Raw genomic sequence first — 72,089 nt, 5'->3', positions numbered from 1 at the left:
TGCGGCGCTCGAGTGCACAGAGGTATTTTGACAATTAGCCCTATGAATTTGGCTCCCTCGGCATCACAACATGAGGGCAATTCATATTTGCAACACAATACAAGTTCAGTGCTTTACTGTGCTGTCAGGCTGGACTGCTGCCCTTCTTAAGTGATGACATTATTCATTTCTAGTACATGTTTATACTGATTTAAAGGGGCAATATATTACTATTTATTACCACTGATGTTTATGTCCATCTGATCCTTGGACACAAACATCAGTCAGGATTTTAAAGCTTCTCAAATCAGTCAAAACAAAAACAGTAAAACAAATTATTATCTGCATGATCTATGTTGGAATGCCACAGGTACTTAGATACTCATAGATGCTATGGGGCTGCCCTTTGGTCTCTCTGACGTGGACAGAAGTAGTGGACTACCCAAACCACCTAGGGTGGGTCTTCTTGAGGACAAAGGACATGCAAGTTTGATTTTTGAGCACCAAGTACTGGACTTTTGACCGGTTCAAGACTGCTTCACACCAAGATATATATTATTCAGACGCCCTCTTTTTAATCTTTTTAATCTTGCATATTGGGTAGGAGGAAGATCAAATCAAGCTCTTCAGCTCTTTTGCTTCTAGTGTATGAAAATAAGGCTCTTTATTGTCTTCTGTAATCCAACTTAAATGTTATTCAGTACTTTGTTTGCAAATTCTTACTTTTGTTGTGTACTGTCTCATCCTTTGATGAATGATGACCAAACACAAAGGCCATATTTAGTCAACAATTTAACAATTACTCAGTAAAGACCATCATTTTATATAGATTTTATACTTTATTGAGGCTCCGAGATGATTTCTATACAGTAAACAGAGTAAACAAAGATATACACTTCTATTGTTGACATCTTAAAGAATATGATTGGCCCATATCCAGACAACAGCTGTTGCTGCAGTGAGAGAATTATTGAACATGGCTCTTATAATGTGACTCTGTAAGTGCAACTGTAGACCATCATAAAGCAAAACCGTCAGTTTCCTAATAAACTTATATATTCCTTCTCATCCATTGTCAATAACTACAGCCACAAAAAAAAAAACATAGAGTCTGTACAACAAGGGCTAAAAAGTAGCTGCTAACACATGCGCTCAGAGTAGAGCTTCTGCTCCTCCACACTGATTGTGAGCTATGAGAAGGTGGGGTAATAGTATCTCTAGACACAGTAACCACTGTGTCCTGCCCCCTACTGCAGAACATTTGATAGACTGATTCTTCAATAATCTGTTTTTTTCTTTGATGGTACTTTGTTATCACAACCATGCACTTCAGGGTAACAGAAACAATGTGTTGTTTTTTCCCTCACTAATGCCATAGGTCTAGCATGTGGGTCGAACCATGTTCCAAAATACAGTTGGAGGCATTTTTGTATTATTAGTCATTGGTGCATATTGAGAGTTTGTGTAAGGAAAGCTTCAAGTTCAGTCTGTAGTTCTACAAGTTGCGAAGATTTTGTGTGGTGCAAACTTAAGCCAATCACCTTTCCTTCTCCCACTCCACTTGTGGAAAGGGCATAGCGGTCAATCAAAGGCCACCTTTCCTCTGAGCCGGTGCTGTGGGGTCGTGCTGCAGTAATTCTCTGATTTGACTTTGATGTACCAATTTGTGCCTGATGAATAATTGTCTGGTTTGCTGATAACTTGTGGGAGTCAAGAGTATTCTGGTGGCACTCAATGCAAATAGGAGATATTTGGGTCCTTCAAATCACGACAGTAGCCCCTCCACATTTGCCTCTCTGTACCGTGAGTAAACTGACCAATTAGCTGTGTTTGAAGAAGCCCTTTTTGATTAGAGCAATCAGTAAACAGCAAGGCAGCGCCGTGATTGTGGCCCTGATTAGATGAGCTGTCACTTGAGAAGTTGTTGGAGACTTTAATTTATGGCCTATATCTCCAAAAAGTATGGTAATTACCTAATCTATTCTCCCTAGTTTGGTACTTGGCTCAAATTCATACATATGGTCACCGCTGATGACCTCATTGTGTCTCCTGAGTAGACTCTCCAGTGGACCTGTATCAGTTATGTATAGGTGAATGTGGGAGCGCTGATTAAAGAAGGTGGGAGATGACACTAATTGAATCAGATTTGACTGCATTAGACTCTCTGGTGTAATGGCTATAGCACACATGGAACTTCATTATGCACAATTGAAAACATTTGCAAAGGGAAATCATCCTATTACCCCCAACCATAGTTAGGTGCCTATGCATTACAGCTAATTTGAAACTATAAGCAGGTTAATTATTAAAATACTGCAAGTGACTAATTAGTACAATGTTTAACAACAGAGCTGGTGTGCATGTGGAGTAGAATAAGATCTATATAAAACATATTGAACCTTCATGGTTGGTGAAATCTTAGATTGTAGGTTGTAACACCACAGAACACTCACCCTAAGGTCTGAGCTGGAACCAGCAGAACAGGACACTTGTGGAACAATGTCTACATCATAGTAAATGAACACAACACAGCAACTCAAACATAACACAGTTTGTCTTAAAGAAGACATTATGCTTATTCTATTTTTAGTATTAAACTATACCATATGTTGATTACCATTTTAGATTTGATTTATTGTAAAACACAAATATTGATCTGAACCACCTTGGTGGAATGCTATGTAACTTTTCTGATGGAGCCATGCTTGCACCACCTTGTCTCATGGAGAGTTCAATGCTTTAAACATGTCTATCTTGTATTTATTCAATTTTGTGTGATTGTATTGCTCAAAAATACCTTGAAAATGTTGCATTGTTATGTTAACTTACCACTCCGCAGATCTGACCCATAACTTGTCTTGATCATGCTATCGTCATGTCTCCATGGAGATAAATAAGTTTAATAACATTGTGAAACATTCTTGCCAAAGCATTAATATCTCCGCGAACACAGTAAGGTGTTCCACCCTCCACCAGGGTTCATGAACTTCCTGTGTAAAACTGCAGAGCTGGTCGCCCTCACGTCTTCATATTGGCACTTCACCGTAGCAAGTAACAGGTTTTCATCTGTGTCTTTTTATTGTTGAAAAGTGTCGACATAATAAGTTTCATAGTATTACCCAAAGCTTCAGTGTCTTTAAACAATCCCAAGTTCATACAGAGAAGTTGGCAGAGACAGATAAAGAAACTGCATGAAAAATGCCTGAACACAATGCAAGTGTGAGTATAAACTCATGAAGGGTAATACTGTCATGGTTAAAAGTTCCATTTGACTTTATATGTACAGCTTTACAGTGGTCAGTAAAATAATTAAAATATAATATAAGGTAAAAGGTGATTGATGATCAACAGATAATAATATAAAGAGTCTTACTAATAATTCAGAAGAAATTTCAGAAAATTAATTAGATTTAAATGTATTAAGCAAAGCAAAATGTATTTGCTTTGGAACAACTGATGTTGTTATTCCATTTTCATCCTGATGTGTAGTGACCAAATCCCTAAAATGATGATGCCTCAATCAATCCAGTCGAAAGGGTAAATAGACTGGTGCAGGTTGTGTGTGACACAAAGCCAGGATTAGGCCTGATTAGGGCAGTTTTAACATGTCCCGCTGATTAGGAGCCACTAGATCTGACCGCTAATTAGCACTGAAGTGTGGCTGGCTGCACCAACAAGACAGCAACAGGAGTGAGGAAGGGAGGGGGACTCACTCACCCCTCCCGTGTCCACTCAGCGCCCACCACCCACACAAAAGCTTCGGAGATTGGTGGACTGCATTGAGGAGTCTGGGGGAAAAAAAGTGCTGTTTCTTTGGTAGTGCTGCTACCCCCTGCAGTGTGGAGTCAATGTGCCTTTTCTAAGCCTTGGTATGACCAGCTGGCTCCAACAGGCCAAATAAACACTCCACGGACACTGGCCACTGCGGCTGGCATCTGAAACATAGCCTTTGTCCCATGTGGATTGTGGCCTAATTGGTGTTCCCCCAAACTCATTCTTAGGGCCATTGTTATTAGCACACATAGGATTTTAATGGACTGGATATAAACAAATGATACAAGTTACAAGTAAATAATGGACTCACGTCAGCCACCCAGGGAGATGAGGAAGACCCCCGCTGTTTGCACTGAACTTATTAACTCAGACAACACATTCAGTGATATTCAATCTTCATCATAGACAACCACAATATTTGGTATAAAAATATATACATTTCTATACATGGAGCAGTTAAGCATTTCTCTAATACAATAAAAGCATAAAACATTACTTCAAACATTAAAAAGAGAACAATACTTTGTTATAATAATAGGAAATATGTGTGCTATGTTTTTGTAACATCTTTGGATTTCACCTGCTAATATTACATTCTCTGTGCATTTTCAAAACTTTCCAGTGTTTAGTGATGCAGTACATTTAATATTTATTTTCATTCAATTCTAAACAAAGTCTTCAAATAGTATACCTATAATTGTACTAAATTAAACAAGAACATAAAATAATAATTGCTGGTGAGTTCAACCGTGCCTTCACCCTGGCCCCTCTGACCACTACAACTCCACAGAGAGACAGGCCAGAGCAAAGCAAAGACGTGGGATTTGGGGCGTAATCCTGTTTGCCGTGGGGGTCACATGCTCTTTGCAGAGTGGAGAGAGGAGATTGTCTGCTACAGTCTGCAAGTTTATTGGGGAGGACAAACAGCGCCTCTAATTGTAATTCCCCCTGGAGAGTTGTCAGTCTCTCCCGCCGAATCCTGAAGAGGAGACAGGTTGCTGCAAGATGATAATTGAAAAGAAAGTGGGTGGTCCTCATTGGCCTCTGTGCACCCATGGGACAGTTGTATTGAGACCCGGGTATGTTTTGGAGAGGCTAGATTACCCCATGTTATATCTGAAGAAACGATTATGTCCTTCTAGGCTTCATTTAACATTTAGTGTGCATGTTTTGTCTGCTATACAGGCCAAGCAATTTCTTCCTTAAAAATATTATCATCTTATCCTTGAATTTTTTTTCTAAACAATGTCATCAATATAGGTTGTTTGAATATTGTATCTTTCTGTGTATTATCTATGGATTTATTGGCTCTAAGAAAATGAACATACAGTACCAATGAAATTCAATAGAACACAATAGATTCTATTGAAATAAGCAGAACAATATCTCAGTATATAAAAGGAAGGTAGTTTCGGAGGACTGTGTCCAAGCCAAGACACACAGGCTGATCTTATCCATTGCCTACCTTTATTGAACTGCTCTTCAGTCTTGGCCCTATTAACCAATAATCCGCAGACTGGCAGCTGGCCATTACCGTGGAAACCATGAGCATAGAGAAAACTGCTTCTAAATTAGAAAAAAAGAATTTTGTTGTGATGGACGAGAATGAACTCTTTTCTGTTGTAAATGTGTAAATTGAGTACTTCTTTTAACAAAATATCTTTGAGGTGGCAAAATTTTCATTTTTTAAAATAGTTTTTTATTTATTTTAATCATGGACTGTTAAGTCCCAGACAGTTGGCAGGCATCTTTATAAGCTTTTCCTAAAATGAAAAGGACTAATTTATATATAGCTATATAATAGCACTCACTTTATTGCACAAAAATAGCTTTTTGAAACTTTTCAAATGAAAAGATAAATTGACTTATTTCCCAAATAAAGCTGCTTTCATCCAAGAATTTCTCTCATTTGGTAACCAGTAATCTTCAAGTGATGCCCTATTAAATTAATTCTTTGCACAATGAATGTAATTGCTTGCCTTTGGATTTACAATGATCAAATAAAATGCTGGGAGGTTAATGAATAAAAAGTTGTGTGTTCCAAGGCTTTCTAACACTCTCGGGCGCGCACCTTCACATCCTCCCCTTTAAGAGATGGCACAAGGGTGTAAGGGAATATAGAATGAGCCCCACCGGTGTTCTTAAAGCAGAGTTTGTGAGACTTAATGAGGCATAAGTAATAGAAGGCCCACAATCAGGAGCACCATGCTGGAAGCGCTATGGCGGGACAGAGCAGCCATTGATTCTTGCTTCAAACCTCTTGAGTTCCTAATCAGCTTCTTTGGTTGTGCGTTTCAGAACGGGCAAAGCCATTGTTGGCCTGTGTCACAACAGGTCAGTAGTTATTAGTGGAGACTGAAAACTGTTTCTTTAACTACTTATGAGTGAATTGAAAAACATGCACAGGGAGACTCGAAGGGGGATTACCGGCCTCAGAGACAGAGTGTGTGACATGGGTCTATAATAAGGGATGGTGCTTTCTGTCTATGTAAGTGTATGCTGATAACATCCACCCAATCCTCAGACCTCTGTGGAAACATCTCCAAATGCTGCATCCTGAAATACACATTATACCAGAAAAATAGAACGTATTGTTAATCTCACTTTGATAATAATAATTCAACAGAAAATCTGAAAATATTGATCAAACTGATTTCCTAAATGCAAAAAAAATCTGAATACATATTTAGTGTTTAGTTTAGATTATAGCCATGTTGAAAATAATGTGTAAACTAACCCTAACCCTGAAGAAAGGAGAAAGTATACCCACATTTAACAGGTGACAGATTTTTATGGTTTCTTGGACACTAAAACAGGTATATCTTGATTTTAACTTGCATATATTTGAGAACATTATTACATTTTTATTTTACTTGAAAAATATTTTGAAATTCATTCCTACACTTGCCACAGAAGTGTGAGCTCTGCACTGCTGGCCCAAATAAAAAGGAGGACCATAAATTTGCCCTATGTTTCTCTGTAAACTGTGCAGCCAATAATGTTAAGCCCTTGCCAATTAGTGCTCTCTTGGTTGCTAGGTCGCCATGGTCAATTGAGGAACACATGAATAGGACTTGAAAAGGTTTCTCTGCGATCAGACCTTCTGACATATTAAGTAGAATAATAGGGAGAAAAAGATGGGGGCTAAGCAAGGCTTCCTTCTAGATTTGTATTATGCATTGCAACCAGCAATTACCTTGGAAGAATGGCCTACTTTCCATGAGGGAATAGATTCACCTGAAGTTCATGTTTTACAGCATGCATGACATTGAGGACCTGATACATTTCTTATGGCTCTGTTGGATAAATGGGTCTTCCTTGTTTGGTTGCTTAAGCATTATGATATAGACATATACATGATGTACTTAAATACTGACTATTTGTTTTGGTCATATGGTCACACGTGCTAAATCAAAGCAACACTACACTGTAGCCCCTTCTGGCCTGAAACTTTGGAAACAAAAATGTGATGCTGGCAGCAATTACAGAGCAGACCAGTCTCATATGTCTTCACAAAGAGAGAGGTACCCTCAATAAGCGAGATGCAACACGCACAATGCCTAGTGATTACCAAGCATAGCCTATTAGTGCACCATAACTATGGCTATTGAAAACAGAAAAGAATGGTTTCACCTCCACTTCCATTCCATGTGGTCCACCATCAAAAGCTCTGTCGACCGCTCATTCATGCCCTCAATTTAGAGACAAAATCTATCAGGCATATCTTGCAGCATCCAAGTGTATACTGCGGAATGCATTTCTCTTTTTAATGCTCTTATCAAACTCCTTCTTGATAGAGTTGCTGAGCTCAATTCCAAATGTCAGGTGCATATTGGCTCTGATGCTTCCTTGGAGTGTGGAGATGATAGCACATATACATACAGCTGCCAGGTATGTGAAGGGGCTGGAAATGGAGGCTCTCCAAGTCTCTATTGAGACACACTGATAGCCATCATCATCATCATCACTGGGTGTCATCAGCAAGGGGATTGCGAAGTCATTTTGAGCCGTTTTTAAATGACCACAGGAAATGAAACGTTACATCCTATTATGAAGTGTGGCTGCAGGTCTAAAAAGGTTTTGGAGTACAGAAGCAAAGAGTAGCTGACACTGATGCTAAGTGATGACCTTAAACACAGGAGTTTGTTTGCACAAATCCTCTGGGGCCGCCGCACACTAAATGCTTTTTGTAATAGCTTGCACCAAATATCCCAATAATACTACTTTTGTGTCATTATTATGAGAATTTCAAGAACCAGAAATTGCTGGTTTTAACCACACTTTTTTGAGTTTATTTTTTCCCCAATTGTATCTCAATATGTATAATATCATTTCACTGCTGTACAGTCATGTATCTCATCTGCACATAATATTTATTGCTTTCGTTTTTCTTTATATACAAAATGATATAGTAGCAATGCCTCTTAATCTTTAAATCTTGAAAAAGAACATATCAAAGCTCGGTGCTACGTACTGCCTTTACGCGGCCATTTTAAGCAACAATTAACACTTTTCCTTCTAATATTTCACAAAATAAATTATAATGATTAGCAATAATAATAATAATAATAATAATAATAATAATAATAATAATAATAATAATAATAATAATAATAATAATAATAAAAACGATATGATCCTGTGGTATAAGGCCTATAGTTTACGAAACCTTCTTTCCAAAAAAAATTAAAAAATAAATAAGTAGGCTAATTTTAATATATGATATACAAATATATATTTTTTGTTTTTAGTTTAATGTAAACCTTTTTTTTTTTTTTTTAACGAGCCTGTTGGAAATCCGCGTCACTTGTCGTGTTGTTGGTTTGTAAAGGGCGCTTCAGCGGGCTCTAAGTCTCAGGCATCCTCCATGAAAGACAGCCCTCCAAAATGTCACCTGAACAATGCTTGCTCCCTCATCGACCTTGCTTTCCAACTCAATTTAGTCTCAATCACAACATAATGAAAATGCACTTCAAAACAGATTCCCCCTTAAAAAATTACTTCTTTAGGAATTGCTCTCACACTTCAAGTTATTTATTGTTAACGTTCACTTGGTTTGAGAAACATATACAGCAGCCATCACGCATTTGTTCCTTTTTAAATTACAAAAGAATAAAGAAACATTATAATAACCATTATAATACAAGTAAACGCATTCTGTGAGTTAGCCAAATATACCAGTCCCTACTTTATTTAATAAGTCTAAATGAATACATTAGTTTACAATATTAATATGATAAAAACGCTGAGGAGTGGGGGTTCTGTCCTGATCCCACAGCCCCATAGTTTGAGCTCAAGAGAAGCAGCATTCCTATTTGCTCAATAACAAGGACAAATCATCGAAAGTCCAAAACATGAATTACAAAAGATCCAGAAACGACAGAATTGCTTTCAAGGGCAGCCATTTCTGTAACGTTCAAAAATAGACTCCCCACTCAGAGATGTCAAGAAAATGTGACCTGATCAGCTGGTGCGCCTCGAGCGCAGTGTCCCATCCAGCGCCACACGCACTGTGCCCAGTCTGTGCCCTGGAAAAGGTCCACACATGTGGCTCGTGTGTCTGTGTGAGCTCATCCAATGGGTCCAACCGTGCAAGGTACAGCTGTAAGTCCTACCACGTCCTGCCGTAGAGCAGGTTGGAGCTGACCATGTTGGAGGTGTAGTCTACAGCGGACGAATCAAGCTGAGCCATATTAAGTTGACTGTGTAGTGATGGGGGGCTGGGGGACATCTCCTCTAGGTCTAGCGCGTTCACCTGTGGTTGGCCCTGGTGCGTCAGGCCGCCGGCGGTGGACGCGAGCACTACCCCTGCCCCGTTCTGCTGCTGCTGGCTCTGTTGTACCTGTTGCTGGTTTGGCGTTGGTGTGTTTGAACCGTTCTGGCAAGGTTTGCCGTCCTTCACCAGCACAGGTACCGCTACGCGCCGAGGGGACTGCGCCTGTTGTTGGCACAGGTTCCCATCCTGCTGTTGTTGTTGCGCCGCCTTGTCCTTGGCCTGGCGCTTCATTTTGTAGCGATGATTTTGGAACCAGATCTTGACCTGAGTGGGCGTCAGGTGGATCATACTGGCCAGGTGCTCCCTCTCCGGCGCGGACAGATACTTTTGTTGCTTGAAGCGCCTCTCCAGCTCGTAGACCTGGGCCTGGGAAAACAGGACGCGTCGTTTCCGTCTGGGTGCTGCGTGTAAGGCTGGCATGGATTTAGTAGCGTCGGCCATTCCCGTGAGCGTGCCCATCCCCGCCATGTTCATACCTGTGGAAGGTCCCATGAATCTAGAAACTTAAACATATACATACACGACGTTCAATCAAGGAGAACACTGTGTTGCCTCACGCATGTACTAATTAGGCCAATAATAATAATAATAATAATAATATTAATAATAATAATAATAATAATAATAATAATAACAAATAATAATAATAATAATAATAATAATAATAATATACAATAAAATATAATAATATATAATATGTATAATAACAATACTGTCAAATAATAATAGGCTAATTTAATTCATTGATTACTTAATTCAGAAACTCAAAATAATGATGAGAAGCACATGGTAAAAATGAATAGGATATCTAGGCTAATCCTAGAATTTTACGTATTGGTTATTTCATTTAAAAATAAACAAAACCAAATATATAAATAAATATTGATCATATATCATCAGGTGTGTTTTCACAATTATTGATCCAGAGAGCACATAGTCTGTGCATGTCCGCTTTAAAAGATGTGATTTATAACAGTTCTGTTCGTAGATAAAGCCAGAGCATACTAGTAAAAATGTGCGTAAAAGAAGCCGAACTTACTGGTGGAGTATCTGGGGTCCGGGTTGGTACTGTACCAGCCTGTTGCGGCTGCACTATTCCGCATGCTCTCCTGGTAAGACGGCAAGTCCCCCATGTTTCCAATGCTCCCGTTGCAATATCCCCCCATGGCGCTGTGGGAGAACTGGGACACACCGTGCGGCATGTGGTATGTGGTTGCCACCGTGGCGTTGTGGCCCATGGAGTGCTGCTGCATCCCGGTCTGAGACACCTGCGACTGTCGGTAGGCTCCCAGTGGAGAGGCTAGGTTTCCTGCGCCGTCCATGGCACTAAACTTCTTGTAGGTCTCCTCGATAGGACTCAAAATATCTGTCACTGAAAAAGGCGTTGTATGCTTTGGGCTCAACGACATGATTTAGAAAGCAGGTAGATTTTAGTGTTTGAGCAGATCAACTGTGTTGTTGTATCGGCTCTCTCCTTGGTGGATGTCTACGTAAGAGAGTGCTTGTAGTGCGCCTGAGATCCTATTGATCGCCTTGGAGAAGGAGGCGAGCCCAGGGCGCTCTTAGCCCGGGTTTATTGGAGCCAGGAGCCAGGTTTACGACAAACACAGGGGGCGGAGCAAAACTCCTAAAGCAGCAAACAATAGTCATTGACATTTTGTCAAATATTTCATGAAAATGTATTTTGCTGTCAATATGTCCTTCGTGTGCATAAGGCAAACTATTGTTTTGATTTTATACAGATGAATTAGCTTCAGTAGTCTTCATCAGCTGATCCTACCACATATGACTATTTTGCGTCAGGAGGGAATTCCACTCTTTCTAGAAACTTTGAGTGCACTTTGAACACACATGAGGGCCACTAAGTATCATCAAAGAGGCACAATGAAGTTATGTGCCCGACTGATGCGCGCCTCTTCAGCATCATTTTGTCCAAACTGAGAGGGGGAATGCAGCCAAAGATAAGATCAATCTGACAAAGTTAAAAAGAGATCGATTCAAGGTCTCATCAAGTCTGTGCGCGAATCACTTTTAAGAGTAGTGTGCCAATGTACTTTTGGGAGGCGATCACAAACCAAAAAGTTTGGGATGTTTAAATTTCGGTCGAATGTGCAGAATTTGTACAGAGTGTGCTCCCTGACGTCCAGCCCACTCTTTGAGGCTGTGTCTTGACCTGAGTGTCAAACCAAGAGACTGGCTCCAGACAGAGTTTGACACAAGTGGCCATAAATATATTAATGTTTGTTGTTTTCTTCGTAGTTTTGCTTTATGCACAGATTTGTTTCTTCACAGGTCTTGGCCTGCTTTTATGGATACAAAGAGGACGTGGAAGATTATTTCATTGTCTTTTCTTACTTTGGAAGCAAATACTCTGCCATGTGAAAGCACTAATGTAATTGAGCTTGCATGGCAGCAGTAGGTACCTCGCCTAATTGAACAAATGAAGATGTGACATGGTCAGCAATCAATTACTGGCCACATATCGAGAGCAAGCAATCCCCGACTTGAAATGACTGTCGCCAATAATCTTATAATCTTTTGAACACCGTTTTTATTTGAGTTATTTGTGTGACAATCAAAACCAAAAAAGTTTTTAAAAGCGGTGAAACTATATATATATATATATATATATATATATATATATATATATATATATATATATATATATATATATATATATATATATATATATATATATATTTTTTTTTTTTTTATTAAGCTACATCTGTCTAGACTATTGTGCGCCAGTTGTTTCAGTGCGCTTTGTCTTTTCAGAAGGAAAAAGAAAGGTATAGGCCTCGGCCCTAGACCTCTAATATTATGTAAATGAGGCCGAGCTCTCAACCTTGTGGATTACTGAGTCAGAGAGCAGGACCCTGGTCCACAGACCCTCCACAAGGGATCCCATCTAAACCTGGAACCAACAGGCGACGCTTAGCACAGCTGTGGCGTGTAATAATACTTACAGTTAACTTTTATTTTGGTCCTCATGAATAAGGAGGCGAAAGGATCAAGGCATGCGGCGAGAATCTGAAAGTCCAGCTTTGATAAAAGTTCTTTTCTACAGAAGGAGAAATTGTTGTTCAAATCCGACGACTGTTGGTGAGTAAAGGTGAGTGAGCATGCATTAATTTTGGAGAAAACATTTCTCTGTGCCTCCAAAAAGACACTAAATTTGATTTAGAAGAGGCGCATAGATGTTTCCAGACTAACGGTCGGAACACAAACCGTTTCGGCTCTGACACAGTGAGTCTCTCTACAAAGATTCATGTCCTTCACATTTTCGACTTAAATCTTAGCTAAGCCCTTGTCATTAGTTATTTTATTACATCTTATTTCAAGAGAAGATTTATCATCTATTATCGATGTCTATATGAAAATGGGACTTGATACTTTCTGTGCTAGTATGAGATTATTTTTTTGTAAAAAATATTTTGTGAGCATTATTTAAAGTAACGCAGACAGAACAAACGGCTGGGTTTTGAAGTGTCTTTCCTGCACTGCGCAGTTGCCGGTTCAATGCCCGCAGAGAGTTGAAGAGATGACTGAGGGGCTCGGGTCCTGACCTGACATCTCCTCCACACTCTGCTGAGCCCAAAGTGCTCCAAACATGGCTATTTATTCTGAAAATAAATTCAAAACTTTTAACTCTACCTAGCATATAGGCCTAATAGTTTTGAGATATAGACAATACCCTGAACGCACAAAGGTCTACTTTCTGACAGAATATTAGAAAAGAAAGGGACCTGCGCATTTGTGGAACGAATTTACGCACAGTTTTAAGCACGCACTAAAACAATATTATTCTTGTTTGACCATTTTAACTTTCTTAAAATGTCTTTATGAATCAGTAAATAGTCTACCTGGTATGCGTATTTTAAAATAAATTTAATATTGCTGGAATTTAAGTGGAAATAGATCTAGTTCAATTTCGAAATGAACCTGCCGAAACAGGTTAACCGTTGAAGTTGATTTAGACAATAATAATTTGGACAGAAATAATATAAGCTAACTAAAAAGTTGGTTTATCCTAATTATCTTTTTAGAGGGGATAGTTTATTCTTAAATCAATCAAGGGTGTATTTTAGCCTAATTCAAGGGATTTCAGTTCGTCCAAAAACGTGACATTTTACGCACGCACTTGTAAAATTGCACACTAGACCTACATTTCCTTTCATCGGTGTATGTACAGTATAATGTAACAATCCTCCGAAGACATTTCTCTTGTGTCGTCAGTGCAGTGCCATTTAGATCAGATACGATGTCTCCTCTCGACTGAGTGCGCAGTGGAGGAGTAAAAAGCGGGCAGGTGCGTATCTTTGAGCTGCACTCTTGAAGCGCTGCGGTCCCTCGGCTAAGTAGGTTAAAGGTCCTCCCAAGTGGAGAAACTATGTGACAGGCCTCTTCAGCACTGTATTCTTCAGCTGGAGTTTGCATTCAGTTACAATTAATGTCGCTTGATGGACGAAATGATGCTAATGGACAAAGACACACGTGAGTTCTTGTTATTGTATATTTTTCGATCCAGACGTAATATAACAAATCTGGATGAACTAAACCTGTCGGCTATTCAGCCACTTTAGCCAGATTAATGGTATTTAGCTCAGATTGCTATTACAGTAACTGAAAATGTCTCACATAAGCGAAACATTTTAACTTTTTACTCTCCATCTCAAATTTTTCAAATGTGACTTCTAAGATTGAATTTAACCAATAAGATCACAGGACTAAAACTGTGTTTGTTTTGCATTGTACATTGTAAATGAAATATACAGGTTCCACGGATCTGAAGAAAAAAAAAAAGGGCTGTAGAATAAAAGCTCGTAGTAGAAAAATAATAAGAAGGGCAGTGCACGTGCCATGATTTACATGATGTACATGATTATCTTATTGATCCCGGGTCTAAAGTATTCTATAGCAACCATTTGTAATTATCTTAAAGCGGAAGTGAATGGATGGATGTAATTAGACTGGTATCTTAAACTGCACCAACTCAAAGACAATTATAGTATATTACAAAACATTTTCTGCCTGGACCACTTGTGCTTCAGTAATGAACACATATTAAAAAGGCTCTTGTTCAATAGACTCAATAATTCTAAGCCTCATAAACTGTCAAATGCATGACAAATATAACTTAAATAAAACTTTTAAAATACCCCCCTAAAAAGTTGTTCATATGCATTTTCAAACCACAACAGCATTCTTACTGAAATTATATTTTCTGATCTGATAACTTGTCATAAAACCACAAAACTGGTTGTTTTTTGAATCCATTCATGCCTTCAATCCATCTGTCCTTATGTTTGTGTTGAGAGTTGTGCTAATCCAAAGTTTGCCGGTGCCCTGAGTGCAGTGGGACTCGGTGGGACTTGTAAATGAAGGGATAAGTTCTCATCAAAAGTGAGCCGACTCTGCATGTCAATGTGACAGTTTCTGTTTGTCCTGCTCCCCGTGCTTTTACAGGAGGACATTATTTAGATGAAGTCCACCACAAAAGTACTTTACATTCTGAATTGACTCCACTGCAGTCAGGTGCTCAAAGAACATACTAGTTCCAACGTATGCTCCATGTTTCTTCTTCGCTGCAAAGATAAACCACAATTTACCTCATTTACATTTGAGGATTCACACAAAACTTTACTTAAATGTGCCATCATGTAAGCATATTACACTGCATTTATTTTATATCATCTGTCTTTTTATTGCATTCATTCTTCTGATAGATCCTAATTACTATGATTATTAGTCATAATAAACAATACAATACACATTTCTAAAAATATGTATGTATTGATTTTGTGTCTGTAGTTTTTGTGTTAAGTAAGGAGTAAAATAACAATCACCCAACACAAAACAAAAGAATGTATGTGTCTACTGGGTAGAACTATTTTACACGTGTCCTGTTTGAGGAGTTGAACAATGTTATATTTTATTGAGAATCTATTATATAAGTATTGTTCAAAGATGAGTTACATTACAGAGCACTTATCTACCTGATGATGTTACATTTAGATCTATTCATTATTTTCTGTGTTTTATTTAAACATTCTTGATGTTAATTTTGTTCATGTAACCCTGTTGTATATTTGGAGTATTGTAGAGTTTTATTGAATGGGGGTGTGAGTAAAGTATTTTTGCTTCTTCTCAATTTATTTTGAGAGAGCTGTGTAATTCCTTTGTGTGAATTTATGCGTGTAAAAAAAACATGCTTTATGTAGATTAATGAAAACTGCATTATGAAGTATGTATTTATTTTATATTTAGAAATGCAAACGATTTTTGTTGATATGAGAAACAAGTTTATTCTATTCAGTCATCAATTTCATGACCTACAATTTAAATACATCAAACATTACATGAAAATTACACCAATGTACATTTAAAAACAGACAGAACACTATTAGGATGACTGTTTTTATTCCACAAAGCTCTGTGTGCAATATTATTTTACCTATGCTGTTATTTTACACAGTCTGTCAAATAAAAATGTCAAAATCAAAGCTACGAAAGATTTCTCACAAGCGCGCATGCTTCCTCCTCCAGTCGTGTGTTTCTGGGCTGGTTGTCTTGGAGTCATTCAGAACAGTAGAGTGTGGAAGTGGCTGGTCCCCCTGCAGTCTGCCTCACTCTTTACCTCCTCTGGGCCTGTTCTCTGCTGCTGGCGAACACTTGAAGGCTCAGACCGGCCTCCACCAAACCAGCCCTCAGCCCTCAACTCGCTTAAGAGAAGCACAACAGAATTGTGTCTATGACGCACTACAAGCCTGTTACTTCAGTCACATGTGCAGACCAGATACTGTAGCACTACAAGTACACGTTACAATGACCAAGATTTTTGTTAAAGTATGGCTGATCCTCAGAACTACTGTGGGGTTTTTCACATCATCAATTAACTATTTATTTTACAAGAAAAATAATGTAGGTCTGACTATTGCAACAGCCATTTAAATACAAATACAATTTAGACACACAGTGTAAATAATCCAATCTAACATCTGGTAAAACTCAGGTTTCTTGTGTTGTTGTCATCAAATGTTGAGTCATTTTTTTATTTTTTATTTTTTTATGAATTCACATTTCCTCATATGTTATATTTTGGAATATATGTGATGTTTATATTCGTTAAGTATCAAATGCTGTGAGGACAGCAGTACATGTAAATGTGTGGGGGGACAGAGCTCAATAAAAGAACATATATTTAAAGGGCTCTGGATTTCTGTGCATCTGCATTGGTGAGTGGAGTCTTCTGTCACAGGCCAAGTATCCGCCTCAGCACATTATAATACACAAGTGCCTGGCTTTTCTCCTGAGCTCATGAATGACAGATGCAGGCCTGCACAGGGACAGACTCACACACACACACACGCACGCACGCACGCACGCACACACACACACACACACACACACACAGGTCACTGTGCAGACCCACAGCCCCCCAAGTCTATTTCTGCAATACAAACTGGACTAATTCTGTCCTGTATATTTAAATAACCCCCAAACATGCAATTATTATTTTGTATATATACAATCACCTAACTGTTATTAAACAGTATTTGTGTACATTTTTTAAATTCTGTTTTTATAATGGTGTGTTCATTGAACTTACTATTCCCTTGAAACATTAAATTTCTTTCAGGAATCAAGAAACATTTAGACAACAACATAAACAACCTGACATTTTCTCAAAGGTATTTCTCCCAGTCCAACGCAGGGGGCACTGTGGATGCTGGGGGTGTGTCTTCATCACATTTTCTTGATGACAATGTTGTCATAATGTTATTATTATTATTAACAGTTTGTTAACATTTTGAAATGTCTATTGGCTTGTGGAAATAAGCAAAGAACAACAGTGTCCTGTGAATTCATGTTCTCAGTCAAAGCAGCAGCAGAGAAACTGATTTAACTGATATTGTATTGATTTCCTGATAGAGATTCACACCAGTATCAGCTCTTTTTAGCTTCTCAGCTCCAGGCCTAAAGCTCCAGCACAGGTTACTATTTTATTTGGGCTGACCAGCAGACAAAAGGAAATAGATGAAGCCTAAACACTCAAGTGAGAAGATCCTGCTGCACAATGACACACGGCTCTTGTATTTTTGTAGTGAAACTGATCGGTATGTTCTTTAAAATTTTTATTGGCTGCTCAGGATTAAAAATGTTATTGACTGCAACTGTGAATAAACCTATAATAATTAATTTAAAGGAAGTCTTTCTTGTGTCAGTCGGCTGTGGTGGCTCAGCTACAAAACTGTGCAGCTGGTCCAAGGTGAAAGTTTTTGAAGAGAAGTCAGGCATGTGATCATAACTCATTTACAATAACTAACTAACTTAGCAGCCACTCTAAACATTGAAAGGAGTGGGAAAGAATAACATTAAAACCTAGTTAAGCAAGACTGTACTACATATTTTAGAATAAAATACACTGAAAGGAAACATTGAACTGAACTCAATGTGTTCAGTGAGCCAAGTCCTGTGTTGATTATATAATAAACAAATGAAACAAACATCACATTTGATTTGCATATGTCAAACAAAAATGGTGTGTTTTATATGAAAATAATATTGCATATTTTTATAGCATACTTAAGGTTTTTGTGATATCACATGTAAATGTTTTCAACTGTGATACAATCCTATTACATTAAAACACAATACAGGTAACATAGATAATATAGATGTTTCTTATGCTCTGTGTGGTGAGCACTGTTGTGAAAAGAGCACATTTCAGCATGCACATGCTGTCTGATTATGTGTTTATTGACACTACATGACATAACATTTGACCCAAGTATTGTACACATCACTGATATAAAAAATATCTCATAAAATAGGCAAAGCATAATAAAGCTCACAAAATCACAGATGGAGCAGACACGAGCGAGTCTTTCTGAAGGTTCCTGGAGCGGAGAATATGAGAGAATATGGGTGTCAGAGTTTGCTGTGAAGAGCCTGGGTCTGTGTGTAGTGCTGTAGAATGGAGGAGTGAGGGGCAGCTTATCTCTTCAATGCCACACACTTCCAATAGAGCACAGCGCAGTAGAGGCTATGAATGAGCCAGCCCAGTCAATGCTCCACTGGATTCTTCAAGAGCATGTGTCGATTTTACACTGGAAATATGCTCACCATTTACACTCACATACTTAGCATACTTAGCAGCACTAAATACAAGTACACATGAATTATTCCATTGTGAAAAATGAGCATTATTTACAAAGTTCTGTGACCTCTGCTAAGGCAATCATTCATTCATGCATTCATAAAGATACACTACACATAATAATAATAATAATAATAATAATAATAATAATAATAATAATAATAATAATAATAATAATTTACAGCACCTTTTCCACATTTTACAGAACTTTGGATTTTTAAATCATACTCATAACTCCATAGTGTAAAGCAGCAATTTGGTACCAGAAATAATAGTGACATAAAATAAAATTCAAGCACAAGACCAAATAGACACCACGTTAACTTCAGAGACAGTTTTTGCATCCTCTTCAAACAGGAAGCTAATTATTCCCGGAGTTGAACAGGCTAAACCTATTGTCTCCACGTTTGGCTGCTCGTCTCCCATCACGCGTGCATGATTGAAGCATGGCTCCAGCAGATGACGCTTCGCTCAGAGACACACCATCCATTTGCAGTGCTGGCATCTCAAGCACCTCATCTTATTCATCGTCTGAACAAGGTGACACAATCCATTATGTGAAAGGCATAAACACTCAACTGGGGCACCCTGATTGTTGCCACGGTCCCCCACATAGACACAGCCCACCACCTGACCACCACCGGAACCAAGCGCTTTTATACAAGACAACTCAAGTCCTGCATGGAGGAGACATGGGGGAGAAGAGAACAGAGGGGATGATAAGTGCATATGTTCATTTGCATACAATGGAACAGTAAATGATGGAAAAAAACTCAAACATCTTGGTTGTGCTAGTAAGGGTAAGACTTGTACTAAAACCATGATATCTTAAGTTAAATGTATTTCAGTGTTTTCAACTGTAAAATATAAAAACAATGGAAAAAGGAAAGAGGTATTAAAATATTAAGAGTGCAAGAAGAAAATAAAGATGTAAAGGTGAATTGTTCCAGGAGAATCGTCATTATTCAAGTCAAACTATTACAAGATGTGTTACAATAAAATGGATCTGAACTTATGTCCTATCTGAATTTACAGAACACAAAAACATGCATTCTTATGTTTAATACGGTAATGTGGAACATTCCTGGCCTGATTCATCAACCGGTTTCACTTTATAGAAACCGTCTGACCTCGCAACATTAGGATTCGTTCGCTTGATTGTAGGCAGGTACTTTTTTAATTTAACCAGTCACTGCTATTTGGTCGTGACATATGTAATCCTGTAGGAAGAAAGGCAATAATGTCTTTCCCCTTGATAAAATTCACCAAACATTCTCTTTGTTCCGGCTTTAAATCCTCAATCTCAGGAATCGTTGCCAACTGATTGGCTGGTGCCTGAGCTTGCACTTCTGGGGTTCTTGAGAACCATCTACTGTATTCTGATTTCTGACCTAGATGCGGGAGAGAAATGAAATTGAGCAGAGCCACTAGGTGACGCCAGCCTGGCTGGAATATTCCTGGCAGGTAGAATATATTCAAGGCAATAAGATCTCCAGCCTTGCACCAACTTCAAAATAATAATTCTTTTAATCAGTTCAATGTATAACATGATCTATGCATGCATTTAATGTAATGTGCTGTGAATGTTAAGGTCACATTAACTTCTTTTACAACTATCATTCAGAGTTTTTTTATTGACTTAATGGTGTCAGTAGTGAATATTCATCATAATAATACATTTGATAATGCAAATGCAAAACATGAATTTATTATTTAAAAAAAAAAAAGATTGAAAAAGGCACTTTTTTATTTGACTGTTTATTTGGTCTGTGGGTCACTAATTCACAAAAGACTTGCATGTGTTTGTACAGCAGAAGACAAAAACCACACAGGGAGGAGAGAGGACTCACTTGGATGAGTGACTGCTGATCGCACAACTTTTGAAAATGCCACATGACTAAGCTCTCCTCATCATCACAATACAAATGCTCAAATATAGGCTATAGTTATAAGTTCAATTATTCATAAAATCATTTAAGTAACATAATTTTCTCTGCAAACAACAATCTTGTGCATAAAACCTACTAACTCTGCACTTTAGACTTGTACATTCTGAAATGTGATTAGTTTAGACTTCAAACAGCAGTCTTCTCTCAGATGTTCCTGAATGTGTTTCAGTTTTGCTCTGAACAGTCTGACACCATAAATCACAATGTAACTCATTCTTGTCAGAAAAAATGTCAATTTGATTTTTTGCCTAAATAATTTGTACTCCAGACAAATACTCTTGTGAGTCATAAGTCTGATAAAGTCTGGAAACAATTTATTTTTTTTTTTAAGTAACTGCTGAACATCTCCTCTTGCCACACCTTCTTGTCAGTGCCCAGTTCTGTAAGATCTCAGAAGCTGAGCAAGGCTGGGCCGGGTTGGTTCACATATAGGAGACAGCGGGGAATACCAGGAGCCACAGAAGGCCAGCAGTGACTGTGGTGAAAACTGTTGCTGTGTCCTTTGGCAAGACACTTCTCCTTCCTGCCTAAAACATTGTGGTGGTTGTAAAGTGTGTTGACTTGTTAGTATAAATATCATAGTGTTATTGAACAGTATTATTCTACTGTACCAACTTTATTGAGGAAAAAACATCTAAAACTCTACTCTGCTCTGTTCATGTCTTACCTTGTACTTTCAGGATCCTTCTCATCCATTCATCATATGATTTTACCTAGTACATGTGTTTAGTCCACCCATGGTTGCAGTGTTTTGGTCTTAGCTCATCAAAATAGCATAATGTAAAAAGAGCACTGTGTTCAAGTTGTTTAGAAAAAATAGATGTCTGAAATGCTTTGCTTGTTTCAAAGTTTGGGAATGAACTATATTGGGTTTTACAGTGCATTTTCTGTGCCAGATCTTCTTTAGAATTAAAATTAATCCTGGATTGACTAAAACAAAACAGTGAATGACATGCCTAACCTCAAAATACATGATAAAACACCAGAATAGTGACTTAATTAAATTCCCATGTGAAGTAGATGCCATGGCTTCCTGACTGAACACTGGACTGAATCACTATCAAAGGTGCCTTAAGAGTTGTTTGGCTTCCAAATATGTTGAGGTCAACAGAAGTCATTTTCCTTTTGATGATTTGAGCTTATTTACTTGAATGAGACAAAGACAAGTCACACTTTTTTAAAGATATTTTTATTCCCCTTCTTTTCTTCTCACATAATTAATACAGCCGAGCTGTATTGCAAGTTATTCATTTCAAGGCTGTTTTGTTGAACATTTAACAGAATGTCAGGTAGCATTAGTAATGTGATAGGACACATTTCAAAGACTCAAATAAAAACCTCCATTTTTGTGCGACCTCCGGCTAATTAACGGTCAGTAAATGGCTCCTCTCTAGCCTTGTGTTTCCAACCTCGTCTAAAGCAGTTGGATAGATACCCTGCACTGTATAGCCCCTTTTATTTAGTCCGACATGAAGGAGGAAGCTGAATCATACCTTTCTGATGGACACACATTTATTTGTGAATAGATTTCAATAGGCCAATTTTAACTGCATGGCTTTTATTTTTGTTACTGACTCTTACACCAATAGATATCTGTTTAAGAACAAACCATTACCTAAAATAGTGTCCTAACAAATACACACAACTCATGACAATTTGTATCGTCCTGAATTTCATTTATAATAGAAAACTGATTGGGCATTAAAACTCACTCATCTGCTGAGTCTCCACACAGCTCTGCACACTCAGCGCTTTGCCTAATCTCTGGTCAAGAACCTTAACATTTACTTTTTTGTTTTGTTTTTTTTCAGAAAGTTGTCTCCACATGGGACACTGCTACTTTAAACTAAGACCACTTGAGCGAAAAATAATAAAAATGCATGATCAGCATGTCTCACCCATTGCAATGCACTTACAGAAAAAAAGTATCAGCAACTTGCACTAAGTGTAAATGTAAAAGGAGATGTAAACTCCTAATGGATGCTCTTTAAGTTTTCTATTCTTGCTTCTTGCTTGGTAATGAAAAGTAAGCTAAAAGAAAGTCACATTCTAAACAGGAAGCTTAACAGACTTCTACTGGTCTATGCATAAATATACGCTCACTATAGATGAATCTTACAGCATGTTCTGCTACAGGTGACATGACATTTCACGCACATCTGCTCTCACTGGATATGTTTTGATATTTGATCAGATAAAATAAAAGTGATTTTTTTTTTTTTTTATCAAAAAACCCCTTTGTTTATTAAAATACAAGAAAGAAAGGTGGAGTATAATTAATACCAACCTTATGCTCTTTATTAAGCATCTCTGAGTTTGTTGAAATGCACTGTATCAAATGTAGGTCATAATTATACATATACATATAATACCAATTATATCTTGAGTTAGTGAGTGAAAGTTTCTTCCAATGAGGTTTGATTTACTTCAGTTCAGTTTTATTCTGCTGCTACTAGTGTATTCAAAAATAATAATATAATAATAAATAATAATAATAATAATAAATACTGTGTATCCCTCGAGTCTAATCCATCCTTAAAAAGTACCATTAGTTTGCCTTTCTTCTGTTGGACATTTGCTCTCACATGTCACTTAACTTCATGTGTCTCTGAGCTGGTCTTCATTTGCTGACACTAAGAAGGGAGGGAGCCGTGATCACAGAGGCCAGAGCTGTAACAGTGCATGTATGTGTGGGTCATAAACACGCCACATTCAAAGTTCCTTTATGCTCTATTCTTTTATGATGCTCGCTTTGAACTTGCACATTTGTATTGTGCAGCAGGCTACACAAAGTGGACTTTACATGACTGGATGAACAAATCTGTGTAATAAATGTACTGTGAAGTTTACTGACAAATATCCTACTGTAAAACAATGAAATATAAGCTTTAACAACCACATACATTAAAATTCATTAGCCCTGGCACTCACTTTAACAAAGGAAATATGTGTATTAGTGTGTATAAGGCCAAACAGGATAGCCCATTCACTGGGCAAAAATAGAAACCCTGGTATTTTATGCTTACAAACTTTTCGCAAGGGAAAACATTTAGGCTACATTAGGCCAAATAATAAAAAGATAGATCACATTTTCTGTCTCAACACGTTAACTTTATGGGCACTTTTGTCTACATCTGTTGGCTTGCAAAGTTGCAGCTCCTCATGATCACAACTCTTCTTTCATAAAGCCATATTTTGTCAAGAGTGCGGGCTTCACAGAGCTCCCGGAGCATTCTCCTGGATTCTTAAACAAAGAAATCTCATCATCAACCACCATCGCACATTCTTCTTCTGTGGTGATTTACAGGCCTATAGCGTGTGATTCGCACGGGCAACTTGTTCCAGCCGTTTGCAGTCCGGTTTTGGAGGCTCTTTCAAACCAACGAGGCCCCCTGCAGGTTACACACACTGATGTTCAAGTGAATGTGTCATACTGACGTGAGCTGGAGCCTGGAGAGGGTCACCTTTGAGTTTTAGGAATCTGACAGAATTCTCGGATGATTATAAAATTATGAAAATAATAATAATAATTTGAGTTTGGATGACAGAAAATGTCTTTTTGTTTTGGACATGTTAAAAATAGATGCTACAATTGCATTTTCCACGTGAAAGTCTGCTTTGCTGATCACATGTCTTCGTCCTTTTGTTACACTGGGATCTAATCCTAATTAACTCAACGATTGTATTAAAGGTGCACTGCGCAACTTTCTGGTGTAGGGTCCGTCACCTGCTTGTCTTCGTGGAGATGTTATTGCTTTGTTTAGAATGTTCCACAGTGGAAATTAAACCTACACCTCAAGGGATACAACTATAGGCTTTATCACAGGTCAGATCTATGGAGAGGCGACCCTATTCAGAGACAGAATGATTGTATTTGTCAGCAATAGAAACACTCGTCATGAATAAATGCTCAACAGATGTGTTTAATGTCACACCATGGAACATTCCAGCCAAAGCAACAACATCTCCATGAAGACAAACAGGTGACGGACCAACACCAGAAAAGTCACGCAACGCACCTTTAATATGAACAACAATTTAAAACTTTTGTTTTTTAGTATTTTTTAAATAAAACCTTGTATAGACTATTCAAATTCTTTGTTCCTTGTTACTGCATTGACTGTCATGTCCGTGCGCCCCGTAGAGTGCGTGTCTTATCCTATTGCGCCCCACTGTGGATACCTAGAGATGAACCTTTCCTCATTCACTTGTGTTTTTATGTCAAACTATGTTAAGATTAGGAAGACAACTCTTTTCTGAAGCAGGCCACAGTTTATGCTTCAACACAAGAAAATGAGAAAGACGCGGATACAACACGCAGGCATATTTTATCATTTCATGGCAGCAATTATGAGAGCCATCAGTGGTATGTTGAGTTAAAGAGAGTAGAGAAGCGGTTGTCGCTATAGTGTTTCACTTTACATGTGTGAGCGTTTGCTGCCATCTAGCGGCCACTCTCTGCAACATCCACAACTTCACTCCTTCGCCCTCCCTCCAACACTCTCATCTCTCTGTTTAATATCAGCACTGTGGCGAATCTAATCTGGATCTCCTTTAAGGCAATAAAACCCAGATAGCCTCCTTTCAAATGAAACGCGTCGCTTATTATAGCTTTGAAATCCTCGTTTATTTAGCGATGTGCGTGATAGAAAAATGATGTATGTCGAAGTTCAAACGGGGCAAGGTGATGGATAATGGTGAGGAGGAGCCGTGGTGTCCCGGGTGCTTGCAGTATTGTTTTTTTTTTTTACCCGTGACATTGTTATCCACGCGTGCTGAACTGTGCCACGCGCAGACATGCCTGTTTTAACGAAACGGCTTTATCCTCCGAGTAGCACAGAGTCAATTTCACATCAAGACAACACTGTGAAGCAATCTGTTCCAGGCATTCAGTGTCATTTTCTGCTGTCAACATAACACTGAGAGAAGCTGTGGTTAAAAAAAAAAGTTTAAAATTAAGACATTTTTTGAACGTTAAAATATAATAATAATAATAATAATAATAATAATAATAATAATAATAATAATAATAATAATAATACAACTAAAAATAAAATTTAATAAAATAATAAAATAGCCTACGATATTAAAGCAGGAAATATTTGCATACCAAAATCAGATTATGATTAATATAATATTTCCATATCTTCGTAAAAAAAAAGACGTTTGGAATTCAGTGCGACTCAAAGCAAACAAGGAAAACGCTGCCCAGTTTTAAAAATAGTTTTCGCGCAGTGACGAGACACTTTTGGAAAGCGGAAAAAGTCAGCCTTTGACTGTTGAGGGGAAACAGTGATGAGAAGGCTGTTGTTGGCATAGTTCTATAAGGAAGAAGGACTGCCTGTTGTCCGTGAATAGGGCCTCTTTTCCAGACGCGGATAGATATAGCACTGATTTTTAATTCGTTTTTCTTTCAGAGACAACAATGCTTTATTTGAGAGCTCGATACAATTTGGGGTTTTGTAAGAGATCCCCATTTTTTCACCGTCACACCAGCTGCCCATATGGGACACTACGCGTGGAGTAAACACCACAATGGCACCGAGTGACAAGCAGGACAAACCCCCAAGGATACAAGTCCCCTAATCTGGACAGAGCTGACAAACACTCACTATCTTACTTTTACGCGTCTGCCGCAGTGCTGCGTATGTGTTCACGCACGACTATTACGCACCACAACATTTGAGCTGGAGCTTTAAATGAAGTGTCCCCCATAATATAGAATGTTAATAAAATATCAAAACATTTTAGTGATTAATGAAGTATGATATGTATGATATTACTGCGCGAGCATAAATGGATAGTCTACTTTCTTTTATTTTTACACGTCCGTAATGCTTTGGCCTAGAAGCTCAACCAGTGGTAAAACACAGAAGCCTTTGTGCCTAAAAGCAGTAGCCCCTTGAGATTCAGTTCTGTAAATAATTAGCAAATCCGCCTAATTTAGATGTTTGCTCGCCGATGATAGGGGCGACTCTAGCATCTGTCAAGAGATTGTGTTTTGGACAAATGCATAGATTTTTCAACCGTGTTATCATATTTACTCAAGATACTGTGCAATCTCTCCAGTAGTCTACTTATGTCGCATGCGTTTTAGGCGGTGCAATATTATTGATGCAGGATCCATTCCACACACAATTAGTGCTCTTAAAGGCGTATGTATTTCACGCGCTCTGGTCGCTGTTAAACAAAGAAGCTAAGGGAGTCATTGATTATTCGTTCACCATTTATATATAACAAAAACAAGTTATTGCATTAAACGATTTTCTCATGTGCCAAGGCCGGGTGAGCCGTGGACGGTGACAAAAAGGAGAGCTTTCCACTCAAAGGACTTCTTATGTGCTGGAGCCCTCTTCTGCTAAGTGAGTGGGTTTTAGTCCCATTGCTAAGTGACTTTGGCTTCTTTATTAGTGACACGTTAGGATTGTCAAAATATATTCCCAGGATTAATTTAGCCTTTTTGAAAACGGACTTAAGTGCGCAAGAGATTTAAGAGCAATTATTTGGCAAAACGCGCGTTTGACAATGTTTTCCTACGCGCCTCTCAAAAGCAGCTCAAGACACTTATATGATCAGAAGCACACATTTTATTAAAAAAGGTATTTTAAAAAAATCATAAGTCTTCTCTCGACCACAGTATTATTTACAAGAATTCTCCATCTTTCTCAAAACTGGGAATCTCTCTGACCAGATCTGACGTTCCGAACGCTCCCAAAATCTATTTACAGAAAATAAAAACAATAAGAATAAGAGCTGAAAAGTTGCCAATGTTTATTCATGGCCATAAATATTTTTCGGTCCATAAAAGAAGCAAGAAATTATTTTATCTATAATTACAAAGTGGTTTGTACGTGCCGATAATAACACGAGGGAACAAAGTGGGCTAACAAAAATGAGAAAAAAACATCTCTACAACCAACACACAATTACAAAAAAGTTCACGAGAAGAGCATTGACAAATTTAATAAAATCTATAAGGGAGAGGTTTGGAGCCAGTTCTCTTAACGAAAACATGTAAACACGGCGCACACATGAGCCCCGATAAAAATGGGAGTATATATATGAGTCAAGCTGCAAAATGTAATGTCTCTTTGTTTTTGTGTTTTTCTTTATCTCTGCCTCTGTTGACACGCCCTATTTTGTGCCTCCAAAGAGCCAAAAGCCAGTGTCTATAATTTATCTCACCAAGTCCACTGTTGCGTCTGCACCAAGTGATGTGCTGAGGGGAACTGTGCCGTGGCCGCGCCATACTGCGCATTATACTGCATGTGCTGGAGTGATTGGGCACTATACGCCGAGAAGGGAATCCCGGCCTGAAAAGTGGCCGCCAAGTCCTGAGCTTTAAGAGTGTGACACGGTTTTCCATCCCTGACTAAGACAGGGACAGCCACCCGCCTGGGAGAGGGGAGATGGGTCACTTCCATACCTTTTTCGGCCCGGGCTCTCTTCATCTTATACCGATGGTTCTGGAACCATATCTTGACCTGGGTCGGGGTGAGGCGTATCAGGCTGGCGAGATGCTCCCTTTCTGGGGCGGACAGGTATCTCTGCTGTCTGAAACGGCGCTCCAGCTCATAAGTCTGCGCTTTGGAAAACAAGACCCTCCTTTTGCGCTTCTTGCCCGAATCGCTGCCTCCGCTGCTGGATGTTTCCTTGTCGTTGTCCGGGGATTCGTCGTCCGCTGACGGTTCCGGAGACTTGGCAGAGTCCTGCGAACTCGCTGAGAGGCCGTGTACTGCGCCGAGGACAGAAAGAAATACTGTCAAAATGTTATGTTGGTCATGATACAAAGTTATTTCCAATACAAAGTCATAACCTGTTGTAAACAGACGCTCCACTATATTATGTTAAAATGATCTATGGTCTCTATTCCATTTTAAATACTTTGTAATAATTTGTCATTTTAACACTAAAATGTGGAAGACCCCAAATCCCAGCTAAAGGGAAAACCAGTGAAGCATTCACACGTGCATTGTCTGCCCCTAAATCCCCATAGAATGCAGTCCTATACAAGCCCTATACTTTCACCTAACAAACAGTTAACCCGCTAGAACATCTCAGTCCAGTCCTTTTAAATCTTACACTTTGTATAAAATCTACAAATGTGAACATGAGCCTTAAAGCACTGTACGTGCACAAGGCAAGGACCGCACAGTTTGATGATGCATGCAGATGGATGCCCACCCAAGTGCACCGTTTGGGTGGGATACTGAAGGCTGCAAAACCCAGTATAAGCAGAACGTACAGAAAAGGCACAAAACACAAAAAAGCGAAATGATTAAGAGGTTACTTACATGAATATTGGATGCTGTCCGTAGTGGCAAGCCATCGCGTGTAAGGATTGTCACTACTGTCATAAAAGGGTGTCTTTAAAGGTAGGTTCTGAACGTTTTCTAAAGGACTTTGCACCAAAACTCCAGTGGTTTTTGTCGTGGATGTGGTCTCCGAGCCCTCCGTGTCCTCTTCCGCTCCGGTGATAGATCCCTCTTCGTCATTTGTGTCAGGAAGGTCCAAAATGTCCTTTACAGAAAAGCCCGTCTTTGTGTTGGTCAACGACATATTCTGCTGAGGGAGAAAGATGCGGGAAAAAGTTGCGACTGCAGCAGCTCGTCGGAGAATCCGCTGTTTGGAGACAAAAAGAAGAAGAGGCAATGTTTCAGGAGCAATCGAGAGAGGAAGACTCGCTCTACGCTGAGGTACTGTGAAAGCCGCCACTGTGAAGGATAACCATCGCCTAGGCGAAGTACGAGCAGTGGGTCTCAGTGTCCGTAAGTCCAGGAAGGATGCCAAAGTGGCTCAAGTGCTATATGCGGCTCATGGATACTGTGCTACTGCTGGGTGCTAGAGGGAAATAAGCCATTACCTTGTCCGATCAGTCCATATAAGGTTGGTCTCAACACATGAACCTGCAGTGAAAAAGCATTAAAAAACGCGAAAGGTTGGCCACGTGTGGGCGGGTCTTAGGAGTCAAGTGGATGAAGACAGTGTTTGCAGATGTGAAATTGTGGGTTTTGGGGAGATCCGAGCCTCTACCATTGGTGCTTCAGAGCATGATGAGTGGTATAACGTGTCAATTAATTACAAAGACGGGGAGGGCCTTTTTTACACCCTATTTACATACAAAGAACCTCCAAGTAGCTTTAGACGCACAATACTTTAAAAGGCCGTTTTATGAAAGTGCTCATGTCTTAGGATTTTACGCATTCGATCGACTAGATAAATATATATATATATATATATATATATATATATATATATATATATATATATATATATATATATATATATATAAGTAGATTTCAGATTTGGTGATGATTACGTTGTAAACAACTTGGGTCATCTGTGAGTGGCTATTGTTGAATATTGGCAGATAATTTATGTAAACCTTTTGTGTCAATATTTTGGCCGTGGCTTAAGGCAAGAGACTGGATCTGTTTGCAGTTGTATTTAAGGTGAACTGACAGTGAAATTGGGCTTGACGTGACTATTAAATTATGAATGGTTCTATTATTATTATTATTATTATTATTATTATTATTATTATTATAATAATAATAATAATAATAATAATAATAAATAATAATAATAATAATAATAATAATAATAATAATACATGTATTTATTTATTTTATTATTGAGAATATTAAAAAAACACAGGTGGGTCTTTGCAGGACGGTTTCATCACTAATTCAATGTTTTGAATTTTCCTTGAACAATTTTAAACTACGAGCACACTTTTGAAAATCGTGTCTGTGTATTCAGTGTTATTTCTGTTTTCTCCAGAATCCCTAAAACGTAGTCCATCTTGTCTTTGTTAGTCTGTCTCTTGAAAAAGCAGTATCATTGTTGCTTACTTTATTTTCGCTTCCCTTCAAGACTTTTCTCCCCTTCTTCCTCCTCCCTCTCTCGCGTCCTATCCAGTATGTGATGTGGGTGACAATGTTTCCAGCGTTTTTTTGACCAAGTCCCCTGCGCATCCTGGGTGGTCGGACCAGGGCAAACACAAATACAAACCGATTGCTAAGCTGCAGACAAAGGAGGAAATGTAGACAAATGTCCGGCTCCTGTTGGAAGCTTTTGTGCATTCGCAGTTTTTGCATTTATTTCAGGGCCCAAATAATAGATGATTGACGCCCCGCGCACAATGCTTTCTAACTGTTTGGAATAAATCTGAGGTTGTTCCGAGTTGTCATGGCATTCAACCGCTTTCAATGGACTATCTCTTCATTCAATCCCTGGATCCCGCCACAATATTAAGGAAAGTCCTTCATCTCACACGCGCGTGCACGCACATACACACTGGGAAGCAATTACCATTACCAGCAGACTATCAATAATAATAATAATAATAATAATAATAATAATAATAATAATAATAATAATAATAATAATAAAACACAGTTGTAACAGTTTGGAAGTACACATTTTACGCACTGTGCTTGTACTATACACACAATTTTTGTTCGTTCTATCTTGTCCTTAACAGTGGTGAATATTTCACTAGGTCCTGGAAGAATTAATCACAACATTCCACAAAGAGTCTATTGAGCTTAACGCATATGGCTAAAGTAGCTGCGGCTGATCCTCTAAAAGCGAGTGAGAGGTTACTGACCTGAACCACAACAAGTAATGCACAGCTTAGAAAGACGCCCAGCGCATCCAAACGAAAACTGCACAGTTGTCACGCACGGCTAAAGACGCCTGGGACGCTCTCCTCTCTCACAGAGCCTACAGTAGGGCTTTGTCTTTGGAAACACTCGTTACAACACAGGATTGTCGTTATTGGGGTGGATATTTGATCAGTGGGTGAGAAGAGGGGAACGTGTGCAGGGAGTGGAGTGGACATCCTCCACGTGGAGAGCCTATCACTGTGTGTTTACCTGTTTACTTTCTCAGGAAGTTCAAACAGGCCGCGCGCCTTTTCGCTTTGACAGTGCAAGACACTCTGAAAATTATATATAGTAATTATAATCTAGAATACAGCCACAAGTGCAACAACAACAACAACAGCAACAGCAGCAACAACAACAACAACAACAACAATAATAATAATAATAATAATAATAATAATAATAATAATAAGAAGAAGAAGAAGAAGAAGAATAGGCAGATAATATTCATATTATTGACATATTGTCAATAATGGCTAAAATATTTGCGCTTACAGCTTGTTAGATGCTGCTTGTAGCTTTACTTTCCTGTGAGAGTACGGACTGAGTCCGTGCTGGTGTTTATTGTGATTATGTGTGGTTTGACGCACTGGGCCTCCAGCAGCAGATGCATCAGGATTTAAAGGACAAAGCAGCGCGCTGCCAGATTCAGTCCTTTTAGGGTCTAGTTGTCACTCCAAGACGGCACAGGAAAAAATCTACTGGAAGATCTGTCTGCTGTGCTCCTTGTGCGTAAAAATAACCTTTAGATGTTACTAATGACGGCTGTAATTATACGCTATCACCAGTGTATCCATTTTTAAAAATTATAAGAAACAAAGCTGGGTGTCGTATTTTCTTCTTGATCCCAGATTTGCAATAGCCTACCGCACAATGTTGTCATCCAAAAACAATTAATTTCTTCGGATGAACCCCCCAAAAGCACCACCGTCTGATTAATTATGATTCCCTCCTAAAAATCATGCCCACGATTGTTCCCAAATAACTAGAGAAAGAGCTTTTTATATTCTTGATTAAATAAATCTTCCGATTGAATGCACAAATAAGAATGCCGCGGGAGAATTTATAATAATGTTGATCATTGGCTTCTTTTAATCGCGGGCTCTCAGTGCATTTGGATGCCTGAGGCGCAGAGTTGGGCTTTGATAAAGGTAACCCCGACTGCTCCAGGGCGCGCCTGATAAATGTACAGAGTGACAAGAGCGATTTCCTGCTTCTATGATTAAAACCTATATATAATATGCAGGTAAATCCGGACGCGCGTTATTTATGGGGGCTAAGCCGTGGCCTGGGGAGAATTGCCTCGCGGGTAGAAATCATTTTGGAACCCGTTTGGTTTTTAACTGAAAATCACCCCATTTCGCTCCCGGGTATATGGCTTTTATTCGTGTCCATTTCGCTAATGATCCAACACGTCACGGTCAGATTACCGCTCCACAGCCCGAGGAGATGCCTTTATTTGTTAAACCACCAGTTTATTTGTAACGGCGAATTTCATGCCATGCTGTAGCATCTTGTACGGTGCCTAGTATAAGACTTGATTAATTTTTAATCACCTCAGATTTCTGTAGAGCAGTGACCGTAACTCGGTGCGTGCATACCACACTGGTGCTGTGATATTTAGTACATAAACAAATAAAGAGAAGTGTGGATGGCACAAGTACAGACAGAGAGTGCTTCTTAGAAGACAGCCTGTGTCTGAGTGCAGTCGTAACACGAACAGCTGTTGACATCTGTAGAGCTCTAGCGGTCTCTACCGGTGCCTTTAAGAAACAACAGGAGGTGCACCAATTAGACATGCTTAATCACAAATTATAAGAACACAGAAACAAATCTTCGCGGCAGGTAATTTAATTCACACTTTGAGTTTCAAGTTGTATAGCCTAAAGCACATCTCTATTTCGAATATTGAGCATGCAGTTTAGTTACTGAAGTGGCTGTTTTCCAACAGAATGTAAGTAAGAGTGTGGATGCTTCAGGCCTGTCCGGCAGCAGTGCGCAGACATATGCTTCAGAAATCGTAGGAAACTATGTTTAAAACATTAGACAGACCAACTGAGAACATAGGCCAAGTATAAAAATTAATAGAACCGATCCAAACCAAGGTTGGTGCTTACCATAGACTGGGGGCTTCTATAACCGAGGTTTGCACGCGCTCTGCAGTTAATAAAATATCTCCAAATGAGCAGGAGTGCGCGCACAGATAAGCCTGATGTGGTTTATATACCCAGAAAGGACCTCTTCTCATATTGTCGGAGAGCGTTTGCATAGCTGGCCAAGTGGCTGTTCTGTAGCTGACTCGCTGACATTGCACTGTTTGTTTTCCCCCTCGCTGTGACGTGAGACAAAATATTGACCATATGTTCATCGGCAATAAATTGGTCTTGAGCGCAAACAACACTACTCTTCGCGCTTTAGCCCGTGGCCGTGGACCAGTCTGTACTGATTTCGAAACTGTACTCAGTCCGTGAATAGTAAAGTTACACCGGTCTATTTCAAAGATAATTGTGACACTATGGAAGCGCTGCCGCTTGATCTTTATATTGCACTCTATTATCTTCACACCGGGCGCACTAATAAATCTCTTGGTAACCAAGACGCGACACAACCCAAATAACAGATGTGGCATGTTATACACGCCACAGTTACGTTTACATTAGATACGAAGATACAGTGATAACCGAGGTCACTGTCATTCATTCAATATTCAGGAGCCAGTCAGGTCCCTGGAGGCGCACAACTAACACGTAATGATTGTGGTGTGGATCTGACGTGCTGACGGGAAGGACAGTGGCGAAGGCCACGGACGACAGCACGCCATTATTAACACTATTAGACACGGACATAATATGTCCCCAAAGATCCGAATGAAGTCAGAACGAGAGTAACTACTATGTGATCACATTAGTTTAAGTTTGAATCCAATTCTTTAAAATGACCTGATTTAAGTATCCAGGCTGTACAGGACAGTGCTACAGGCGTGTAAAGCCTCCATAAAACAGGAGCATTTAGTCGTTTTAAATTATTAATGTTCAAAGGTTTTTCATAAAACTAAAACTCACTCATTGCTCCATTACCTATACTTACAAATAGTCTAATTGTCTAATAGCCTAATTATGGGAAAATAATTTGAGCAAAAGTAAAAAGCCCGAATGCGCACTGATCGTAAGCGGTTACGCAGCTTTGGCACCTGGGGGTTGGATGACTTAAATCAAGACAATGATTTTATTGTGGGCAGCCTGGTATCTATGTGTGATAATGAAGGTGTTGCCTGGTAGAGCAACGACCATCAATCAATAGTGAATACATTAGTTGTGGTTTTGTGCCGGGGCCACTTCGCTGATGAAAGACAGATTATCCACCTTCTATCTCCGCCTTTAAGAGTAGCGCTAAGACGCAAGCGAATACAAATAAATAAATTGGCCTCATAGCTCGTCTGAATTCCACATTAGGACAAAGCAGTTACTTAGAGTTGGAATGTATTCATGAGTTGCACAGCAGAGAAAAAGCCTTCCACTTAGGTGCTCAGTGAATACACTTGTGGCGTTTGAGATTTAGCACAAGTGCTCCTGGTGTTAAATACAAGACCCCCTGAAAAGGATGGGTAAGATAGGCCCTGTCGGTCAAGCTATTATCAATCCCTGGCCTAAAGCCTGATGACTAATACTTCACATGTAGTTAGGACTGCGTGAGCACACTGATGGCATGGCATCCTGAAATCAATCAGTTCAAGTTTTAATGTATCGCCCACTCGACAGAAGCTATAAGAGGCAAAGCTGCTCTACGCATAAATACCAAGATTGGCTTGATTTTCACAGAAGATACACTTAGAAAGTTCAATTAAAGCTGAGGACTCACTTGATTCATACATGATGATAGCCTTCCCCATCAATGGCTGTATTTTCCCACAAATAAATGCTTTAAGTGAATAGGCCTTTTTAGCCCTTCAAGACTGAGGAACAAAAAGTATTACCCTGCAGAAAACTGTTTCTTGAACGACAATAAAGAATTGTGGATTGGAGGAGCTATGGAGTTTAGGGTGGTAGAGTTAACACTAGTGCCCCGCTCTGTTACCTCCTGAAGAGGAGGAGAAGAGAAACAAATACTTCAAAGTGCTGATCTGTGTCAAAGTGCCAACCAATAGCCAAAAAAGTTCCTTTGGAGCAGTCATGAAATGTCGGGCATTTCCATCAAAATATCAGATTTATGGACTGCATGGAAGTGTTTTGTAGGTATTACTTGACATGAATAACTTGAATACCTCTTTTGCAGTGCTGAGCTTGTGGTGCAAGGACAGTCATTGGCCTTGGAGAGCCATATACAGTAGCTGTTTGCTAACTCTGCAACAGAGGCTAGGGGCCAAAACTACTGTACTTAGCTGACATATTCTGTGAGCATTTGAGCCCTGTGGCATCTGGGTACAAAGCAAATGCCCCAGCCAAGGTTACACGTTGTAAAAGCTGTCAGCACTGAACGCTAATGGACAATTGTTGCAATCAAAATTTTCACTTAACTGTATGTCGGCTGAGTCAGGTACCATTAGAAAGGGCATCTAATGTGGATGTTATAACCACTGATGGGAAAGCGGCGAATAAAGAATAATGGATGGATCCTTCAAACGTAAAAGCTGTAAATTACAGAGATCAAATTGTAAAACTGAGACCAGGTGTATTACTGTGAAGCTGTTTTCTCTTTTAATAGCAGGGTATAAAAGGGCCAGGGTTCTTTTCCACTGTAAGGGAAACAACTCACTTGACTGGGTTAGTTCTGCTGTGGGCTACTGTGTGGTAAAATGCACATTTCACATTTTAAATCCACGTTAAGTTGTGTTGCCCACTGTATGCATTGGGTAGAAAGATACAGAAAGACAGCACAGTGTCAGCATATTGACGGATGAAAAAGGTAAAAACTTACAATGAAATGCAATCCACTGGATTTAAAACAATCAAATGTATCACAAGTCAAGGGCAAATCATTACGAGATGTTCCTGGTCCTTGTCCTTGCCTTTACACTGGCCACACACAATAGCTTTGAGCAAAGACTCAAATGCTTCAGAGACATTGACTGTTACCTTCAGTACTTTCAGAAGGGAAAAGTGGAAAATTACTCTTGAATTTTAATGTGTGTACTGGACAAAACATAAAGAAGAAGAAGAGGGGTGTCTCAAGGTTACAGGAAACACGCCACACCTATCTCAGTCCCTCAGCACAGAACACTTACATCTTCAGCTGGAAGTAAAGACAGAATCATTATTATTCCTCTTTGCATAGAAATGGTGATCAATGGAAGAAGCTAACCACGCGGCAAAGGTAAGAGTTAGCAAAGAAAAGAACAGTATATAGGAGAGTGTTGCTGGGCTGTGGATACTTGAACCTGATAAAGTGCATGAATGAAAGTGGTTTATTATGTCACACTAAAAACTCGACTTCAGTGCGCGCTTGAGGACTGAAAGGTGTAAGATTTTGGATAAGTGTTTGCTATGAAGGTGTTTTCATACAGAATCCGTAATAGAGTCTCTCCTTTCATTTCAAAAAAATCAATCACACAATCAACTTCATACAAGATAACAACTAAAAGTAAACAGGCATTTAAAATAATCTGACATTTATACTCCATAGTGATATTTACTCAACCTTGTTCTTACTGAAAAAGAACTTGACCAAATTACATGATCACTGCCCTGAGAGAAAATGTGAAATCATAAACATTAAATATGTAGTCTTCATATATATGCTGTGTCTTCAAATATCTCCATCGAAGTAACTATGTAGGGTATTTCAGTGCTCTCCTTGTAAACATCACAACATAGTGACCATTTCATTTGGATTTGACTTTGTTCTGAGCTACTGATACAAAACAAAACAAAAATTATAATGACATAGATCTACGGACAGACGACTATGCTAACAATGAGAATGCATGTTTTAAAAGTATTTTTGATATAAAACACATTTTATGGCAATGGGACTACAATGTAGAATTTTTCTCCAAAGAACAGAATGTTTAAGAGCAGAGAAAAGTTTTCAATATAAACATTACAATCACAGCTAGATTTGTGATTCATTGTTCAATGTCAGGATTTAGTCATTTTAAACACTCTCTAAAGCATTAACATTTGAGAATGACAGAAATCAATTGCACAAAATATTTGGGGTGTAACGATATCCAGCTCTCACAATATCGTCACGGTATGAACCTCACGGTACGATATTTATTGCAATATCATGGGAAAGCTCACGATATGGTGGGGAGGCTCTAGATTAGGGATGTAACAATATCCAAATCTCTCTGGACAATATTTTTACGATAAACATCTCATGGTATGATATTTACTACGATATTTTGTGGAGGCAAACAAAACTGTTAATATGCAACTTTTTCCTCTTAAAATGCCTTGACAAGACTTAATCCAAAGAATTAAACCTTAAAAGTGCTTAGAACTGTTATTTCTTCTTGTAGTCTACACTCAAATGGAGCAAAGGATCATGGTTTATATAGTTCCCTCTGTCTTTTTTTAGCGATTGCTGCACCATAACTCTTCATTTAAGCGACTTTTTTAAAGAGACTTGTAATTTGACATATTGTGATGGTCCATGATAGTATTGTGAAAACTTTGGCGATACGACATCACAATATTTTGGTTATTGTTAACAGCCCTACAAAATAAATATAGAATATATTTAAGATATAAATTTTGTATTTTGCTTTTTGAAGTTAGTGTCTTTGGTTAGTTTTGTTTTAGATGTGATAAAATACTCCAGATCCACACCCAAGTGACAAATTTTACCCATGGCTCACTTCCACTGCATCATGTGAATACTTTTATTGCATAAGACATACTTTAATTTTCATTCTTCAGAAAAATACAGTCAAATACTTTTTAAGGTACTGAATTTTCATCACTTGGAACTTACTTTATCCTAGCACTTGAATGGAGTACAGCATATTCAAGTCCATTCTCCCCGAAAAGCATGACACCTGTCTGAGAATTAGATCTCTACGTTATATGGACAGTGCCAAAGTAACTTGCAATGAGACAGTGAAGGCCAGCCTTTTGTGCATGGTAGAGTGTACGGTGGCGGGCAGAGGCAGATTTTGGGGTGCCCGAGTTGCTGTGGGCGTGTGCCTTGTTAGGATATGTCACCTTAGCGGCACAATGGGGCGAACAGAAGGGCTTGGGGACATGAAACACTCACCTTGAACCAGGCTGCTCCATACACACACAAGGATTACCCATCTGCACATTTCTGAAGCCTTTTGATTAACAATGTGTCCAAAATGAAAGACGAAAAGGAGAACACAATTACATTAACACAATTTAGTAATTTCAATGGCTCCCTGCAGATGGGTTGCCGACATATTTGGATAATTAACGTGTAGATATGTTCTTTATACTGGGCTTCTGATAGCAATTAACATGTTTTGTGGAGAGATTCAAACTTTTTTGAGGCAGTGAAGATGGATGGAAATGCATTAGGAGGTCACAAAAATGGGCTTCTATTCTGTTGCCACTAAAAGGATGCTTTTATAAGGTGATAGCAATTGAGGAATAAAAAACCCAAGGGCAAATAAATGAATGAACTCATCGTTAATTGGCAATCTTTTTAGTTGATATAAAAACACTCCAAATTTGCTATCCACGTTTCCATTGACAGCATGGCAAGTCTCTCTTGAACTAGAATTATGAAAAGCAAAAGGAAGCCACAATGCATGACTGAAAAGGACAACTCCACCTATTAGCAAGCCAAATGTTTATAAATTGCCTCCTCTCTGTTTACCATGATACTATGTAATTCACAAAAATTGGAATTGTCTAAAAAGATGCACATTAGCTATATCATCTAGATATCTAATTAATTTTCTATTCAAATGTTTAAATGTAACTACAGTTTTATCTAAAATAGTTGTTGTGGATGGCATTGACTAGCTCATACAAATGTTCTTAAAATCTAGTGTCATTAACTTTGACAGAGTGAATAGAATAAACTATCTTTCATATCAAAATAACTATACAACTGAGGCACTTCAACACTTTTCTGAAAACAAACTATCTGAAAAGCAGTCATGGGGATGTGTGCACTAAGGTCAAGGCATTCACTGACAAAACAACTGCCTGTCGCCCCCTAATGGTGGAATGGTGCTGTGAGTCTGAGCTGTGGAGGCCAGCTGAGGAACAGTACACCAACACATCCTACCTCTTTAAGATAATTATGTCTTTTATCTCAGAGACACATACAGAACGCACCGCCGTCCTAATGGCCCATTATTCAGGCGAGCACAGTGTGGGGTTGATGACCGTATCCCCGTGGCCTTCCATCCCGGCACACCTGCTGAGACAAGGTACCGTTTAGCACTGACACTTTTGCAGGACAGACACAAAATGGCAGCCGGGGTCAGTGGTAAGCAGCTTGGTCATATTGCAAACATATCCATTTGCTATGGCCCTACTCTTGTGGTTGCCAGGCTACTGCCTAATATACAGTGAGTGAGTGCACGTCCTGAAAACAGAAGTAAGATGTTGACTTTGAGATAAGTACCTCTTCAAATTAAACAGCACCATCACATTGCATTCAAAGTAACATTTCCAAAGGTCAACTTTAAACGGCGTCCATTTAGGAAAAAAGAAAAAAAAAAGAGAGAAAAGAAAAATCCCTCTTCTACCACACACTAATACATCACATTTGCATAGCGGTTACATTTGTTTAATTATTTATGTTTTAATTACACTAAATGAAGAGGATAATATCACTGCATGCTATTCTGCCATCAAACACTCGGATGTCTCCTTATTAAAGTACACAAAAAGATAATTAAGTCATGCTCTGTTTAAACATGGCCGTGCTCCTGCACTAGAGAATCACTGCTGAATTGGACACAGGAGAGGGTTAGACCTCATCTGATTAATGTGCTTGGTCACACATACTCAAGGCATGTCAACTCGCTTTCCCTTTCCAAGGCCAGGGTCACCAAAATTGTTTTGATGGCCCTAATTGGTGAATCAACTGGCCAAACTTATTATGCATAATACAGCATGCAAACCAGACAGCTGACATAAGCACACCCTCCCCAGAATACACACAGACATATGGGCTAGTTAAACAGAAAGGTGCATGGCTTGTAAGGCTGATAGCGAGATCTAAACAGATAGATTAGTCCTGAAAACACAACTAGGTAGAGCCAGTCATCACCTGGCCTTGTTGAATAGTTGAGTTGTCGATGTCATTGCGTATAGGGTATTGATTGACCAGGGGCAGCAGAGGCCAATGCAATTAAGGGACAAAAAACATACAGAGTTAAAAGACTATGTAAACAATGGCAATGTGCAGTAGAGGCCAGACAAAGGCTGGTCCAGGGCCCTTTCAGAGTCCGTTGTTCACTATTGGCCTGGTGTCTTCACCAAGGACTGAACTGTGGGAGGCCTGGGGGAGGTTGGGTGAGGTGCCAGTGCGTGGGTGTCCGCAGGGATAAGGTTGTTGCTAGGCTCTCTTCAAGAGGTCGTCAAGAGCTTAGCCCTCCCTGTGTCCGGAACCATCAGGTGATCACAGATCATCACCATCTCAAGGAGGGGGCTGTCCAGCGGAAGAAGCACAATTTTTATAGGCCTTCTAAATGCTCTTATTATGGCTTCCGTTTGTTTGCCATGTACTATCATGAGAGTCCCATTTGTAACACAAAGCATTCCCCAATCACTCGCACATCATCATCTTTCTTTTTGAGGGATAAAATACTTCTTGCATTTGAACTGAGTAGAAGTAGAAGTAAGACTACTACTACTAGTACTAGTACTAGTACTGGTAATATAGCAGCTATGACCATTATTACTACACATACTGACAGATAGAGCTGATACTATTTGTCCCAATAGGGACAAAACCATAATAGTGAGAACCTAAAGGCTGAAAATTCACAATTTAACGATCTGTAGAAATAAAATAACTCAGCTAAATGTTACTTAAAAATTGAAATAACATATTGAAACCAGCACCAAAACTACTACCACCAATGTAGTAGTCGGTAGTAGTAGTAGTAGTGGTGTGCTTTCACTACTACCACTACCGTTTTCTACTAATTATTTACTATTATTAATATTACTGCATCAAATGTGGAGAAAGCTTTGTTGCATGAATACAGCAGTTTAGTGTATCTATTTTGATGTGTATATTACAAAATACATGCATTGTTGATATGTAGATGCACACCAAAGACAAAACCTGCCTTAAACGCTCTGCTTTTGTTCTGACAACTAGATAGGGTCAACTATTGCTCCATGTATCCTCTCTCTATTCTCTGCCCTCTCCACATGTCCATTTATTCCAGAACAATGCCGTCCTACTTCATGCATCCCCAAGGTGTCACCGTGGACACGATCCCCGGCTAATTTATCTCACCTCTGTTTCTTCTGCATCAAATGGAAGTCTAATGCTCCTTGCACTCATTTACATTTTCTCATTAGCGCTGCACTTTTATCATTCAAATTTGTGTGTTGTCTGGAAAAAACAGTCACGTGGAGTACAAGACGGTCTGCTTTTTGTAGCTCCCCGAGCAACAAATTGACGACAGGTTATGCTTTATGAGCCTGTGTGCGTATCTCATGCACCAACTGAACGATGCCTATTATTTGCCCTTGAAAAAGTGTGGAATCTGTGTATTGCTGTCTTCAATATCACATTTATAGTACTTCATACTTCAAATAAACACATTCATAACCTTCTTTTCAAACACAATTGTGTTTTTCAAAAAGCTGTTGATCCTGGTATGGAAAAGGCCTGGTCAGACACGGGCATTGTAAAGAAGGCATGTTGGACATTGTATCTGGTGCATTAACTGTTTTCTATTATGTAGCGCTGAAAAGCAGCATGTGGATATTTCACATAGTGGCAGTCCAGCACCAGCATATATAGTCTAGTCCTTGACCAGGAATTTAAACAGTTCACCACTTGACCATGGGTTTGCTTCACATTCACTGGACTGAATACACCTACTTATTGAGTGATGTATAGATACTCACTAAAGGCTCTAACAGTTGCAAATCAGTTTTGAGAAGAGTACCATTAATGCAGCAATAAACATGGTGGTGTTTATCACTTCCTAAGGTGAAAACACACTACAAATATAAGTAGTATACATAAATCATACACAACAGCAGTGGAGGAAAGACTACTGAAAATATGTACTTATGTGTATGTACTGAATAATGTGTACTAGAGTACACATGGAAAATACTATTCAACTGTTCACTTTCAATCACTCTTTTACACAAAAGCTGATGAAATAAACATTTCAAAGCTGAATCCTTCTTTTAAACTGTAATCTGAATAGTGGATATTTGCTGAGCTCTGGTCACAGGGGCACTACAGTGTCATGATGTGTGTATGGAGATATAGAAAGGATTGGGGCTTGTACTGTACCCACTAACTCATAATTTTAAATCTGGAAAATTAAAATGACATGGATAGAATTATACTAAATTCCAAGTATGAGAGGTAAAATAAATAAATAAATAAATACATAAATCAATTAATAAAACAAAAAAGAAAAAAACAGGCAGAACAGGCATAGTATTATGACCAGATTCATAATATCAGTGGTCACCACTAATGCACTGCTCTAATAGATTTTCTCTTTTGCCGGATCAAATCACACACAGGTTCATTTACACACTGTACTTAGTACTACAGTGACTCCAGTGGAGTTACTTGGAGCCACATCACATCATGTTCTTCCTTGCCTCAATTTGGATAGATCCTACAAACTGGATGATGGGAACACTCCCCACATGTGGAGATCCTACAGCCTACAGGTGCAATTCATCACTTTATCTGTCCGTAGGTTTATCACGTCACTTAGGACAATGGAAAATGAGAACCATTTTACGATACTGTGAGTTGGGGATTTTTTTATTATTATTATTTTTTACTGGAACTAGAAGCTGGGTTTGAGTTTCACAGTGGACAAGATGCACTGCTCTTGCATTGTGTATTTGTATATGAGTAATTTTGTGCATTCTTTATTTAAAACACAATGCATGACAAAAATCACAGAATGACCTGTTTTGGTTATTTATAGTCAAGGCCATTGTCTGTATGAATAATGTTGACAGTCCTTATGCTGAGGCGAAAACTTGTTCTAAATGGCAGTGCACCCAAAGCCCCACAGTCAGCAGTGACAGAACTAAACGGATGACTTCATAATAGCTCCTCAGATACAGAACGCTTGCATTGGGCGAAAGAGTGCAAGTCTGGAAGATACGAGGGGGGTAATATCCCTAGACATCTTTCTACAATAAATATATTTTTAATTTGTGCACTTTTATTAACCAGCAAAATCACTTCAAAATGAATAGCACATTATTAAGTCTTCTAGTGGCTCTTAGGGTTCTTTATCATGGATTTGTATCAGCATTGCAATTCATCTCAGCCATTCTTCACTCCAAATATGTTTTATATGAGCCTTCATTTATCATGGCCTGTCAGCTCTTAACAGTATCATTATTCAGTCTCCAGTTATAAATTGGAAATCATAAAACGCTTTTTCACATAATCTGATGCAATAACCGCTCCCTCTTTATTGGCTTGTGAAAGGAGAAAATAGTAAATACAATTGTATGTCAAGATCCGTGCAAGATATAGTGTTTTTTTTTTTAGTCCCATAGATATATACACCTCAATGGAATGAAATTAGGCTGGCGAAGGAGACAGGATCGTTGTCAGCATATTTGTTGGGACTTTCGGTGGAGGGGCGCGGGTTTGAGCATATGAAGGATGGTGGAAAATAGGGGAGGCTGACATGGCTGAACCCAATGAGGAATGCGGGCTGAGCTGTCACTGTTTTTTTAAGCAATGTCACATCAATCATGAGGCTTCTTTTCAACTTCTCTCCTCCAGCGTCGGTAATAGATATATCATGGTCTGAACTCAGCTAAATGTGTGCCCATTGGATCCGGAGATATTCTTTATTATTGAATGCAGCTATGGTGATTAATGATGACAATACAAGGTCAAGTTTTTTTTTTTACAACCAGTCAAACTATAATCATGGGGAAGGCTTTGTAAGCATGTTTTTTTTTTTTTTTTTTTTGCAAGTAGTGATGAACTGATAATGGTTAAAAAATAAAATAAAATTTATAAAGGGAAACTGAGGTTAGGGTATCGTTTCAAGGATATCAGCTCAGATACTCAGGAATTGTTGGTGTTTTAAGGAAAGAAATATGAACTTTCAGTCTCAAATCAAATGGATCAGTATCAAAACTGAGCTTGTGCACCTCTACTTACAAGGTAAACTTTTAATTACCAAATAAAATGTATTCTTTCCCTGCCAAAATAACTATCACTATAAATGGGCACTTGGCTAATGAGATAAGGGTAAATGAATAGACTTGGTATGAAATGTAAAATGATAAAAATATGCTTTATTCTCATTTGATAGAACATAAGCATATTTATTTTTGAGTGTTCATTCATTTGAGAAAAGAGACTTTGGGGTAACAACTGACTCACGTGTAAATACTGCCATCCTGTGGTCAGTTCCAGACTTGTATATTTCTAGGCAGTTCAGTTTAATACAAAATAAAACAAAAATTGGAACTATATTTAATGGTAATGTCGAGGAATGTAATAAAATTAAATAAAATATATAGCATGTCAAACATTAATATACATTTGCTCAAAATGAATAGGACTAATTGCATATTTCAGTGTTAAAGACCAGGAAAGTCTTTCTCAATCATTTGCTGCCATCTCCTGGACAAAATAATAAAAAGTACAACTTGTGATCTTTATAACAGCCTCATATTTTCATCGAGCCAGGAGACATAAATATATTTTCATTCAGAACATTTGTACAGTAAGGAAGAATACACAGTTTCAGTACTGATTTAAATCTGCTATTTGTGAACCAAAAGACACTGTACAACTTTCACTTTACATATTCATGTCTAACCTGTTTAGAACTACATTTATAAAAACTCTGATGAATACTGCAATAACAGCTTTAAGAAAATGTGCTTCAATGGCTGTAAAAACTAGAAGCATGAAGATTGTGTGTGGGTAAGTCCCTCATTTGGCCAGATGGTGGCAGATTTGCACCAAGTTAAACTTTGTGTGGGTTTATGAGAACCAACAGAAAGTTGTTTCATCAAACTATTCTGAGTAGTCATATTACTGTCAATACAAACCTGTTTCCAAATGTTTTGTGCTGGAGGTGTACCTTAATAGTTCTAAAGGTCCTAAATATTTGTATTAGGTCAAGTTCAAGCTCGGACTTGAGTCCTGGGGATATTTATTTATAGTTAAAAGCCCATATTTCTACCTGCATATCCAATAATGTTGATATGTAAACCAAAACAAATAAGGCGAGTTCACCCCAAGGTCTAAAAAGTTTGCCATGCTTTCTTTTGCCTGGGGTTTAAACCTAATACATAATTAAACTAGAAAATACTATTATTTGCTGTTTAATAATAATATATGTTCTAAAACAGTAATGATAATAAAGAACTTATAGAAGCAAATAAATGCCAGCCTTTCATTAAACTTCACACAGTTATGTTTGAAGAACTCTAAGAACTCCTGAGGACTCTCTGAACATCTTTGGGACCCCAAAGGTTTTGAATGAGTGCTGTTACTCATAATGTTAATGTATTACCATTATTATTGAGTTTCTATAAGCAGTGTCTTATGTAAGAACAGAACAGTCAGGACAAGCAGTGTGCAGATGACACAACCAAGCAGATACGTGTTGCCACTCACCCGTGTCCCACGGCTGCTTCCACGGCCAATTCTGCAAACGTGTCATTGCTTGGCACTGTCTTGTTGATGCTATCGCGGCTATCTGCATTTCACCTGAGAACTTGATATGACCCGGAGAGCTGTGCTGCAGAGAAAGAGGCACAAGAAGTGGCGGTTATGTCCATGTGCATTTGTCAAGAGCAGTATAAAAGTTTGTTTCAAAGCGTTCACTTCTCCTGCTCTACCCACAGAAGACAGGCGCATAGTAAAACTTTTATGCCACTGGGTGTTTAAAGGTGCCCTGCGAAGATAGACCCTGTATAACTGTATACCTCTCGTTTCTCCACTGCCTTTTAAAGTGTTCATAAAAGGGGAATTTGCAGGGGGAATATTTCTTTTTTCCAAAGTAAAACTATTAAAAGTGGCCCATCGCGTCTGTCCTCTGGGGCTTGCTTGCACTTGCCTGAGCTCCAGTTCAGAAATACAGCAGGCTAAGGTTCAGTATGACTCTGAAGACAAGTAGACAGTGACAAATCCATTTTTAGCTTTACCTCAAAGGTTTTCACTGCAGAATGCTAATAACGTTGCGCTTGGCTGCGTGGAGCACTCTCCAAAGGGGAGTATCACTTTCAGCTGGTTGTCTCATCGTTGAAAGGCCTCTCCACTGCAGGGGGACTGGTACTCACTATGACCTACAAGCACAAAGACATAAACACAGCTACACCAGGAGCCCCCAAAACTACTAATGCACATAAATTGTCAATATCATGTCTATAAATAACTCATTTCACATGTGGACCATTTATGTTTCTTATACCTTCTTAGAGCTGCATTTTTTTTTTTTTCTGTTATGGTCATGTATAGTGTGATCATTTTAAATCATGCCCTTTCGGATGCAACTCCTTTCATGTTTATGGGCTTAGGACCTATAAAAAATGTCAAAACATATACATAGTACACTTTACAGATAGGACAATGGCTGTTTTAGCATTGAGTCTTTCATAAAATATAATCTGTAACCCAGTCATGGATTTAAAATTTCTTACTAAAAGGACCAGAATGTATTGTAATTTGATTTTGAACACAATTCATCCTGTCAGTATTTTTTTATCTGCCATTTTCTCCTGAGAGGTCATACTTCACTGTGATTGGTCATTTCACTTACTGTGCACTTACTGTGGATCACAATGTGACCATTTCATCAAAAAGTCTATTGTCATAGTAAGTGACATTTAGATTTTCAGAGGGAGTATGGACTAAAACAAAATCAATGCAATTCTGTTCATTCTCATGGTGAATTAGTACATTGCTCTAAGCTTAGGAAATCTTGAATGAGGAGCATGTAGCCAAGATTAGCCTGCTCCAGGAAGTACACACTGGTCCTTCTATTTGATGTTAATTGTCTATCTGTAGATGTGTGTGTAGACATGTGTGTTGCCTGTGCTGAGGGAAAGCCTCCAGCCTGGAGACTCATCTCTGCTGATGTTTTGGAGATGTGGTGGCAGGTTGTGGTCTGCAGCATATGGGCTCACTTTAAAACCATCCCAGAGCCTCTCCTCTCTCTGAGATAATTGTAGCATGAATTAGAATAGGGGGCTTTGATTTATCAACACATTTGTTAACAACAACTTTCCAGAACTCAGACTTTCCATTGATAAATCTGCTATGATAACAGCAACCTAGAAATACAGCCCAAGTGCAACCATTTGAAACTGTCTTCATTCATAGTGATGAGTTCATCAAAGTAAAGAGGCGTCACAGAAAGCTAATGTACTCTATACCAGATAAAAACATGTCCATTGACATTTTCAAATGCTGTCTTCTAGATGCATTTTGGGGGGTTGGGTCATAATTAGCCATTATTGAGGTATACACGGTGCAAATACGGTTACATCAACACTGACACTGAGCAGCTGTGGTTTGTCCATTTACATTTTCCTACAGCACACATCTGGCCCTGATCACAAACACATTGGTTCTTATAGCAGCCTTATATTATTGCAGTTCATAATTGTGTGTCTTTGCAAACACAAAAGCAGGTTAGAGAAACTTTCAGCCACATCTCTTCTCTAGCATTATAAAAGAGGATCAACCCTGGAGTCAAAACACAACACTGTAGTGACAATAAAAAGATCAAAGATGCAAATTCAGCGTGCCTCCGTTCCTCCTCTGTTATAATAGTGTCTGATGAGCACCTGTTTTGGAGACTACGCCTTGCAGATCCAGTCAAGCGCTCTCCTTCACGTTTCTGTAATTAACACATAACATCCTGCCGGCCGCTTAGGTAGAAATGAGTTAGAGAATGATACATACAGAGTTTAAAGACAGATTGTAAAGACACAACTCTTTACATTTCACAACAAGAACACAGAAAAAGATGTCACAAACCAAATGGCCCTATACTTATAACCTAAAATGAACTCAAGCTATTGCTGTGCATTATTTTTGTATAACAGCACAGGTAGTCATCACAGCAATGGGTAAACATGCACCACTATTAGAAGGGACTAGTTTAAACTAGAACAGAAATAACTCATGATTTGAACATCCACAGACAGATAAAAGTTTGTCACAGTTAAAAGTGAACTATTTTCAGTCAGTAGGACCATGATGTAAATGGATTAAAAAACTTGGAGCAGTGCGTTCCACAGTTTTAATGCATTTTGCTGTGCGTCTGGGTGTTCTAGACTCCAAGCCAGTGCATTAAAACAGTGTAACACACTACTCCTCGTTGTTTAATTCTTGTACTTCTTCATCTGTGTCTGAGCGTCTTTATTAATGGTGCAATACTGAGAGGCAGTAAATGGCTATTCATTAAGATGACATGTGTCCAGGTTATCAGTGCATCAGTGCTCACTGTATGGGCTTTGTTAGCACATATTTGAGCCTAAGAAGTGCCCTTATACAGCTAAGGGAAAACAGGAGTTGTGAGGGGCTTTTTCTTGGCCAGCATGTCCAGGCTTGGTTACAGGCCTGTCTGTCCCTACTCAGCGCAAACATGTCAGACATTTCATCACCAGCAGCAGTGCTGCCCGGCTTCCCATTCCACTACCGAGGAGAGCAGCGCCACACGCTGTGAGCCCCAATTGTGCTCAACACTGTTAATTTGTTGATGCTACATAATAAACCTTCAAAAAGCTGTGTGTCGATACTTTCCAAATATGGAAACGTGATGAAATACATAAGGGATTCTGAAACTGTTCACAAGTGCAAGATACAGAGGCATGTTTGAAATGCCAACGGTTTCGTACCCGCAAGTGACCAAAAAATAATGATGTGGGATCTGTTTCTGACAGTGACCCAGTCAGGCTTTACTGCTCTCTTAACCAGCAAAGTGGAGTTGCTTTCAGCTTTCCACCTCTCAAAACCCGCCTTGACAATTTACAAATAAGACACATCTATTTGATTAATACACACATATGGGACAAACAGGTCTGCATTATACCAAGGCTGGACCAAGGCTCAACACCTTTCAACAAACCTCCGCCATGACAGACGACCACTAGCGGGAATACATATGTATTTCAGGAAGCCGGCAACGCTCTCTTGTGAGAGAAGTGAAAGCCTGAGTCGAGAACACCCAAAACAAACCCACTCTGCAGCCCAACTGGCATCAGCTCCACTTTTTCAATAAGGGAATGTATTTATGAGCATCTGGCCGTGGTTCAGTGAGGTCAATGCACTAATAGAGTGGAAGGATACACCAGTCGGCCGAGATTCACTTGATTCATATTTAATATATCAAATACTAAATGTAAAAGTGTCCATTTGTCTTTGTACTGTAAAATAACTATTTTGCCTCATGTGATCAGATGTAATGATGTAATAATTGAAAATTTCACCCATAGTCTTGTCACAAGCACATTTAGAGCACATGCCCTGGTTTTTGTTGCAACACCTCATCACATGTACCATCTCCACATTGTGACTTTCATATTCAGTCTGTCTTCGGGGGGTTCTTTGTTGGGACAGTGGAATCGTAACACTGACTGATATCAGGTTTGGCTCATGACAGAAGACACACGGTTCTCATAAGAGCATTAATCTTAAAAGGAGCAACTGTCAGGAAACATACACTGCCCCTATTCTGATATTAAAAAGAGCCTGCCGGGGCCTTGATTCCTGCTTTGGCGAAAAACAATCTCACCCTGATGCCAATAGGAGACCTTGAATGTCCTGTTCCAGATTGTTCCATTACATTCATGGCATTTTGAAGTGAGAATAGAATCACAACACACAAGCAGTCTAAAATGGATGACACGTTTAGTCTATTGGGAAGTAGTGAAGAAGGCTAGCTAATGAATGTATAAATTAAATAATATTGTTAAGCTTAAGACAAGCTCAATATCATTTTCCATATGTAAACCATTCACTGCAATATTCTGGGCAGATGTCCAACTAGGTTACTATGATTCAGCACCAGCCGTGGATAGAGACCTGAAGACTGTGCGCCGAAGGTAATTAAGGTTTCTCTTAATTGACAACAGATCCAGCCCTGAGAAATTCTGCTGCCAAACAACAAGGAACTATGAGCTATCTGAGCACCAACTTAGAGAATGACAGCAGAGCAAGAAAAACAAATTGTACATTTTGTTTCACAAACTGTTTCAAAATTAGTTCACTGGAGATTTTGTTTTTAAGAATCTGTATTAATCAGAATCAGGAATGAGCACAAGAAAATGAAAACGTATAAACAATTTGGATGCTTTCAAACTATTCAATACTTGTATGTTTATATTTGCAGTTTGTAATTGAAATTGTTTTATAATAAGTGCAAAAAACATGCTCTAACTAATCATCATTAACAGAGAAATTTGATTTTTTTATGTAAATAGATTATTTCTATGATATTTATTAAGATGAGTGTTGTATAAGGAAGTGAAATATGTGTAATAAGACAAAGTAAGACAAAATAATCCTTAAACCAAGAATGCAAATCGTGTCAACCAGCTCAAGCATAAAGACATTGCTACTAATATTGGAATATTGACATTATTTACATTATTTAGTAAAACTGTGTTTAGAAAAACGCAATGAACGATCAGGAAGTACAGTGCACCAGTGACACTTTAGCATGTTAGTGGTGGAAGAAGTAGCGTGTTACTAAAGTAAATGAAAGTATCAAGAGGCAAAAGGTTATAGTTACAGGTTATATTTTCACAAAGATTTTGAGAACTGTATGATATTGACAAAAATGTAATGATGTTGACAAAAATAATGCTGATTTTTGTTCAATACAAATACATTTTTTTAAAAATCAAGAGACTTTTATGTTTTTGTTGAATTCAAAACCTTTAGTCAGGATGTTATCATGAATCTGAAGAGGACAGAAAAGAAAGATTTTACAGAATGCACAACAAAGCTGCCAATGCAATGCGTTTGCAGAGGGACAACTCAAAGAGTGGGCACCAGTGAACAATGACGTGTTAATATTGCAGTAGTTGGTCACAGACTTTTAAGGACTACATCCTTTGATCTGATCTTTTCAACATAATGTATTATCTCCCTAACATGTAAGAATTAACAGTAAACGCCGAGAACATGAAGACACGCGGGACATGTTTTTAGTGTAGGTACCGAGCAATTACTGCGCCTGGTAAAAGCTGGCATGTCTCACATGGCACCGCTGCACGCCCTCATTAGGCGTGTTCTGCTGCTCCGAGTGGGTCTATGGCTATAAAAGAAGTGAGCTCGCTGCTTTTCCCCTCACCAGAGAGCAGCAATAGCACAAAGAACCTCACATCACCACAGCATGATCAGACAAGAGGTGGACAGTTTCGTTCATTCACCAAGAGGGGTACGCCTACATTAGGGGCTTAGTTTGACTACTAGGTTGGTTTTCACCTTTTCATTAAAGGGTTACTGTGTTGATATTAGACTGTACGATGGAGCAAAACAGTCAAAAGGTTTTGACTGTGAAAGGCAGAAACAAAAATTCTGTAAAAGTCTCAGCAGTGGAAAACTGTGACACAGTGAGCATTAAACTAGCCACACAGATCTGGCCTGGCCAAACGCACGCAACCTGGACTCGCTCTAATAATTCCCATACAGAGCTCGTGGAACAACGTCTAAATCAAAACCGTAGGCACAAAGCCTTGTCAATAAAACTCTGCCATCAAATCTGGCACAGAGACCAGAAGTAAACCATTTCCTCACACAGCAATCTACGCATGGCGCTTTTGTTAGAGGCACAGGAAAATCTAGGTGCAGACGTTTTATTGGTGGGTATTGATTGATAAATGCAACAACAGAAATGTATATTACAAGACCTCCAAAAAAATGAAGTAAAACAGATAGTCTGACGAATAGCACCAGAACCCGGACACAACAGATGCACATTCGTCTTGTCACTTAAAAAACAAAGGCCTTGGAGCCCATTGCTGCAGGACGCTTTGATGCCACTTAAAGCTTAGCCCAATATTTACTCACGGCCTGTGCACCTTGCGGGAGTCAGGTGTCGCGCGGATCACTTCACGCGTTTGGGATCTAAGGCAATGCGGACGAGAATTTAAACCTTCCAGTCGTCAGCAAACACAAAAGACAAAACCAGCGCAAATGATAGAAAACGTGAAAGCCAAGATGGCCAACGTTTTAAACACGTGCGTAAATACGCGCACGCGTTATATAAACCTCTGGGTTATGACTGGATCACTCTGTCCAGTCAAACTTATATATTAGATTAAATCATATAGGCTATGGAGCACATATTAAAGTGTTTAGTTAAGAAAAAAAAAAGGTTTAAAAAATCATAATAATCAGAGGGACGAATTGAATTTGAATAGGGTTAATGAAATGCAGTTGTTCGGTGAAGGACAGTATGAAGTGTTGATGACAGTAGGCCTGCTATTTACTATTTATGTGGGCGTGCGTCTGCCTTTGGAGAAGACCAGTTCCTCACTGTTATTGTTTTGTCACATATAACGAAACTAAACTTGACTCAAGGTCTCACCAAGGCCTGTCCTGCTGTCCTGTTACCAAGGCACTGTTAATGAGCAAATCATTATGTGTGTGTATATATATATATATATATATATATATATATATATATATATATATATATATATATATATATATATATATATATATATACATACACACACACACACACACACACACATATATATATATATATATATATATATATATATATATATATATATATATATATATATATATATATATATATATATATATATATATATATCTGTGTTGTAGACATTAATAAACGTATAAATAATAAATCATAAAACTGTGCAAAAGTATGCAGTTCCTAGCTTGTCCAGATGAGGGAAGTCCAGCTAAAATGCCAAAAATTCACAAATAATCTACTTCAGTGACAGGACTGTTCCACTATGGGGTTAAGGAAAATCACTTCATATCACTAATTATTTTAAATCAATAATAACGATGATAATAATAATAATAATAATAATAATAATAATAATAATAATAATAATAATAATAATGCCTACATATATAAAATTCATAAATTAATGACATTCTTTATGAATCTTTAATGTGACCTTTGACTTTTTATGACACTGACATATTCCATGTGTCCCGCTGCAGATCTGGCTCTATGTGGCACCGAGGAGACAGATGAAGGGAGAGGCAAGAGAGAGGCAGGGGGCGTCTGTAAGGACACTGCACCTTGTTACCTCTGGGTCGATTGTTAACTTTTACAAGTGACGTTTTGTGGGCATATAAAAGATGCCTTCTAAACTGGCACAGGAAACATTGGAAAGCATGCTGCGATAATGCGGCTCTGTGGAATCCACTTGATACGCCTTACGTCTGGGAGCGCAGTTATCAACATCCCTATCGATTACACGAGCCCTTTTCCCGTTTTGATGCTTCAGTCCTGCCTTATCATAAAATGTGTCTAGGTACACGCAAGTTTTTAGTTCCATTCACACATTTACTTATGCATGCACGTGTATTTACTTGTGCACTTGAATATGGCCAATGTGGGTGCCTTGAATATGAGCACACTTAAAAAACAAAACAAAAACAAAAAAACTCTATTATTTATTGGTTTAGGGATTCAGTTTAAAGGCTAATACTAATAATCCATGGGTGTTGGTTGCATAACTAATCTAATTCTATCTAATTCAAGAGCCATGTCCAGTGTAAATAAGAAATTCCCAAACTGTAATATTTTTCTGTAGAAACGCTGAACACTCCTTTGACTGACATGCAGTTAGTTTTATTTTGTTCAATTTACTTTCACTTTTTAAAAAATTGCAATAGTCTAATGGTCAAGTCCTTACCAGGAGGATGCATGATGGATGGAACGCTTCCCCTTCTGTCACTTCCCCTATGCAAAATATTAGAGGAGGCTGTGCGCCTCAAACCGGATGGGGATCGCATTGGTTCCTTGTGTTTCCACTTCTCGAAGACCAATCAGATTCAAGCAGGGCTCGGCGTATAATAGTGAAGATTGACGTGGATAGAGGACGCGTCAAATTAATTCCACCAAACTCCGGACTCCCCAGGATCACTTCTATTTGCGTTTATCGAACGAGGATCAGTTGGTGCCACTTTGCCTTCTAGTCACTCGCGTCCAGGAGAGAGGGGGCGGCATAGCGCGAGGAGACTCCAGTCTGGCTTTCTTCTCGTGGTTCCCCGTTCTTTCCTTCGCTTGGTTTTCTCGTCTCTTCCTTGGACGCACTCAGCCTTTTGACGGGACAGTACGCAGCCGAAAACTTAAATGCAAATGGGTGAGTGAGTATGTGCATGTCCATGGTTCAGTGGGGTGCTTATGGATGCGTGTCCGGCTCACGGGCTGCATGCGTAACGACACAAATAATAAGATGCTTGATAAACCAAGTGAAACACTTGTCAACTGATTTCAACGTAATTGCAGTTATACCAGCCTTTATTCTAGTTTTATTGTATTGTTAATAAATGTATGTTTGCGTCACAGTTGTGTTATTAAGATCCCATTTTGTAAGTTTCGTGTAAGCAATGAGGACATTTGTCTTTATGGGGCTTTGGAGTTCCTGTAATTTCAGACTATTACAGACTGTTACACACCATCAGTAGGCAGCAGCAATGCCACTTCATCAACAAATAAGTGTCTTAAACCTGTGTTTCTGTGACAGAGCAAACCTATGGAGAGGTGAATCAACTGGGAGGCGTATTCGTCAATGGCCGTCCTCTGCCCAATGCCATTCGGCTACGGATTGTGGAGCTGGCCCAGCTCGGGATTCGGCCCTGTGACATCAGTCGGCAGCTGCGAGTGTCTCACGGCTGTGTGAGCAAGATACTAGCGAGGTATAACGAAACGGGATCCATCTTACCTGGCGCCATTGGCGGGAGCAAACCTCGAGTCACAACACCCAATGTGGTAAAAAACATCAGGGAATACAAACAGAACGACCCTGGGATTTTTGCTTGGGAGATCCGAGACAGACTTTTAGCTGATGGAGTTTGTGACAAATACAATGTCCCGTCAGTGAGTTCCATCAGCAGGATTTTACGCAATAAAATTGGAAATCTGTCCCAGACGAACCAGTATGAAAGTGGCAAACAGGCGCCAGCCCAGGCCAGCCTCTCCTACAACCACATCTACCCGTATTCATATCCGAACGCCATGTCGCCCACCGGCACAAAGATGACAAGTCCTACAGGAGTGCCCGTTACGGCCGGACACGTGAGCATATCCAGGGCCTGGCCCTCGGCTCACACCGTCAGCAATATCCTCGGGATTCGCGCTTTCATGGACCCAGCAGGTAAATGACAGGCCTGAGTCTTTACTCAGCCACATTAAGCGTCCCAGGCTAAATGAGCCACAACACTGCATGCAACTGTTTATCCTGGGCTTATTCGGCCTGATGAAATCCTCTGTGGCGCTGTAACCTGCTCCATAACTGACAGGACAAGGTGTCCTTACGTGCACAGGCCTCGCTACATCGTTCTGCTAAAAGTACTGTAAGGCTACATTCAATAGGCCTTTTCACGGAGTCGTGCATTTGCAAACACGCTGCTCACAAGATAGATCCTCTTATAATCCTATAGAAGTCACCGTAGCCTATATTTCTCTTCTACATTTTAGCACTAAACGTACTTTACTGTTCAGAAGCACAGAGCGTCTGCACATTGTGCCATTAAGAGTTTAATTTTCTGTTGACATTATAGTGTATAAAATGTGCCTAAAATAGAAGACACGCAATTGCGCATTATTCCACACGTACACTTTTGGTCAGTTTGGCCACGTATTATAGGCTGCTTTTCATATTTGAATAGTAATTACATAAACACAGTTTTTATCTCCTAAAGCAGTCATTTCACCTTTGATTATTTTTTGGAGAATGCAGATACATTACTTAATACAATGCTCTAATTTACCAAGGTTACATGTGGTTATGCACAATTTAATACAAATGTTTAATGTTTAAATGACATCTGGAAACCTTGCTTTACTGTTTTTCACAATTGATGAAAAGCAATAATAAAATGTACCCAACCAATGTAATTATAATTCGTCATCATTTGACTCATACGCGCGCTTGACATTATTTTTTTTTTTTTTCTGTGTTTTAGCCATTGCTGGGACAGACGGATATGCGCCAAAAATGGAGGACTGGAGCAGCGTAAACAGAGCAGCTTTTCCTTCTGCGCACGGAGTCAATGGTATCGACAAATCCACCCTCGAGGGTGATATTAAATATCCACAGGTACCTATCTTCTTACAGATATTGCAATATGAAAAATTGCTTTAAATTCTAGTATTTGCCTCGCCATTTTGGCTCATTTACAACGTTTAGTCAAAACCTTCCCGAGAACGCGGTCAGAGCATTTAATAAGTTATGTCTCTCATTACAAAGGCTTGTGGATAGCGAGTTGTAAAACGTTTCCATAAGAAAGCTCTGAATACAGCAAGCACTCAAGCCGTTAACAAATACTCCATTTCTCTAAAATCCTGCATAATTATTTGGGTTGATATAAAACCTCTGTGTTTGTTCAACTACGTTTTCTATAAAATTGTTTATATAAATTCTAGCTTCTGTATATCAGTTCATTCTGCCTTTCTTGCCCATTTTTAAACATTATTATTTATTGATATTATTACAAAACAATAAAATGTTTAAACAAGTATCCTTTTGGCGCAGCCTTCATCCACTCTTTCCAGTTACGTGTCTGCTTGCGCCTATTCACCGACCAATCAGTACGGCGTGTACAGTGGACCTGCGGGAGGATACGTTGCCCCGGGACACCATCACTGGCAGCCCCAAAGTCCAGCTCTGTCTCATGCGGGGGGTGGCATGGGTATGCACGCGGGGGACATTCATGCATCCATGGCCTTCAAACATCAGGCGCGTGAAGGTACAGTAAGGACGAACACGCTCACAATACTAACGCACACAACCTGAAGAATGCTAAAAAATTATAACAGCTAATACTTGTTTTGTTTGTTGCTTAATTTTGGAGCCTCTTTTGGCTTACATGACGATATTACGGTGGTGTTGTTCTTTATGCTCTAGATCATTTGTAAAAGCCTCATGTTTGTTCCTTGTTGTGCAGGAGACCGAAAGCCCCCCAGTCCTCTCACCAAACAGCAGCACGAGGACCTGAACGTACACGGACTCAGTCTCACATCATCCTCCTGAGCTGGACTGTACCTTTCCCCAGCTGACACATTTCAGCCCGCACCACAGTAAGTCTCGGCTCTTGGTTTGCTGTTCTGATTCCCACGAGCCCGTTCATGTGGACAATTGACACACTATGGCCATTTGAATGTAAAACGCACACATGTCCCAGTGTTCCTCTTGGTTGCCAATCACGGACAGAACATATCATGGACAGTACATACCGTGTGTTATTCGTGCTCTTTTAATTTCTGTAAATGTCGGCCATTATCTCAATCCAACTCTCAGCGATGTGAAAATCTAAATGTAAAAAAGATATTTGCTAAAGTTTTAGTTATATATTTTTTATAATTCCATTGTAAATATAAATAAAGTGTTTTGTGAAATTGTAAATTGTGCCGTTTATTTTATTTAAGTAAAACATTAGGCTATTAAATGTATGAACAATTCAAGACAATAATGGGCTGATATATAAAATATTTTTTATTTTATTATTATTTTTAATTTAATAATAGACTATATAATATAGTCTATTATTAAATTGTAATAACTGTAGTGATAAGCGTGTGTATATATAGCGTTTATATTAATGCACAGGGCCTTGAAATGAAGGCCTATGGTGCATGCGCGCCGTGCTTTCGTTCAGGTGGAAAAGCCTAACCGGGCCCCTGTCTTATCTAGCACGGGCTAATACGACTTGCCTTAATTGAATATGCAATTTTTTTATTTTTTGCAGTGAAAACAGGATAGTATATGTACATAGCATTTATATCTAGTTGTATGATTTATTTCCGTGACTCGTTTGATATGGCACCGCGCACCAAAGCTGCACTGACGCTGTTTTCACTGCTTCTATGTTGAGCTCATTTTATGATAAGCCTCATTTGTGGTCGTCTCCACACTATGTTTGCCGGACTTATATTTAGTTTGTATACCTGACATATATCACTTTTAAAGACCGTTTAAGACGTGGTCATCTATTCCTCCTACGCACAGTGGTTCACTGCAAAATCCAATCCACTACTTTTTTTGAGGAAGCAGTCATCCTTTATTACATAAATACATATATATATATTTGTTCCACAATGTTAACAGTCAAAATAAAAAAATAAGAAAAATTAATAATTGGAGGTCTTTGGCCATTTTAGAGCTTGAGCAGTATTTATATATTTTTAGCAAAATAAAGAAATAGGTATAGGCAGGATTTAAAACTAAAGCAGCTGTGCTGTGTGCTTATAGAAAGATATTGAATGAAATGTTAAATCATTTTCTAGATCTGTCTAATAGAAGTGATTACAAGGCTACATGTGAAACAGGTTGTAACTATATTGTTCTACTATTTATATTCCAGATTCAAAATAGTGAGCTGTACTCATTCTGTGTTTGTGGAGCACTGCCCCATAAAGCCCATGCACTGTAGTGACTGGGTTCATCCAAACATTAAGATGGCCTCTGTGTGTGCACACAGCTCTTGTTTTGCCGGATACCACTCGGGGTTCAGAAAACACTGCTTCATGGTGGCGGGGTGACTTCCTGTGGGACCTGGAGTCATCAATCAGGACAGCAGTGTGACCCCCCAATGCGTGTGTTGCACAGCCTGTGTGTGTGCTGTGTGTGTGCAAACCCGCAGGTGTCTTTGACCTACATGAGTGCCCCGATCACAGACAAAAGCCTCCAAATTAGAATGGATAGTTCTTTCTCTTTGAAACATATCATTTATTATTTATTAAGTAGTGATTGGTTGTTGCAGTAAAGCATGCATGGCTCCTTTGGTCGCTCTGTGGACATCTGCACCTTGTCTGCCATGTGTTAGAGGGGAAAGTACCTCATGCTGGTGAGTCGTGAGTCAGAGATCATCTGAGGACAGGTGACAGAGAGGCACAGTAAAAGAATAAACACAAATGTGTGAATAAGTCTAAAATAGCTGCAATTTGACAGACTGGTGCTGAGGAGAGATGCCAGGATGAGCTGTTCACTAAAATATGAGAATATATACAATATCATGGAAACTTATCCAGACCTTTTGTAATACGTGCTTGTCAAATACCTTAACAAGATAGATGTATACGTATACACAGAAAATATTTGGGTAAAATGTGGGTAAAATGTGAGATTGCATACAAGAGAAATTTTATAAGTCTAGTATGTTTGTCTAATAAAAGTTGTATTTGTGTATTCACCACCAACCATGGTGCCTCTAGGAGTCATGCCTATAGTGCAATTGCTATTGGATTGTTTTTTTCCACCAACTGACCACAGGATTTTGGAGTAGGCCAAGTTACAGCTCTTAAAGTCTCAAGGATGATAAATGTCTCCCTCCCATGTTCGGCTGCTCTGCAGCTCACCACATCAACCAGGCTCCTGAAAGCAAAGGGACACTCATAATGATGGCATTTGGCTTCTCCATGGAGATGAAAACGTATCATTTCACTTTTGCCATGGTTGTTTTTGGTTCCATAGAACACTGCCTGCAGTCAGTGGTGATTTGTATCTTTTACAATTATATCAATATATGAAAGCATAAACACTGAGCAAAATACAAATCAAAATGAACAAAAATGAGTGTCCATTGAAATACTCATTTAAAAAAAAGAACAAATAGAGCCAGCAGTGTGTTTGGGTGGAAAAGAACTTCTTGAAAAATGAGCTATTGGAGCAGATCAGAGACATGGGGCATCCTCTCTAATTTGTGCAGTCTATAGAGTGAATGTTCTGCCTGACTGCCCATCTGTGACTTATTTACAGTGAGCTGCACTTTGCCACACACGCAGGACGCCATCTGAGGAACGCTGAGCTGTGCTGGCTTTAAGGGTTGCCTTCATGTTAATTTTCTGGCTCAAATTCTTATTAGGTGATAATAAGATGATGACTCTGCTCCCCAGAAATGTGAGTGGTACACCACCACACTGTCTGCTTTAGTTTGCAGTAGCATGGTTTTGTTGGAAGTCATCAAAGGATAAACATGTTCAAAATTATTGTTCAATATATAGCTTTTCCATAAGATTCTCCAATATTGCACTTTTCCAAAAACATATTTTTTCTGTATTATTACTTGGCATTTGGTCATCATAAATAATGAAAATATGAATATCCAATATTGCAGACATTAAATTCAGATTATTGTACAGTACAGTAAGTGTACTTATGTTACATTATTGTCCTTGCAACTTTGTCAATATACAATAAGAGACGAATGCACACATAACACAATGAACCTTTACCATAGAAGAAAAAAAAAACAACAATACAATGCCTGCCTGCACAGCTGAAGCACGTCAGACCAGTTGAACAGTGCGTCCGACTGCGCTGGGGCACTGTGCACAGATAAAGCAACAAAAGCACCAAACACAACACAGCCCTGTCATTAATCAGGCTCTGACCAGGCCTGTGTGCCACTCCCAGGCGCCAGGCTCTGCTACCTGCCCCTATCACCTGTCAGAATCTAAAGATGATTTTGGCTCTAAACCAAGACAGCTCCATGTCTAAATCAACAGAAGCTTACATGACCTAGTGACTTCAGACACATCCCGGACTTTATAAAATTGTTTAATGGAGGTGTGGAAATGTTGCAAGATATTTGGGAGTTGCAGGAAAGGTAAACTCATTAATGCAACTCACTGTTACAGAAATTAGATACATGTGTTACTCAGAATATAAAATTAAACATAAAGAACAAATGATTAGTATTTGTCGTTGTAGCCTGCTATTGTGAGTGAAATGGTTTATGGGGATCATTGAGGGATTTAAACTGGAAGTCTGCCAGAGCTTTGCCGGATGATGTATGTTTAAAATTATTCAGCTTTGTTCAATACACACATTTTACCTTTTCATATTTTTGCCTATAAAACTATTTGAGAGATTTTGTAATTAAAAGTAAGATATTCAAACTGACAGACACACACAATGATCAAAGGTGAAGTATCATTTATGAGCTATGGTCACACAGTACATGAAGGTTACATAGAAGCATACTAGAATACCCTGGTGCTTAGACATGCCACACACATCTCCACAATGGCACACTGCTGCACTGACCCAAAGGGAGACTGTTAATCTGGCATGGAAAAAACACTGCTTCAGACTGAATGAGTGGCCCAGTACAGCTACTCCACAGGGACCTCATAGTGCCACAGGTCAATGACAGAGCATGTGCCTACCTAAATGAACAAATACCAGATTTAATTGTACATGTTAATAGATTTTTATTTTTTTTTTTACATTGGTGCATGCATCAATATTTATAAAGAAATATGAATATGAGCTGAATGTCCTAATTAACATTTTATAGTCAAAATAATTATTGGTCAACTAAATGAGGTTAAGTATACATAAATCACATTTAGAATTTTACAAACATTCTTAATATTGTAGGAATTTACAGTTAAATTAACATATTATGTATTTGTATTATTTAATTATTTATTTATTCATCGCATACACACGCACATACATACATAAAAGTTAAATCTTACACTATATTTCTTGTTATTTATTAGAAAACAATAGAGGTATAGCCCAAAACATTTTGGTAACATTTTATTTTAGGGTGCACTTATTAACATCTAACTACCTGCTAATTAGTACAGTTGTAAATAGTTAATTTATCATTAATTTGTATTTATTTAACCCTCATTAATGTCTAATTCCCCATAAGCTTATTCTGCTTATTAATATGACACTAGGTCATTTTTGTATATGAATTATGATTCTAATAAGCTTTTGGTAAGAACCGTGTTGTTAAGGACTCGTAGTACAAGAAATTTAGTTTTTACTTGTTTGTTTATTGCAAAAGCTTATTAGAATCATAATTCTTGGACAAAAATGACCTACTATCATATTAATAATCAGTAATAAGGAGTGTATTAATAGGAAAGTGTTTGTAAATGTCTCACGAATGACAGAATAAGGTTATGGGAATTAATAAGGGCTGAATAAATACTAATTTATGACAAATTAACCATTTACAACTGTGCTAATTAGTGGGTAGTTAGATGTTAATAAGTACACCCTAAAATAAAGTGCTACCAACATTTTTGAATGATTTGTCGTTAAAATATCTGTAAAAATCTATTATATATTATACCATATGAAAGCTTTTAAAAATGCATGCCACATATATGTTGAATTGTTAAAAAGCATTTTGCGTAACAACTCCTACTCTTGGACCAATTCAGTTTGCACAGATAGATTATTATCAGAGTCAGATTCATTTTATTTTATTTTATTTTTAAAGAAGAAGAAAAAGAGGAGCTCTTGTATGTCCACATGGAGCCCTGCTCTTTGACCATGTCCATGACAGTATTCGATGTGGGTGGTTCGTCTTGGCGGTGGCTCTCTCCGTCATCACCCTCGGCTGCACACTGACTCAGCCTCCCACTGCTCATCCAAGCCACAATGGAGAGCTATGGCCTCTGCACAAATGCTTTAACTGCACTCAATTGTCAAGTGAGCCCTCTGTCTTTCAGCCCCAACTGTCTGTCATAGTGAGAAAAGCTAATGGCCAACGAACTCCGCTTTTTTCTCCTGTTTAGAGGTTTGAGGCTTAAGGCAGTGTGTGTTTTGGCCCAAGCAACATGGAACATTTGTTAGATAATCAATTGTATGTAATTCGACATATTACTTATACATACATCAGTAACATACAATCCATACCAGCTTGAGAATGCCCGCACTCATCTGATCTCGTAAGCTCAATGTTGGGCCTGGTTAGTACTTGGATGGGAGACCGCTGGGAATACCAGGCGCTGCTGTGGTTCTAGAGCATATAGTTGTGTCCTTTGGCAAGCCACTTCAATTACCTTGCTTGTATGAATGTGATCAGTGGTGGTCACAGGGGCCGATGGCGCAGACTAACAGCCTTAACTCAGTCTACTCAAGGGCAAATGTGGCTGCAATATTCACTTTTCACCACTAAATATGGAGTAAATGAATAACACACTGTAAAGCACTTAAGGTGTCTTGAAAGCTGCTACATAAATCCACTGCAAATCCAAATATATACAGGCGATTGTTGTGAATAATAATATAGGTCATTGTTATGCCACTAGTTTCTAACCAATAAACGTAAATAAACATTTCTCTGTGTATGATAAGTCAATCTAAAACAGTAGTTCAGTCCAGTTTGACATACTCTAACACGCAATTGTAGAAGTGTCTTTGGATAGGGCACATGACCAAACAAACTCGTATGTGCTCTTTCATGGGAAATGGCAAAGAAAAGCTGTTAAACATCTTTACTTGACTGAAAGCTTTCGCCGAGGAGCTAAGCCATAGCACACAAAAGGCTGGTGTCAGAGTGATAGAGGAAGTGCGGTGGCTGCTTCCTGCTCAGTCACATACAGGTATGAATGGGACGTGCCTCTAGATGCAAACGGGGGTATCTGTTACTGCGCTGAAAAGCTCTCCAAGAAACATAAACATCCAGCTTATGCACAGAGCTAATATGTGGAAAAGGGTTTGTCCATCACTAACCAGATACTATACAAATACAGTGTGCATGGGCTATTGGATCCAGGTGCAAACTCTTTTATGTGAAGAAGAAATGCACGTAGTTTAGTAAAAATGATGGATCAGAATCATTGAAACAGAAATATAACTACATGTACTGAAAAGTAAATATAAAAATACTTAGAAACAGTTACTAAAATGAATACAAAAATCTATAATAATTTCAATATATCCTTTCTTGTTTTGTTTTTTGCTTGATTTAAAAGACACAGAGCTAAAACAATTACATTTTGAATCAATTACAACAAAAACACATCGCATTATTGTTTTGTATTTTTCCTCTATATATGTAGTCATTGTTTAAGTATTTCCTCCATATTCTAATGCTTACTGTTTGGCACATCCCTGCACACAGTCCCTCCCCACACCACCACAGCCCATTTTAACGGGTTGGGCAGGAGAGTCTGGTTCCTGTGTGCGCTCTTGATGGCAGGATAAAGGAAGATAGATCTGTGTCTGTCTCATCAGGTGTTTGCTCTCGTGCCCATCAGTGTCCACAAGCAGGCTCTCATTACTCCAGTCCTGCGCATACCAACGACGCACTGAGACCGGTGAAATTTCAGATCTTAAAGACTGTGGGAGGGGGCAGAGTGGGTGTAGGCAAATCAGTTTTTATTTAAAGCAGGCCTGACTCCAATGGGATTCACCGCATTGTGGTCAGACTTCATACCCACTTGTTACTCGGCTTTTTCATGTTCAGACGGCTGCAAATGTGCGCTCCCACTGAACAAAGAGGAGGGACACAAAATACTGGGTTTGATTTGGGGATGCATCTCTGTGGGAGACAGCAGCTTATAATATTATGTTCACTCACAGATCAACATTTTGTGTAAGAATTAATGCAGAGCGAGAAGCGGTGAAACAAATATTGTGAAATTTAGAGAAGGCAAAGCAAGACAAGCTTATTTGTATAGCAATTCAAAGTAACTGAAAGTACTTTAGAGAATAAGAAAGACACTGAAATCCCAATACAAACAAATCAAGACATAAATAATCATCATAAAATTTATATCAAAAGGGAAGAGAGAAGAAAATAATAAAAAGCTTTGGAATAAAAAGCTTTCAGTTACATGCACAACTAATTCGAACCGTTTTGAGATTTAAAATTAGTCAAAGTAGAAGCCTGTCTCATATCTTCAGGAAGACTCTTTCAGGTTCCACTTATTTATTTATTATTTTGAGTTATATTTCATAAATTGTGCGTATTAACATTTGTATTTTACATTTAAATACATTCCACTGTAAAAAATGTGTTTTACAATGGAGATTAGAGCAATAGTGTGCAAACTAGAGGCAGTTTAAGACAGATCTTATTGTATTTAAACCATCCTTCAGTGCTACCTGGAGCAACCTCTCAGCAACAGTTCTCCAGATCTTAAAGTATCTCAGTAATGTATGGGAGGGGCTATGTACAGGGAGCTTATTGAAGAGGGACAAAGTGGTGGTAAGTTATGTGCTGTATGTGGTAGAAGTCCAAACAGTGCTAGTTCATGCCTAAGTATGATAATAACCTTTACCCTGTACACAGTACTACACAGTATTAGTTGAGTACTTGCTAATATTTATGAGTAACAGCACTTTAAAGTGTTAACAGATGAGTAATACAAATGTCTCCATAAAGTAAACAGACTTATGCACGTGACTCGTAGTTGTTAGTCCGTACCTTTAGAATTAAATTGCCACTTGCTGTTAATTGTGCCCTGATTGATGAACAGCTCCCTTAGAAGTGAGGATCAGCCATCTTAGATTTCATGATTAGAGTTAATCCATCAACAGACCCATCTCTGGGAGTAAATGAGTGTGTTTGCTCTGTGCTGGAGTCAATATTTGTTTGTCCAGATAATGCCACAGGTTTCCACAATGCTTTGGTTACACCAGCGTCTGCACTTGTCTCCTCACATTGTCCTGGGCCCCGGCTGCCTCTCGTGCTTCTTCCTGAAAGCCAAACATCAGTAGCAGTCTGAAGTGGCTGAAAGTTTGACTTGATAATCCGCTCTGTCACTCCGCTGCATAAAGATTAATGGCAGGGGAACTCCTCTCAGGCAAAAGCTGCACTCAATTAAAACAGTGAGTAGGATAACAAGATTAATCTAAGAAAAGAAGAATGATTTTTTTAATGTTTGTCAAAGCGAATTGGTTATTATGGCTGAAGCAGTCGTTTGTGTATAATTATATTATGATTAATGAATGTAATAGTTAAAAGTATAATCAAAATGCAAGTAGCGTATTATTAAAAGAGGACTAAATCTCAACACATTTAACTGACGAAACCAGGAAGGAGACAACAATGTGTCTGCATTAGGTAATATGCAGTATAAATAATAACTGTCAGTCGTCTTCATTGAACTCAAATCAACCACAAAACATGTCATTTAATTCAATTAACAGCTTTTACACAAAGAAATGACAGGTTTGTCAAATTTACCTGAGCTCATAAAGATTGCAGATTACATCAAAACAATAGGTCTATATAAACTTATACAATTGAAATGGTTAGTGCAGGTAACCATTTTGTGTTTTACTTTTATTTATTCTAATAGTGGATATAACGCCCTAAAGAAATTATCAGCTTCAATGTTGTGGATTTTGTCTACTTTTTTTGTCTACTATTTTTTTATTTTCTTATGACAATGCCATCAAAACAGAAAAAATGTCTCTTGCACTTTCTGTAGGAGTATGAAATAAACACATTCTGAAACAGAGCAGCACAATTAATCATTATCGATTAAGTACCACAATTTGCCAACAAGAAACCATATATCCTGTCTTATCCTGCATTAAAAAATGACTAACCTTGTAGTTTAGATCTGCACAAACATGTTCTGAAATATAAATCTAGTATTAGTTTGTCATACATAAATGTTTGTCCATTCTTTTGGGCACTTTTGAAATGTGAACTTTTAATACAATGCTATTATTAAAACATGAATCACAAATCTAATCGCAATTGCAATTCAATATTTTTCACAAATCGTTCAGCCCTATTTCAAAACTACAGAAAACCTTGCAGATATTCGCCATTCCATGCAAGTAAAATGGATCATGTCTCTTCCCAGTACTGACTCCTTGATCTTCAGTTGGGTGACCGCATGAGGCTTTTCTGTTTATTTGCTGAACCATTACCACTGTATCACTTTGGTCTCCACTCATCAGTCTCCCTCTTCTCTTCAGAGGCGTGGAACTGCTTCTTGTGGTCTCTAATTGCAGCCATTGATTGTTAGCGGCAATGTGAGATGTTAGCGGACGATCGCGCCTAGCTGGCTGCTCCAACCTGCTGATAGCCATCTTTAATGAATTGTGCTTGGAGGAGCCGAGGCAGTTTGCAAATGGCGGGGTCTCTGCAACAATCAGGGAATTCCATCGCTTTGGACGTCTTCCACAATACCACACAGTTTGAGATTGTAAAAAATGGACCTACGTTGAAATAAAACTTGGCACTGGCAGAAGTAGTTTGAATCCTTCACAACACATCCAGAGTTGTTGCTAATGTGAACGCAAGCTGATCACAGGTACAGATAGAGGGCTGTAGAGAAAGCAGAACGGCTTTTTCTATAACCCTCGTGAGTGCCTCAGAAAAAAACACAAATTGAGCCATTTTCCTCACTCTCCAGGGACGGACTTTATCGACTTTAAGATCCAGAGCAGACTGTGTATAATTTGCAAAACACTATGCTGATACTGCAAATGAGCTTTAATAACCGTTGAGGCCGGCCGCTTAAGCTTTATAATGTAAGTCTTTGATAGCTAGTGGCAGGGACATTTTCTACTGCTAAATCACTGAGCATACTTCAGTGTGTGTCTGCTCCCGACTGTCTGGGCTTACTGTATCATGTCATGTATTAAATCGAACAACAAAAGCAGTCTAGGCTCCACTTTTCTTTTCACCCCAAGGCCAGATGACAAGGGTTATTAGTCAAGACTCACTGTGACAAGCTGTCCTCCGTAATAACATGTTTTGTAACACCCACAGCCTCGTGCGCTAATTCTAAAGCAAACCCAAATGTTGTAATGGTTCAACACGAAATGACTTATTAGTGTAATCACGAGTAGCTGTCATCGCGGCCATCAATCTCCGCTGTAGATCTGTTTTAAGCACTGAGAATTTAGATGGAAATACACGCTAGGCTAAAGTGATTACAGAATGACAGCGCAGGCTTTTGTGTCTACTGCCTGTTTAAAATGTATTAACGTTTGATTAAATACACTTTGACATATAGACCACTTATATAACTGCATTTTCACGTTTACTACTTAAACTTTATTGGCCCGCAATAATGTAGACTATTAAATTATATGTGTAGGCTATAAAATATGCTATTTTTTTAAATTGTGTTTTTTTGTATAGACAGTTATGACTCTCAATATATTCTGGAACATTACCCAAATCTCCCACCTCTTATAAACAGAATCATTATAACTAACAAAACCAACAATACAAAGTCATTTTCATCATTCTCACCACAAACACATCTTATCTGAGAGGAATAAGAGAAGGCCTGCTGACCTGTCTGTCTGAGCACTGAAACAAATGCTGCACAAAAGTGTATATAGTGTATATATATTATGTGCATATATATGTACGTCAATGTTCAAATATACTTGAAATGAAATATTTTATATATATATATATATATATATATATATATATATATATATATATATATATATATATATATATATATATATATATATATATGTGTGTGTGTGTGTGTGTAAAAAATCAATGAAAAGTATATTTGAACTCTGAAGATGAAAGCGTAAATTTGACCAGAGCCACAATGAGCGGCTAATGCCTCTAAGATGGTCTGGGAGAATGAGATGGCAGATAGGCTTAAGCAAACACAAACTCATCGCTAGTGAAAACGGATATGCTGTTGACCTATGGAGGTACAAATCCGTGCAGTGCTCAGGTAAGTAACCTTCCTCCAGCCAAATCTCTTGGATAAATACGATGAGTGTCCCTCTTTATATCTGACAATTGTAGTGTTTGACTCTGGATCCTGAGGATTAGCCGATCAACACTGGTCAGGTGAGAACTGAGATTTTAAGATGACAAGAATCAAATCAGTAAAAATAAATAATAATAATAATAATAAATTATTATTATTATTGGTATTTTAATAATGTCCATCATCCAACAAATACACCAGAAACTAAAAGATGGATTAGAATTATGAATTCTTTGTTCTTGCTTTATTAAGGTTAATTAAAGTATATTCTTTATAAAGTGATACCAATTAACTTTTATGAATACTGCCCATTGCAAGAACCTTGATTAGACTTTTTTTTTTTACCTGAGCTAGAATGAAAACACTTGGCCATAGGAGCATAATTCTTCCTTAAGCATCATTCTGTAAAATACTTCCTCTGATTTTCATGATCAAATGAAAAATACCACCCAAGCATGTGTTATGGTGCATTTTATTCCTTAACCTTTGCACATTTTTCCTTTTACAAATGCTACTAAAAAGTGCTTTGTCCAATCTGTGTGGATCTGAGCAAGCCCCAGCCACAATAAATGCATGTTTCCCCTGATGAGGGTACATTGAGTTTGTGCACTGAAGGGAGCTATCTGAATCTCTCCTACTCCACATGGGTGGCATCCGAGGAGAACTGCACATTTTTTTGCGTGGATTTGTGTGTAGGCATGTTAGTATTAGCTGGAGTCAGTATAGCTTGGGTTTTATTATCCATGAACCTTACAGAACAGAATGTGCCCAGGCCAATGCATCTGTATGACCAGCATCCCCCTGTGCATGGACGGGACTGCCAGCCTCTATGTGCTCACTTTACACTTTCTAAAGGTGGCAGAGGAGGCTTCTTATCACACTGTATGATATCATCTTTTGTATTCAAGCAAAGATTCCGCTCATGCCAGATGCTCTGACTGCAGTAATTCCATTGGTAAACTCCACCAACTCAAACAAATTTGTCTACTAACCAGCCAAGCATTGACAGAAACCTTAACTCTTCATGTTTAGGCCAATTTTTTCAACAGTACAACAGTAATATTTCATACAGTGTCCATGTTGGCCTATGAGTGTGCAATAAATCCAATAACACACTTTATTTTGCTACGAAGCAAATTTTACACCCCGCCAAATTAAATAACTTTTATTCACAAAGCTCGGCCTTCTATGAGGAATAAATAAACCCACCCTATTTCCAGCAGTCAAAAAAAATAACAAACAAAAAAATTAAAGTAAATGAAATTGTAAAATAGGTTTATGGTGTCATGATTATCTTGTATTCTGTGTTTATTTGCTTTCTACATGGGCCAGGCAGTATGCTGTGGTAGGAAGTACATTTTCTACCCAAATCAACTTGAAGTGCCACTAGACCAAATATAGAGCCATCAAAGATAATAAAACATGCCGTAAAGTTTCTAGTATTAGTGGATGGAACACAGCAAGCGGTCAGTGTTTGGCTGTAACTCTTTTCCTACACTTTTTGTGGTGAAGCTTTTTTCCAAGGACATTTGGCTTAATCCATTTCATCTGTCTTCATTCAAAGCTGGGCAGAGAAGTCCACTTTTGTATCTCCTGCTAAAATAGCAAGACTGTTTTTCATAAGACATAAATATCTGTTAAGAGTCTTGGTATGATCCACTTTTATGGAATGATGAAGTACATTTCCTTATTGTCACTTATATGCCCGGCTATGAGTACTGCATCGCTACCACAGATATCCGATTACATTTCTCAACCAAGTTCAATATTTGTTGAGAAAATATCCACGTTTACTGTATATGTGGGACATTTTATATTTTCTGTATTAAAGATCCTTGCCAATGGACGTTTGCCAGTCCTCACACATTGCCTGTTTTGTCATCATTTGTCACTATGAAATTAAACATACACATTCATTGACTTCCATTTAAAAATAAGCTGAAAACATGGCATCTTCCTCATTTGGGGATTAAACATTTGGATAGCGTTATTTCCTTTTTGTGCTGCCGTCTGTCTCCCTGGATGGGAACTGCAGTTTGCCCAGTGTGAAGCTAACAGAGCTGGGTATTCTACCAGATGGATGCATGTATGAATCAGGCCTAAGTCTGGCCAAAGCCTCAGTGTGTGTGTTGGACTGTGCAGAGCATTTCTGGAGACCACACAGGTTCCACAAGCATGTTTAAATCTCTCTGCTGCCCTCTATCTTTGTCTTGCCTCCTCCCCACGGGACCAGGGTCAGCAGTTCAATAGCAGTAGGGAAACCTGCACTTGGGCCGGGGCATACTGCTAACACACCAACTCAACATGTCCATTGTATCACACTGTGTGGTTTGTTCCTTGTAAAAGACTTTCAATATTATGTAAACATCCAACTTATCAACATAATGCATACTGCAAACAAAGGCCAGAAGAACATTTTAAATAAACTGTACAGCCAATAATTTCTGTTTCTGTGGTATGTGTTTCACAAAATAAGGGCTACAATTTTAATTTGCCTTTAAATTAACTTGTCCAAATTTCACATTTCCAGGTGACTAGTTATAACTCGGATTTCCTCCAGTGTTCTCCCCAATGAGACATCAACTGAAGGAAACAGTGGCAATAAAACCAATAAACTTCTTGTTAAAGAGAAAAACACTACACTCTCTGTGGTACAGGTAGATTCTGTATCAAAACCAAAAAGTTCATCTCAGAATAAAATCACTTTTAAATTTAGCTTGAAGCTCTAGAAATATCAGTAATAATACTTCCAGACGGTCCACTTTTAAACCAGTGCACAACTGGATACTATGTTCCTGTAGTTTCACATTGTGTTACACTTAATGTTTCTGGATTAGAGCTATAAATAATTTGATCCTGATGACTTGGGGCGTTACTGTAGTAAAAGACTTTGTCATAGCACCATGGTTGGCCATAAATCATCTAACTATACAAAAACTATTCCTACAGTGCTTGACTACTGACATGTGAGAACTCTATATGATCATTTACTGATATATAGGAAGGCTGA

At 38.6% G+C, this 72,089-nt stretch overlaps 3 protein-coding genes across 4 annotated transcripts; 1 reads left to right on the top strand and 2 right to left on the bottom strand.

Annotated features, from left to right (window-relative positions):
* Positions 1–9,364: 9,364 nt before the first annotated feature.
* nkx2.4a (NK2 homeobox 4a) lies at positions 9,365–10,938 on the bottom strand. Of its 2 annotated transcripts, XM_055159436.1 has the most exons (3): positions 10,569–10,938; positions 9,596–10,032; positions 9,365–9,520 (listed from the first exon to the last, which is right to left on the bottom strand). In XM_055159436.1, the coding sequence occupies exons 1-3, from the start codon at positions 10,936–10,938 to the stop codon at positions 9,365–9,367; spliced, it is 963 nt and encodes a 320-aa protein (XP_055015411.1). The 2 variants fall into 2 exon arrangements, with proteins under 2 accessions (XP_055015411.1, XP_020775432.1); XM_020919773.1 differs by having other exon boundaries at positions 9,365–10,032.
* A 16,435-nt stretch (positions 10,939–27,373) lies between these two features.
* nkx2.2a (NK2 homeobox 2a) lies at positions 27,374–46,668 on the bottom strand. The gene is made up of 4 exons (XM_020919724.2): positions 46,584–46,668; positions 46,054–46,177; positions 28,933–29,260; positions 27,374–28,373 (listed from the first exon to the last, which is right to left on the bottom strand). The coding sequence occupies exons 3-4, from the start codon at positions 29,195–29,197 to the stop codon at positions 27,820–27,822; spliced, it is 819 nt and encodes a 272-aa protein (XP_020775383.1). The 5' UTR covers positions 29,198–29,260; positions 46,054–46,177; positions 46,584–46,668; the 3' UTR covers positions 27,374–27,819.
* Positions 46,669–54,489: 7,821 nt separating this feature from the next.
* pax1a (paired box 1a) lies at positions 54,490–57,907 on the top strand. Its single transcript, XM_055162100.1, has 5 exons — positions 54,490–54,752; positions 55,137–55,766; positions 56,578–56,711; positions 57,147–57,360; positions 57,559–57,907. The coding sequence occupies exons 1-5, from the start codon at positions 54,743–54,745 to the stop codon at positions 57,642–57,644; spliced, it is 1,074 nt and encodes a 357-aa protein (XP_055018075.1). The 5' UTR covers positions 54,490–54,742; the 3' UTR covers positions 57,645–57,907.
* The last annotated feature ends 14,182 nt before the right edge of the window (positions 57,908–72,089 follow it).

This window comes from Boleophthalmus pectinirostris, unplaced genomic scaffold (genome assembly GCF_026225935.1).
Source record: "Boleophthalmus pectinirostris isolate CB_2022bp ecotype Guang Dong unplaced genomic scaffold, ASM2622593v1 HiC_scaffold_10, whole genome shotgun sequence".
In the NCBI taxonomy this organism is placed as follows: Eukaryota; Metazoa; Chordata; class Actinopteri; order Gobiiformes; family Gobiidae; genus Boleophthalmus; species Boleophthalmus pectinirostris.
This window is presented reverse-complemented; position numbering and strand designations above follow the sequence as displayed.

What these genes read in the sequence shown, in the direction of transcription:
- nkx2.4a (XM_020919773.1), bottom strand. Translation starts at nt 10,938, where the DNA reads ATGTCGTTGAGCCCAAAGCATACAACGCCTTTTTCAGTGACAGATATT. An exon ending in GGACCCCAGATACTCCACCA is followed by an intron (nt 10,033 to 10,568) that starts GTAAGTTCGGCT and finishes TATATGTTTAAG; the next exon opens with TTTCTAGATTCATGGGACCT.
- nkx2.2a (XM_020919724.2), bottom strand. Translation starts at nt 29,197, where the DNA reads ATGTCGTTGACCAACACAAAGACGGGCTTTTCTGTAAAGGACATTTTG. An exon ending in GGACAGCATCCAATATTCAT is followed by an intron (nt 28,374 to 28,932) that starts GTAAGTAACCTC and finishes TCCTCGGCGCAG; the next exon opens with TACACGGCCTCTCAGCGAGT.
- pax1a (XM_055162100.1), top strand. An exon ending in CGCTTTCATGGACCCAGCAG is followed by an intron (nt 55,767 to 56,577) that starts GTAAATGACAGG and finishes TCTGTGTTTTAG; the next exon opens with CCATTGCTGGGACAGACGGA. An exon ending in CAAACATCAGGCGCGTGAAG is followed by an intron (nt 57,361 to 57,558) that starts GTACAGTAAGGA and finishes CTTGTTGTGCAG; the next exon opens with GAGACCGAAAGCCCCCCAGT.